Source organism: Helicoverpa zea, chromosome 4, assembly GCF_022581195.2.
Source record: "Helicoverpa zea isolate HzStark_Cry1AcR chromosome 4, ilHelZeax1.1, whole genome shotgun sequence".
Classification (NCBI taxonomy): Eukaryota; Metazoa; Arthropoda; class Insecta; order Lepidoptera; family Noctuidae; genus Helicoverpa; species Helicoverpa zea.
The window spans coordinates 451,864-523,952 of record NC_061455.1 but is presented as its reverse complement, the minus strand read 5'-3'; the positions used below and the strand labels follow the sequence as shown (position 1 = coordinate 523,952).

The 72,089-nt window shown below is 35.4% G+C and overlaps 1 long non-coding RNA gene and 1 other non-coding gene across 4 annotated transcripts; one reads left to right on the top strand and one right to left on the bottom strand.

The window, feature by feature from the left end:
• Nucleotides 1-21,577: 21,577 nt before the first annotated feature.
• On the bottom strand, nucleotides 21,578-21,650 carry Trnar-ucg. The gene has a single exon. It is a non-coding gene; the product is annotated as a tRNA-Arg (tRNA).
• Nucleotides 21,651-57,925: 36,275 nt separating this feature from the next.
• Nucleotides 57,926-68,687, top strand: LOC124630087. Of its 3 annotated transcripts, none has more exons than XR_006984375.1 (3): nucleotides 57,926-58,026; nucleotides 68,041-68,125; nucleotides 68,549-68,687. It is a non-coding gene; the product is annotated as an uncharacterized LOC124630087 (long non-coding RNA). The 3 variants fall into 3 exon arrangements; XR_006984377.1 differs by lacking the exon at nucleotides 57,926-58,026 and adding an exon at nucleotides 59,771-59,913; XR_006984376.1 differs by lacking the exon at nucleotides 57,926-58,026 and adding an exon at nucleotides 63,666-63,722.
• Nucleotides 68,688-72,089: the final 3,402 nt, after the last annotated feature.

Sequence of the window (72,089 nt, the reverse complement as noted above, 5' to 3'; positions counted from 1 at the left end):
TATAGATATTATGTCGTCTAATTTGAGGTTGTACAGAATAACTCCTTCATATGATTTACTTAATTAATTTTATAAATAACTGCTTGGAGTTTAAGTTCATGCTTAATGCGTTTAATCGCAAACTTGCATTAGCATTAAACTGACGCTAATGACAAAACGAATTACAAGTTGTTTATACCTACATAACAAATAGAAGGATACTATGTACATAATCAATTTATTAACTTTCAGTGTGAGTACCTTTACCTTTACCTACAATCATACGTTGTTTTGTCTCTTTCACTACTACATGAAATGTTTCATTTTGAAGAGATTCTGATTCGATTCTTAATAAGACAACAATAAGAAGATAACTAAATATCACTCACAGTAATCATCCTGAAAGAGTTACTGCAAATGTGTAGTAATCAAGTAACTTATTTGTTTTTTTTTATCGCCAGCAGTTTCTTCCGTGGGAACTACTATGCGCACCTGGATAAAAAGTAGCATATATATCCTTCCTCGATAAATGGACTATCTAACAAAGAAATACTTTTTCTAATCGAGGCACCTGTGATTAGCGCGTTCTTCAGTTTCAGCATATCACAGTACAGATGAAAACATTGTTTCTTATTGGGGAATCCTATCTATCAGTTGTAGATAGTTTATTATTCTCGACAGATGGCGATACCAGACACACTTAAAATTAACGACAATGGTGCAGGCTGGTTTTTTAGTTATTATGCCCTTCTATTATGTACTGTCGTACCAGGAATAATTATCTTGCTCAAAATGAAAAACTGATTCGATATCACGACGTTTATTGCTTGGGCTCGAGAGGTGAAGTGACACACTTCAATATAAAAAACTTATTCTATGGAACAAATCGAATACATTTGAAATGATTGCCCGGTCAGTATCAAAAATATCTAACGAATAAAACCTTACAAATGAAAAAGTTTCTAACTACGTTACAGTACCTACTGATCATCTCATTGGCTTAGTCTTTTTAAACCTATGTTTAGGTCGGCTTCCAGTCTTACTTGATGCAGCTGAGTAGGTACCAACACTCTCGCATAATTTTTCGAAATAGTTATCGTTGTTCTGGCACACAAAGAATTCTAGAAAGAACACGGTGGGTTTTAGTCAGTAGGAGTCCGAATCTCCCTCACGCAGCATCCACAGCGGTAGGGATCATATGATCATTTCTTACCAAAAACACCAGTGTGCCAAACGTTTTGTCGTCTCTAAACATCTGAATATTGCAGAAAATTACTCTCGCTGCGCAGAAACCATTTTTAAAGTATCGACGGATGATGAAGGTGTTTGAATAGTAGGTATGGGTTATCAGAATAAATAGGGGAATCTCTTACTCGAAAAATCTTGCAAATTAAAATTTTTGCAAAATCCTCGACACCTCGTGAAAACACCCATAATATGTATAAAAATTAACTTTTCAGTAGGAAGAAGTATGATGAGCTTTGATGTTTCCTTCAAAAAAGCAATGCGTTTCTAATGTAAAATTAGAAAAAAAATCTGCAGAAATTCAATTTCTAGGGTTTTCTAAGACAACGCAAATATAGAAAGCCCACGGCTATTACTAACACATGCTCTAAGCTATCGAGTCACAACTCACACACAAGTCCTGTTTAAGTTATATTTATCTAGAATCTAGTGTCATTTGAAAACTAGATCATTATCAGCAGCGTATAATGTTTAATTTATGAACATAGCCTCAGGATAGTTTTTGATGTCTCACATCTGTTTGCATATCTATAACACGTTTTTAGAGTTCCGTACTCAAAGCATAAAAAGTCTGAAGTAATAAAAAGTCTCTAGGTCTGAGTCTTCTCTGTCCGTATGTATGCATGTCACTAGGCTGTTTCTCATGAACCGTGATAGTATAAAGATCTTCTTCACCGACAAATAAATGTAAATTTTTTTCAATACAACTGTTTACTATGAATTTTCACATTAAATCAAAGTTAAATCGGTTGTGTTTTGGGCTTAATCAAATCAAATAAAATCAAATCTCTTTATTTTCAGGCTGCATAGGCCCATAAATATATACCTTAAAGACTAACATACATAATATATTATACACACATTGTTAGTACATAAAAAAACTTAAATCTATGTTAGTAACATTTCACTACGCACTATGTCACTCCGTGCGGTTCTGTGGCACTTGTCCGCGGAAGCGACGGAACACCACGTCCTGTGGCCAGAAGTTCTCGTCCAACACGAGGTGCAGGAAACACGTCGGCACTCGCACCACGAACGCCTTGAAGTTGGCGTTATGGCGCGACTCCAGCAGCTGCACTCTCGGGGCGTACTTCAGCTTCTGGCGCACGTACTCCGCGATGTCCTCCGCCTTAGTGGCGTAGTGTAGGCGGGAGATGTACACCGGGGTGTTCGGCTTGGCGGCACGGATTTTGATGTTAGGCTCAATAGGGGCTTAATACTACAGCAGATTTTTTCACAGATGATGAAGTTCTCTTGGTGTTATAATAACAAATGCGTAAAACTGGAATGAAATAAATACTATTTTTGGTAGCCACGCACGCCATTCTTGCCATTTTTTGGTCGATCTTTGGTAACTTTGAACCCTTCATACCTTAGTCCGACTCGCACTTGGCAGGTTTTTTTAGTCTTTTTAATTATCAGATTGGTAAGACAAGTTCAATGCGTATGTTATTGTAATAGAGTGGTCTTTCAAAACTGACTTAAACTGAACACATATTAACTTTGCGCAAGAGATTTGTTTATAGAGATTAAGATATATTAAGCACTTATTTAGTGACTTCATTATCGCAATCTGCCAATTAAATCTAATATACGTTACCTAGGTAGGTATGTATATTCACTTTCTCAAGCCATCATATTATTCTACGGAAATGGTCTACACATGCATGAATGAAATTAGGCTGTCTGCTTGAAATATTAAAATAAACTTTTTACTAAGTGCATTACATTTTTATATCTATACCATAAGAGTTAGTGCCTACATCTTATGTGCATCGAGGCTGAAATAGAACTAAAACTATACATAAATGCCAATAACCTAAAAGCTAAAACCGTTACTCTTATAATCAATCGGTATGACCTTCATAATATTATTGATAACTAACAGATATATGACTCGATGCAAACTGCATATAGCTTTCGGTTTTAAACCCATTGATAAAAAATGATACTAAAAGTAAATAAAAAGTTGTATGAAAAACAAGTTATTACAATGCTATAACTATCTTACTGTAAAATATGTAAAGGTTTTGACGTATCGCTTCACTGGTTTTGTGACTTGTGCAGCTGTCTACAATGACCATTGGTTACGTAGATTTCATTAATTAGCTTTTAATTAATTTCTGTGCTATAAATAGTTTGCAAGGAGTATAGTACACGTTGACATAGGTAGAAAAATTAGTGTACTAAGAAATAATTAGGATTTAGCAGAAGATATCATGAAAATTTTCTGGAGAATTGACAAGCATTTGCACTTCTTGATCGTTGAGTAGTTCAGTTCGGTAGTTGGAAGACGTTCTTTTAACTTCATACGTTATTATGTAGTAGCTGTAGCTAAGTAAATGATAATTATTTAGTAATTACAATTGATTAATTGTGATGAGAATGACTCAGAGTAAAATAAAATCTTGCCAAGTATCGCGAGTGACGGAGTTCCGTCTTAGATATTATTGGCGTATAAATTAAGTTGATACCATACATAAATAAACTTAGTACTAAGTAAATCATTTATTAGGAGCAAGTGCTAAGCTATTGCTGATGAAACATTAACTGATAGGTAATACAGCTATTACTTACCTACTCTTCTAACTTTACGTACTGTTAAATGTTATGTTATAAATTTTTATTTAACCCACTATCGCGAAATCTCGTAGCGATTAGTGGAGTCCACTCGTAACCAAAAGACTGTCCTATACTTCGGCCAAAGAATATGCATTGCCATCCAGCGTGGCAATGCATCCAGCCTTTTGGGCACGATCACCGTTGACAGCGATGCAGATGAATATTTTGATACTTAGTTTTAATTTTTCCCCTTTTTTATTATTGTAAATATGTAAATGTAAATATAATTGTAAAATATTAGTTTGTAAGCTGCATAATTAATTTAATTTAACCCATCATTTCACAATTTCACAGCGGAACTCCAAAAAAGAAAATTGAATTTTCTTATTAAAATAATGAAAACTGGTTGGACAGTCAACGAGCGAAAATATTTAACAATTAAATACCTCTGCGGTTTGTTTTTCGTGTGTTTTATTTATAAGCACGAGAATTGGCGACTACGGCTTATATTAATCGTTGATAATGATAGTTTGTGTCGTACTGTAAACTTTTTAAAACACATGATTTTAAATAATTAGGTTCTCTTTATACGTTTCTTTTTCTTTTATAATTTTATTGTATGTATAACATAGAAAAACCTGTTGTCAAGATGTTCGTAGATAGAAAGATGTACCTATGTATAATAACAGTCAATACACCACACAGACAGATGTACCTGTGTATAATAAGATAAAGATAAAGATAAAGAAAGATAAAGATACTTTATTTTGTAAAACATGGTACAAAGCATAGGTGTTATAAGTAGTATCAACTCATGTTTTGCCTTATGATGGCGTACAAAATTTCAAGTGGTTCTTATAACAGTTAAGTATGTTTGTATAATAACAGTCATAATATCAATCATTTCATAGACAGGTTCTTATGAAAAGGACGATTCCAAGGAGTTATGCAGTCCCATAGAGAAGATCCGCAGCAGTTTAATAGTAGTTTAGAAATACCAACGCTTAAGTATATTTAAGTAGGCTGGTTTAACATTTACAAGTAAAGGAAAGATCGTAAGAGGTCTAAGAATAATTTGACGAGCAAACCCACAAGTAACAACAAGTCAATCGAACATTAAAATTCCGCCAAATCTCGTCAGCCACAATCACTTCAAGATCCGTCCCGTCACAGTAAAGATAGTTTAATGACGTCATTTCCAGTTCCGTTTGTCACAGCTCAATGGCTACCGATTCCGCCATGTTGAAATAACTGTCATTTGCTTTGAAGACGTCAGAATTATAACGGCAAAATAACTTTATTGTGTCTCCAATTAGGTATGTGATATGTTGATTAAATAATATCCTGTTGTTTAAATCGGTTAGTATAAAAGTTTTGGTAGTGATTAATTTTGAGTTAAAGGGTGATTTGAGACAGATCCGGGATGATTCAGAAGGAAAGCTTCTCAGAACTATCCAAACGGGTTTTAATAGATAACCATTCGACAATATCTATGTAAGAAGCATTACCTATATTGCATTAAATAGAATGTGACTCAAGATTTGCCTAAACAGACACGAAAAAATATATTTGCACATTAACATGAGTTTTGCTATTAGGTATAACATAACAAAGCTTCAGTCAACTGATGCATACCCATAGCACCAACCTATTCATAGAAAGTTACTCATTGATGATTGGTTTACATCAAACTGCTGCCAATGCTGGAAGTGACCACAATGACTAACAGCTTAATTAAAGCTCCCTAATTGATCCCTTCTCGAGTAAACAGAGATAGCAGCATTATAATTCACTTTTTACTTCACAAGGTAAGACCATGTTGACATTTTTATTTTGCACAAATTCTCTTAGACGCTGATAAATCTTAAAATAACGTACAGCCAGACGACAAGACAATGACTAATATATTGTGTGGACAAGCGACGTGTGCACATCGCGCCGTCTACGCGCTGCAAATCAAATGATGAGCAGTTTGAGCTCGTAGAAAACAAGTAACTCGAAACCAATATAATCCGACCGCACGGACCATCTCTCATTCGACACAAAACATCTTGCTCTAGAAATATTGTGAAAACCACCAACCCCAAATAAATCACGGTCGCCATTTTGTCCCATCGTTCCCGCGCTTTTTCCCGACCACAGACAATTAGGCGGGTGACAGCTCACCATAAACAAGACGCGAGTTAATCCGCGGATTATCGTGAGCGCACACAACCGGCGTGCAGCGAGTATTTCTTGTAAATAATTGTAAATCTACGTCAAAACGCAACGACAGATACATATGTTACAGGATTACTGGGCGGAGATTAACCCGTTTTATGCTGTTTTATGCGGCGCGTTCGGTTCGGCTGTGTTCGGTAACTGACGACTTCCCGCCAAAATGGTAGTGTTAATCTCTAGTTAAATATGGTAACGTCTTCGGTACGGTTTTGGGAAATGAGCTCTAAATACGGATTGTTTTTGTAAACTCCAAAAAAGATGACGGTTTCGGTATGAAAAAGTGACAATGTCCATATTGACTTGCCGAATTTGCGGTTTTTTAATAAACTTGCCATAATAAAGAGGTAAATTATGCTGTAATCAACCTAAAATATTGGTAAAAGGATGTTTTACGCCAAAAACACATTGAGCTAATGAAGTTTTTAACAGGAATCGAAAATAATCGTAATGTTGATGATAAGGCTGTTATTTCGTATGACATTTTTGTGACAGTTTCTTTATATTCCCACCTGTACATACATTACATTCATAATGCATGAAAGTACTTCTTAATCTCAAATATACGTCGCACGGTGTTTAAGCCCGAGATGTCATCGTTTGACAGAAATTGTCATGACAGTAATAGTCACGAATTTGAAAATTGTAACATTGAATCCTTTCACCGCATTGTCGTCGGCTAATCTTGTAAAAAAAGGGTTTATTCCGACAATCCGGATATTTTCATATTTGCGATTCTTTTATAGAAATTGTTTATACACATTATATTTATTCAAAGTACGTGTTTGGCACACATTGCTGTATTTATAAATCCTGTGTACCCTTTCAGACGGATGTTATTCTTTCCGAAATTGTGTCCCAAAATGGGATTGTGTATGATTTTATATTTTTTTGTAAAGAAAGCTGTAATTATTATGATTGTTGGTCGTCATTCATGATGTGTCCGAATATTTTGGGGTGTATGAATCGATTCTTGGATAATCGCTTTGCTCTTTTGAAATGGTCGCAATAATCTCTTCTCTATGGTCAGTAGGTACTCTCATGAATAGGTGAATGCGAAATATTTATTCAGCTTAATATCGTCTCAATTTTGAAGATTGTGATGGCCAATTTATTTTTGGGGTGAATTCGGTTGAATTGATATTATTCTTTGAAGGATTCACAACGCTCCTTCAGTATTTTTTTTTAAAGAAATATTGATAACCAATTGTGTTTTCTGCAGAATTGACCACTTCTATTTCATTTCTACGATGACGAAAAGAAAATGATGTTGTAAAGAAATTGTGACGCTGATTTCTAACGTAAACATTTTAAACTTTGACGCTAATAACTCCTCAAGCAATTAGCGTGCATAATACACTAAAGTTTACACCAGTGCTTTGTTTAGTCAACAACTCGCACTAGACTACACAAGTTTTTTCTTAACTCCAATAGCTTTGGTACGTCAGATCAAGGCGCAAGCGCATCTCTAATGTGTATAGGTAAGAACTGTTTAACAAACAAACCAGTTATGAACTCTTCCCAGTGTTTCATAACAAATTAGGTTTTTTTTCAGCTGCTTCTTGGAATTTTCGAGAGAGTGTTTTTGGGTATTTTGAAGGATAAATTATGGCATAATTTACTAACTTAAGGTTATTGGAATCTGACACATGTCTTAAAAAGAGCAAGCAAAAGGATGACAATAGACAAAGCTCGTTATAACACAACTTGCATTAAAAGTTTCACACAGTACTGCGTTGATTTTCGACTGTAAAACACTGTCATTAAACATTCCTCAAGTTCTATTTAGAACTCACTGAATTACTTGGGCGGTTCAGCTTAAGCTCTATTAAGCGTTTCATGACTAAACTATTAGAAACGAATGTAGAATTAGATATGTTTGAAATAATGCTAAGTATACATATTTATAGAGTGGAAACAGGGTTCAAGGATCTACGTCAGAATTTAACATAAGCAGTAATTTGTTTTTCTCAACCAACACTATATTATCAGAATTTTCCAACTTGTTTCTCACTAATGTACCAACAACCGACGCGTACAGTAATATTTGGAACAGTTAACACGAACCAGTAACGGCGGCTACATCAAACGTAACAATTGCCGACATCAAAGAGATCGCCGCGGTAAAGGTGGGTAGCGAAAGAAGATCGCTATTTGTGTAGTCACAGATTAACTGATCACTTTGTAGATACGACAACTCTTTGGTTAAGTTGAGGTCGATTAGTCTTATATTGTTAGATGTTAAAAAGAGGAAGTGTCTTCACTGTTATTGGTTAAAGATTGCGAGTGACTCATTGTGATAGTGATTATATCGGAGAGACCGTCATCTATAGGAATTTAGAGTCGCATGATGCTGATTTAATCATGTCTTTAAGTAAGGAAAATAAGCCGATAGTGAACCTCTTGAAGAATAGATGGAGATTATATTTTTTTGAGTATCTTTTCCTACATAATATTCAGACTATTTATTAAAAACACAAGTCACAACTTTACTCAAAACATTCAAAAATGAAAATGGTTTTTGTCTTTTCAGCAGTGAATGAATAATATGTATAGAAGCTTTTTCATACACAGTTTTATTTTTTAACAGTTTTATTAAACTTGGGAAGTAAATACTATTAAAAAGTCACTTTCATATGCACCCAGCCTAAACCCGAAGGCATCTGCGCTCGCGCCGGTATTGAGACGTCACTGAAACAACGCGGAGTTTTAATAGTTAGTTCTCAGAAGAATATGCTGAACACTGAAAATAAACTGCACAGTTTGCTAACAAGCCAGGTGAGGTTCAGATGAACTTGGTATTTTTCAGCTGTTTTAACGAGGATTTATGAAGAGTTCCTGTAAAAGTATAGTACAAAATAACGATAATTTTGAAGTATGCCATCGTTATATTTACAGCCATTTCAAGCTAAAGTCAGGTTTTCATGGCCGTGTAATATTAAAACAGCCTTTGCTGTATGTATGTAAATAAAAAAACAAAAGATATATGAATCTGGCTGAAACTGCTGAAAGACATTTTCTTTTGTGATCCTGAAGCAGTCCTGTTTATATTTTTTATGTTTCGCTTTTTACGAAGTACGCGATTGAAGAATTTTCGATATTTGATATTGGTTATCAATAGTAATCATACAAAGCTCTTTGTTAAAAACCGGCAATTAAAACTAAAGCGATTTTATCACTCACAAAAAAAACCCGGAATGTCTATCCCGCGCCAATCGCTCTTACCTCCAAAACTGCTAGACCGTTAACGACAAAACTTTGCCGCTTGAACAGACCATCTGATAGTGACATTGTTTGCAGTAATTATCGTATCGATATCGTATTACTGGTATTAGTAAAATATTTGTGTGTTGTACAAAGGAAACATGATATTTTGTGCATCTATTTGTGTAATTACTACGGGGCGGGTAACTACAGGTTATTTATATAGTTTTGGTTTACAAAAGTACGTAAAAAATGTGCTTTGGTAAAAAAAAAAATAGATTTTTATTTCATGGAAGGTGAAAGTAGTTTGGCTTTCGCTTGTTAAAGAATGTGATTAGGGTACTTATTCAAACTTATTATGGTTTCGGGATTTAATTCGTAGTATGATTTGGTATTCCTAAACATTTTTTCTTACAATACTTACAACTACTTATTATAATATTTTTTAATGTTTATTTTTATTTTATTTTATTTAGTTTATTTTCATCTCCACAAATTAAAATATGAATGTTCCTTCTTAATTGGCAGCTACATTATTATTCAGTAGGCAACTACGTGAAACTCTTCTAAATCATCAGGATAAGGGATATATGAGACTAGCTACTATTAGACATAATGCATCTCGTAATAAAAATGAGCATAAATATGAGCATTTGTATCACAATAACCGTCTCCCGTTTCTGTACAATTGTTGTAAACAATTCTACTGCCCACACAACACACACAGACACAAACACGCACACACTCACACATATCGTTATACACCACGGAGTAAGGAAAGATTAGAGTGTAAGTCGTGGTGGCCTAGTGGGTAAAGAACCAACCTCTCGAAAATGAGGGTGTGGGTTCGATTCCAGGTCAGGCAAGTACCAATGCAACTTTTCTAAGTTTGTATGTACTTTCTAAGTATATCTTGGACACCAATGGCTGATAAAAAGGTGAAGGAAAACATCTTGAGGAAACCTGGACTGTGTAGTCTGAAATCACCAACCCGTATTGAGCAAGCGTGGTGATTAATACTCAATCCTTCTCCGTGTGAGAGGAAGCCTATGCCCAGCAGTGGGATGATAAAAAGGCTGTAACAGTAACAGTATGAGATGCTATAGTGCAGGTAGGTCAGGCGCTTTCTTCTAGGTCAAATCGGGACCAAAGAAAGCGTATAAGGGCGAAGACAGTAACGTTCCTCCATTTTGGCGCGCTACTTTCTTAGCAGATTTTCCGTTATGGCACCTCCGCTAGTAATTTTGTTCTCCATGTTACAAACACTAGCAACAATGAGAGGTTATTAAATTATATTGTGACCTGCACAGAGGTTAACTCCAGTCAAGTTCTTCAATAATTATGAAAGCATCGCATGAATTTAATTGGCTGAAGTATGAATGAGACATACATAGGTACAGTTCTCGACCACTCTTAGCGACTAAGTTAAGTATTTGATGAGTGTTTTCTCGTATCTTTCAGCTGCTTTGCATTCTTTAAATACTTATGAAAATATTGCAATACTCTCATCCCCTCGATTGATATATTAAACTCCTGAGTGTCATAGCATCCTTCATATTAGGTACTTATCATCATCATCTGCCTAACCTTTTCCCAATTATGTTGGGGTTGGCTTAAAGTCTAACCAAATGCTGCGGGGTAAATATTTTACAAGTTCTTTATATTACTTAGTGAGCCTACAATTTTGGACACATTCAAGTACCTGCAAAGACCTGTGATTTTTTTCTACAACCGGGACCTTCCTTTTCTAAAATGCGTATCTTCTTTCTTATTTATTTTATAAAACTTTTTATTATCTGCAATACCTACTTTTAAATAACTTCAACTTCAAAATGAGTGTATAAACATCTATTCTCACACACAATCCCACATACTCGTAGACACGCACACTACAACACGAGGTTATTAAATTATATTGTGACCCCTGCGCCGAGGTTAAGTCCTGTAATTGGACCTCTAGCCAGTCTGATTGTTATTCGCCCGACCAATTTACTATGCGCTCCTATGCTATCAGATTCATTGCTTATGACTGTTCCATTGACTACTTATCTAATGTCGCTTTATATGTTGTTATGTGAAGGTGTCTTCGAGATATTTTTAGATATAATGTTTTTATATAATGATTAGTAGAACTACCTGAAGAATATTCTTATGATTACTGGCAGTTCATTTTAAAAGGTAGCTCTACCAATTCTTTAATTCGAAAAGCTCCTGATTATTAGACTGACGGACGATTATTATCGTGGTCAGTTAATGTTTCTACTTCATGATGCAACGTTCTCATCTCCCCAATGTCTAAACGAGTGTAAACGAGAATTTCTTTGTTGGTCAATATTCATAATTGAATGATTTCAAAGAGCACTCATAGCGATTAGTTGTGGAAAGTTGGCGACACCAGGGGTGGTAAACCTTGGGAGTATTTTATGTAAGTGACGTTTCAAAAATGCAAAACTGAGAGCCGATACTTAGTATTTACTTATTATTATTACTTACGAGTCTTGGTCATCATTACCTGCATTCTGCCTAGCCTTTTTTCATCTATGTTGGAGTCGGCTTCCAGTCCATCTGGATGCAGCTGAGTACCAGTCTTTTACAATGAACGACTGCCTATCTGACCTCCTCAACCCAACCTCCTCCTCGCGAGACTTGATCTTGTATTTTGAAAATGTACCTACGTACACATGCGGATCTGGATATTTCAATGACAAATGTTAAGACATTGACGGAATTCAATTTTGTTAAATATACTTTGAAATACTTTTGCCCAAGAAAATGACTGTTATTAAATAGATTTGAAGTGAAGGTGCTATGTTTAGTAGGTATGATGTGACTTAACATATAATATTTATTTTTAACAACTTTTTACAAGATACTTTTTGTAAGCTCACAAAATGTTGCCACCCCCTGCCCTGGCCGACACTCGCCCGCATACAGTCCAGTCTCCCAGCAATTATAATATCTCGGCACGCCATCCGTTTGCCAGCCATTACTGGCAACACTGTCCACACTTGCCCTGTCATCCCCACTGACTAAATGACCACCCCTCGAAGCAGGATGTTAGTGGTTATGAAGGATTTTGTTTACATGCTAAGAAATTAAAAGTGTAAGCAAGAATATCGCACTAGATTTAGTGCTTACGTAAATGTATCCTGGAATAATAATTAGAGATGGAGTACGGTAATAATTAGTTACTATGAGGTCACTCTCATGTCTAGTCTAAATCATATTTAGAGCTGTAGCATGTTTTGAGACCCCTTAAGCCTCTTAAGAGTTAATTTTCGTCTTACCTGTGTATATTCTTACCCTTTTGTAGAGAGGAAAATTTCCTTTGAACTTTCAAATTTCAATAAAGTGAACAAGCGCTTCAAAGTTACCTAGGTATTTAAAGAATTTGAAAAACCTATACAGCATTGGACCCTTAGTGGCTATAAAAAATACTTAGCTAATTCAAAGACATGCTATAAAGCACATAAATAAAGAAACACGTAATAAAGCTTTAAAATTAGATCAGTGTTCATTACTTCACATAGTTACTGGTTATTTACGAGTGCTATGTAACCCTGCATCGGTAGCGGTCATCAGCGGAACGGATTGCTTTAAAGAGCGGGTTGCTGTCATACAGACCACTGTGGTAGGATGTGGTACAAGTGTGAAGGAAGGAGCGATTATTGCCAAATGTATGAGACAGGACGTGTCACGAGAATGTGTAAAAGCATCACTATGTAAAAAATCTATTCTCTCTTTCAGTAAAACGAATCCTTTACTAATATTATAAAGCTGAAGAGTTTGTTTTGCCGATTGGGGTCGATTTGAAAAAAATCGCCGTGTTAGATACCGCAATCATCGATCCTCTTAGGTTTTTACTCGGGTACTTTCTTAAAACAAAATACATTTATTTTAATAAGAAACCAACAAGTTATTCAGCAGGACATACGTGACATCAACAAAGACCTGATGCTAAATAGCCGGGACCTATCTAATAATTACCGTTTTTAGTTTTTGTTTTACGTTTACGTTAATTTTGATCTATTGGTGTTCGGATTCTGCCTTGTACCACTCACCAATGTTACCCCTTCATTGGTTGGGGTCAATAGTCACGGTATTTCAGCTAAATGGTTTACACGGGGTCACGGCGCGTCTGTGCGTCAATTAATAACAATCCCGCTAATGTTTATCACATAAATCAACATTACATTACAGCCTTTTAAAGTTTTTCGTGATATATTGCTCTATATTTTTATTAAATTAAAGAACTTTAACTATAACTTTAGTCGGTTATCGGCTAAACCAGGATTAATTCTTGTCCTTATTATTCAAGGAAATCTTAGAAAATGCTGACCCAGCGTGTCAAATCTAAGTTTCACAATTACGTATAAAGTTGGAGAAAAGACTGCAATTCAGGGTAACAATTCTTGAAATGATTTAAATTGACTTGACCACGTTTAACAAAAGCAGAACTGACCAAGTTCCTTGCACACAACATCTTTTATGATCCAATGAATCTGTAGGACCTCGAGACGCGGGAATATTCCAGCCACCACAAACGGGAAGTTTTACCAAAGTCCAACATATACAATATACAACAAGTCAGTTGTGAGACACAATGGCTTAATCGCCTTAATGCAATTACTGCACAAAGCCGGTATTGTGTGCCGAAGTCGGACTATTGTGGGATCCAATTGGACAGCAATGCGCCCGTATGGATGCTGAGATTTTGTTGACAATGTTTGTGTCTTGTTGCAAGTACGGTAAGATGGTTGCGTGAATGTCAATGATGGATAGATTTGTGGGTAAGTTTTAAGGAATTGTAGCTATTTGTTTCCATGCATACGAACATACGGGGGCAACTGTTTTGGCTGGCTATGGACAGAAAGCTGACGGCCAATCTTCAGGAGACTGGCCAAAACAAAAAGAAGAAGTTTCCAATATTGCGTATATTCTAGCTGATATTGAAGATAAGATGATATCCTGCCTACAAGTTAATTTGTTTGAACGAAACTATCATTGAATAATCTTTGTCCGAAGAAAAATTATCAGTATTATCACAACCTTCTTCAACACCCCAAAAATTATAACAGAAACGTACCAATATTGTATCTATTAGTATCTATTGGAGTGGACGTTGATTCACACAATAAAAGAATTAGTATTTATGTCCCTCCGACCTCTGCCCTCCCGCATCCAGCACTTTACAAGAATGTGGAAGAACGGTTTATTGTCCTTCTCGATATTAAGGGCTGTACCTACGTATACCATCTTTGGTAAGAAGCATCCATTATAGCATCATTAATCTTGTTTAAAATTCATGCAATTTCCATGAAATGAAAATCAATACTGATTTAAAAAATGTGACAGTTTTAGATACTTAGATATTCCATTTATTAAGAAACATTACTTTTTATAATTCTGGTGCAAAGAAGTTAACATGGTGAAACCGCAATGAATGTAGGTACTCTGATTTCTCTCACTTTATAATTTCTAAATATCAAAATATTTGAAAGCGCGATACAAATCGGTGCACCAACCCTAAAATAAAATCAATTCACACTCTTCTATATTGAGTGAAATCGTCAGAATATCGAGATGGTGGCGACTGGATTCCCGATTCGGTAACATTTGTATACAATTACCAGCGTGGGCCATTAGTCGTACCATGCGGGGTGTTTGTGTACAATTTACTTGATTTTCACTTATTTTGTAAAGCTGTTATGATTTTGTGATGTTGGTGTATTCATTGAAGTCGTAATGTTTCCCAGGGTCTGTGATTATCTGTTGATGTGTCATATTTTATTGTTAGTTATGTACTTTTTTGGACTTTCCTCGTTTATAAAATGTGAGGTTTTAGGACTCTATGTCCCGTGTTTAGCAAGAAAGTATGTAGACGTTAATGTCGTTAGAAATTGCGATTGCTCCATTCGTAACATTGCTATTATTTTTTCTAATCATAGTAAACAAAATAATATTAAATATGTAGCTACTAAAAGATGGATGTACTGAGCTAAATGATTCTGCTGACTATTGCGATATCAACAAAAGGTTACCAGAACTTCTATAAAATTACCTACAGCTATCTGATTAAACCCTACCTTTCCAAAATGGGCCACGTAGTCTTCCTCGCCCTAATCTCTCGAGCACAGTTTATAAACATTTCCTCTAAGACTTAACGAGGAAATTAGTATAATTGCACTAATTACGTCAAGTGGGTCGCTGGTAACAAGTAAGACTACACCGGACCGCACGCGTTTGATTCCCGGGTAGGACATCGTTAATTATAAGGAATTGGGGTTTTTGAACTTTGTGGGTGGTTCAGTTTATTATTGTTTCTATCCAGGAGACATAGTTAAGGAGGCTAGAAATTAGTACCTAATTTGACAGTCGATCTTCTTGGGAAAAGCTACGTTAGAATGAGACAATGAATAGTTTCTTTCTTAGTATTTTCCACTTAGATTCTAAGGATTTCTTCCGTCTAGTGTGGGATGATAATTAAACCCACAATGAGCAAGATACTTATATTTTTGACCACAGCATTGTATTATCATAGTGGTGGTGTCTTAAAATCATTCTTCCTTCCTCACTTTCCTTACCTTCTAAATTACACTTATTAATTACTCAGGCATCATTACCAACTATTTATCAACTCTTACTATAATCCTGATATCTATGTCAAATAATAGTTTTCCAGGTCAATCCGAGTGGTTCTAGGTAATGCAGAGGAGACCACCGCACACATGTGTTTACTCCGAGAGCCTGCTACTCATCACCGTTTTGACACATCACACGGACCAACAACATACTCCAGAGGACGTAAGTGATAACTTTAGAACGGACGAAATTGAACTTAAAGTTTAGAGAGTGGAGGTTGAGAATGTAATGGCAAGAAAGGGGAGAAAAGGATGTTCTGGTGTTCTGTGTGATTTAAATTAGGTTATTCTAAAATGTATTAGGTTTTATGTAAATAGAATTGAAAATGAATCTTGTATAGATAAAGTTAAGGTTGATAGTAAAACGGTAGGAGAGGTAATCATTACGTTTGGTTGTTAGTAAAAATGTAAGTAATATAAGTAAAGGGCGCGTGATCTGTGAGATCAAAGCGGTTTTGATCAATTCGCCGATGTGCGCGGGAGTGCGCGTGGATGATCTTGATCGTTTCGCCTTTGATCGAAACGATTACGTCATTACGTATTATAGTTATGATCCAACGGATGTTAAAGATGTCGTGTGGCTGATAAATGTTTTAAGAATTATGACAAATCATATGAATAATAACTAAATAGTTTTTTTTGATAAACAGAAAATTATATTGATAAGAAATTTTAAATTAATGCAAATATAGAGCTGCTTGCTGCTAACATAATGAAAACTAAACGCGATGAAAATATGAACTACCTATAGACTTCGTACGTAGACATAGGGGAGATACAATGGCTACTCTCTACTTATGCAGGTTTTCAACATGATTTATGAAAACTTTGTCAAACAAAAACACGAATCCCAGTAGCTAACAACACAATCAACATAGTACAAAAAACTACAACAGCAAAATCTACAACGGTTTTCAGGCTGAAACATGTGTAAAATGATCAAGTAGTTGCGCGCGCGCCTGCCCCCGATCGCTTTGATGTGGCCGATGTTTACGCGCCCGGCGGGCCTGTGTTTGCTATTAAACAAACCCACTCGTGTCGGCCAATCACCAATGTTGGCTGAAACATTGGTCCAAAGCTCTCCTGGGGAGAAATCGGGAGGATGATCTTGAGATTTGAAGAATGAGTCATATTTGGAAGATCTAGGTTTCCAGATTAAAGGGAGAAGGCTAATGAAGATACTAAGAAATGATATGTTCCTTATATTGTTTGAACCCTCAATTTGGTTTTGGAAAGCAACAAAGAGACATCAGAATCTCAAATATACATAGCAGTAAGCAAAAACTTAACTTTTCCTATAATCGCCCATGCAAACTTGATATAAACATTGTTATGTCCATATCTGTTGATACTACTAATTTGGTCAGCACCATCCAAATGTTGGAGACCAATGATTGTAAGTTGGAGGTTGGTGATGCGAGTATGGTGTTTATTACAGCATTCGTTCGGTTTGGCCCAATGAGCGATATTGTGTGTAAACAACACCGTTCTGCTTCCATGTTTATGATGGTCCGAGTTAAAAGGGGCAGCGACAATCATACTTATTCCGTTAAAAGAACAAGGACCTATAGTTGCTGACCATTTTTAACCATCCGCAGGCGTTTTTTAAAGTGATGTTTGGAAACAAGGTAACAGCCGATTTCATGGGCTGCTTCCGCGACGTTCTAGGCCACTTCATTTAAAGCGTTAAAACCAGTGCTATCGGCAGTTGCCAAATACCACCTTTATAATAGAAAAATATATTTCCATTGCGTAGAGTTCGTGAGAGTGCATAGAGTTTCCGCTATCGTCTCCAAATTGCACATGGTCGGCACGGCGCACTTTACTTTGAAGTGCCCTCGCGTTATTTACGAACTGTTTGTATATTTTCATATTTGCGGGCAGCACATCAGCCGAGCCCATCGCTGCGATGAACTGTGAACTGTTGCCTCACATTCATCATTGCCTATCGACTGCACAATACTTTTTAGCTTTGATTTAAGACCTCGTTTGTTGCTGTTTGAGTTCTTAGAACTTTGTTGAGGTGTACAGCTGATTTGGGTGTTTTTGATCTGATTTTGTGCGTGCGTTTTCTTGTTCTCTCTGTACCTACCTATCTTGGATCCATCCATGCTTTTGCAACTTTTAATAAGATTGACTTATCATCATAAGCTCAATCTCTAGCCAGTCTTATCCAATCCCTGCACGATTGTGTATGAAAATCGTGTTTTGCAAATATAAATCCTATTTATGGCTAAATTGTAAAGAACAAAGATGACGAAGCAGTTAAAACGGAGATGAAATAGTTACAAACAATATCTAGCAAGAACTAGACTGCCAACACCAGCTTGTTCTCCATCCAGGAAACGGCAGACAGGACGAACAAACAGACGACTGAATCCATACATTTGGCAATGACTCACGTGTGACCAGTTATTATAGCGCACGCACTAATCGTATTACACTTTGTAAGGTTTGATAGAATTAATTCAATATGAGCACGCAGCTCCGGTGGAGGAAACCTTGTAGGACTCATTATCATAAGCTTCGGCGTTTGGATTCGTTGCTGTTTTATTCGCAATGGTTAGCAAGTTTCATATTTTCACAATAAGTCGGCCACTGATGAAGTATTTTTTACACAATTGCTACGAATATGTGAAGCAGTTATTCTATTTGTGTCTGTACCTGTCTAAGGAAAATAATTATCAGTACCTATCTTATTTATCTTGAAAAGCATCGTCACTGCAATACTTATAGTACCTTTATGTCTTATTGCAGCTTTTGGAGTTAAAAATATCTTACTCATCCTAGAAGTATATTTAATCAACAGTCTCAGCAAACGAGTACGAATCACCAATATTATATCATCACTAAATCCACTATTTACATGAAACACGAAGTAGAGACCACGTAGACCGATACCGAACCATCAAAGAGACTTTGATATCGCATCAATCATAAACAAAAATTGTTTATGGAAACCAAAAAAATCATAATAATGAATATTTTTTTAAATGCACACGCTTTTGCGTCGTAAATCTGTCAATACAGAGGTGGATTTCAGCGTGTAATGATGAATGTTTCCAGCGATCAAAGGGACGTTTGAGGCCGGATGCGCGGGCGCAGATATCCAATCAAATGATGGTCGAATGTAACAGACTTAGGTTATGTTAGGTGAAGGATAGACTCGACTTCGAAGATTTTATATTATTTATGATTTTATGACAAAAGATCAGTGTAGTGTCTCCAAACGCACGCCATCTTCTGAACTCTTTACTCAAATATTGAGTCTACAAGGGCGACAGTAAAGATAATTAAGATTATTTTAACATCCTTGTGACGTCACTTCTTACGGTCACGTAACATACAGCTTCAGTATTCTCGCCATATGATTTGCGGTTTGTGGTCTATGCGCAGAACATGACGCGATCACGCTACATCCTATTGGACGCCGTAAACTTCAAGCGGTTTTGTAATTAGTCTGTATTTGAATTTGGAATATTTTTTTTTGTTTGTTTATTTGAAGGTGGTAAGGTTTGTGCCAGTTGCAATCCATGAGAAAAAAATGAGTTATTTCTGTGCAATGGCTAAAGAGATGACCGGTTGATCAAGCTAGGTTGAAAACCTTTCTAACTGACTGTTTAGTAGGTTATAAGAGCTTAAATCTTAAATTAATGTTTTTTGACAAGCTGCATATTATTTTGTAATAAATCTTTAATTTCACGATCTTATCACTAATAGCAGAAAAAAACTCATATAACTCCATCCGTTCTGAAATCCGCTCTAGTATTTTCTCCACTGCAATCGTTCAAAAACAACTCCTGTTTTCAAGTTTTGATATAAAAATCATAAAACTGTGTATTATCTGGGCGGAAACCGTTGTTTACGTTTAACAGGTGTAATTAAATCGTTGCAGGAAGTGGTCGGCGTATACCAGTGTTTACCAGTTTACATTAACCGCCCTTTGACGGCGCCTTTGATCGCGTATTACTTAAGAATTTAACTATAGTTTTATAGACTTGGAGGACTTAAAAATAGGGCTGTTTTGTACGAAGATGCAATGATCATTGGTGGTGGTGATGCCTTTTTTCTTTCTATTATTTCATGTGGAAGTTTGTGTACTATTGACTGAAAAGTAAGAGAAACACGGCAAAATTATGTCAGCTCTACTGACTGGCAAAGTTTTATTTAATTTTATTTATTAGGGAAAATATTCACACTCAATGAGTAAATGTGCAACCGATCACATTTTTACATACGACGATTGCAAAAAATGAGAGTATTCGCGTCCCTAACAAAAAACAGGTAGGTATTTGAGTAATGGTAGCACACAAACCATCGGCTATCTTCAATCAAAATAACTACAAGAAAAAAATATTTATAAATAAGTAGATAGGCATTTACAAAAAAACCTGTCAAATCGTACCGTCAGTCCATCAGATTTCCGCACGGCTGCGTCTGCGCAGGTCGCGTGTGATGATATTAAAAACCTGACGAGGGTAAGCAGGGCTGATCGATCTTATGATCTTTAACCATATGGGAAGCTTGATCTTCTAATTAAGTTGCAACTGTTGCCGTGTTGCTGCAATGTTGCCAATTTCTGGAATTGGGTTAAAGTTGTGAGAAGCGCTTTTGATAGATTTTTTGCAAGGCAATGTTGTTGGACACCTGTCAAGCATCTTGTCTATGTCAAGCATCTTGTGACGAAAATATAGTACGTACTTCTCGGTTGAAGTTAGTTAAACAAAACTAGGTAGTATTTTGGGACACATAGTAAGGAAAATTATTGGAAAACTTATTGTGAGTTGCTCTGAAAATTCTTACACACTCATCCGTAGTACTGCTACCAAAAAAGCTTTAAGCAACATTGTTGATTTAATTAAACTTATAATTTTGATTTTCCCTATTTAAAAAAAGTTAAATAAGCATTTCACCTGGAAAAGTGGTTAAAGAAAATTCCCATGTATACTTTTGAAGAGGTTACTAACGTGTTTGTACCACCTATATTTTCCCTGCTTAATAACTTAGCTAGCAGGAGGAGCCTGGTCACCTTGTATTACAGTAGGTAGAGGTTATTACTTCAAAATAAACTACCACTTACATCAATCTCTTACACATTTCTGAGTCCAGGAATTTGACCCAAATTCTTATTTTTTACAATAGCTCGCCATTAGCATAGTATTTAGTAGATGTGTCGTGATAAACGGACGGAAGCCGCGTCCGTTATTTCAGAATATAAATATTTTCGTGGCGGCTTGATGGATCGGTCGTCGATTCGCTTCCCGAGTCGGGCTAATCTTGCTGTTTATCAATATTATTGTTTTACATTTTTTTAAACTATGTAGTAAGTATTTTGTGGTGTATGATTGTGTGTAGGATAAATGTATTTAGTTATATAAAGTGAAATATTTTATTATTCTAATTGAAAATCTGTTTTCCAAACAATACTTCAGTTTAACTCAACGTTCTTAAAATGCTGAATTTAGCTTCTACTTTGGTTTTTAATTAAATACGAGAAGTTCGTGGTAAATATAAGAATAGAGAACTAATCTACCATAACTTCATTTCACATGCAAACTCACCTATACCTACACTTTACCTTTTTTTTTGAGTTGTTCTAACCGCCAAAAAATGTCACTTCACCTAGATATTAACAAAATTGGAAGACATGATTACATTTTCACTACCGTTTCACAGTACCCAACCGCCCACATATTTTTTCTAAAAAAAAAAGCAAAAAGAGTATTTTCCGACCGTGACAGGACTCGAACCTGCAATCTTCGGATCCGAAGTCCGACGCCTTATCCATTAGGCCACACGGTCACGTGAGGGGAGGCTGTATATTGCGCTCCGTTTCAGGGGTGACCTACTTACTGAAACTGAAACGTTGCGGCCGCTCGGGGGTTGGGGGCGCACTCTGAACGGGTACATTCTGGTTGACTGGCTCTTTCTGTTTTCTTTTTTTTTTCAACTATTTTGATTTAAGTATTATTTAATGTAATTGGAAAAGAATTAAAGAGCATTGATGGTCATGTTGTTGTTTTTTTCGGTAACTATGGTAAAAGATGCTGAAAGACTAGATCAATTGAAAGTTCAAGTTTTTATTTATTTGTAGCTTTATTTATTATCCTGTAGATAGTTGGGGTACCTAATTAATGGTAATAATTTGCAATAGGTATGGTAAAAGTTTATAGGAGTATCAAACAAACGTCTAGTTACCAAATTTTTCTCGGGTAATATCGCTATTGGCTCACTTAATAATAAGTAAACAAAACAAATTATATTTTACGAATTGTTACAATAACATTTATTTCTTCAAAAAGAAACCACCACACAAAACACTCCTCCTACTCCACTCACTACTCTATCCCAAAGCAATAAGGTTCAAATTCCACCAACAAGAACTTTTCACCAGCAAATCTTAACTTGGTTCCAAAAAAAACGGTTATTCTATGATGAATCGATGGCTGATGGTTATCGGCATGACGGATAGATGTCGCTAGTGATGGACCATGGTTGCCGCGGGTTGTCCATGGGTTGCGCATGGTTGTCGATGGGAGATATGCATGGTAGCTGCGCATATGACGGCTTGGGGCTGTTGCTTGTCTGTCATAAGCTTTTATGTCATGGTTTGTTTTCAAACTTCAAGAAGTAGGTATGGTTGGTTAGATTTTGGCTGTGCCCCGAGGGAACCATTTTCTGCAGCAGTATAAAAAGTATGTGAAGTTTTGTCATTCTGATGTATGCTTCATCACTGCCAAGTTTAATTAAAATGTCATCAGTAGATTTTGCGTGAAAGAGTTACAAACAAGCACCAAATTCAGATATATCAAAACAAACATAGACAAAACTTAAATAGGCATTCAAAACATTTGTGTTCATAACATTTACGACGAAATTCATAAGATTATTTCAGGGCCAAGAGGTCTTGATAGCAAAAACAGGTCTGTCTGTCTGTCGGTCTGTCTCGTTTCGAGGATTCTAGGCTACGTTACCGACTTGTTGATGGTATCATGGTAATTTTTTTGAACTAACTATTAATATCTTTCTTTGTTTCCTAACTAAGATTAGTGTTGTGTAGAAAACTGGACTGTGAGAAAATTTTCCGACAAATAGACTTATAGTCTTACGTTATGTGACAACTATTCAGGTTTTACAAAGAGTTACATTGTGAAAAATTAAACAATTTCTTAAAGTTGATGTATTTAGTAAAATATTTCATGTTATTTGTTGCTGTGTCCGCCATTGTTTTAGTACAATTACATGTTCGACCTATGTAGGTTGATTTCCACGCTAGTCTTGTTGTTCAAGAAAATATATTGTCTCTGCTCTGTATTATGTCTTGTTATTTATAAGGCAAGTGAAGATAACAAATGAAATTGTGTCTTTTTTCACGTTTAACATGTATTAATGAATTGATAAGACTGTTATTGTTGTTTGCACTTGTAGTACACGCTATTGTATCACCTGGTATGTACTTTGCAATTTAATTTTCTCATTAATAAGTTTCCTAAAGGGCACTGTGAACAACTTTCACAATGTAGGTCAAACTCCTCCGCATTACTTTATAAATACTGTGTTTTGTGTTAACTATGAGTTTTAAACTCTTTACTCAATAGAGGCTTACTCATACGCATTATTTAAATATTGCATAATAACTAGCTCAACGCTACTAGTGCACGAACAAAACTTTCTCAAGAAAAAAAAAGAAAAACCAATTCCATATTCAGTGTCTCGAGTCGCGTCACTCATTGTCTCTGCCTAATAAATATGGCGGGTAATTTTGACAGATGGCGCGCGCTTCCACGGCGCCACTGTTGAGCACAGTTACTGTTGCTCCAACCCATATTGTTGGACTTTTGTCCCTAACACGTCAGGAATTCAAAATAAATGAGCTGAGCTACTGATTTGAATGTCAATACTAAGTTAATACGGTTAGGTGTTGTCTAAAACCAAATATGTGGTCGACTGGTTCGGGCCAGTTGGACGCACGTATTGTTCTTGACACAAACTTATTACGAAGTTACGTGATTCATTGCGATGTTACACCAAGTTTTTGTGTTTTTATGTCCTTTTTATTTGTATGTTATTTAAATTGTAATGTGGTTTAATTTATTTTGAATATTTGCATAAATTAGATGTTAACAAAACTGATTTTAACTTCTTTCTAGCTTGGCTGATCATAAAAATATTTGAAATTGTCTACGCTCTGTATAAAATATTTACTTTTACAGTTTATAAACATACAGTAGCAACATTTTTACATACACCGCATAATTTTCCAATTAAACTCAATATTAATTGGAAACAAGGAAAATATACACATCACATGCATTTTAATAAAACATTCAACGTAATCAATTCACACCCAATAGAATATCTGGAGGCTATTACTCATTTGGGACCTTCACCTCTCCATTGCAAAACCTCCCTTATTACTCCACGCACAAGGTCTAATTTTGCTTTTTGTTATACGCTAACAGTAAAACGGAATAAAGGTAATTCCACACTCTCGGGATGTCGTGCCTGGCAGCAACAAATCGCGCGACAAAATAAGTTAGCGATCACACGCGGCGACGTTCATTACTCGGGAGATTTACGGGGAGGCAAGATTGCGAATATCTCGCCTCCTTGCTAATCGTGTAATGGAACCTGATGTTTTAGGTAGTGTGTTTATGCCTTTTTTTGTTCAAAGACAAGGATAGAGTTGGTGTAATTATGAAGTTTGCGTTGGGTTGAGATCGGATTAATTTATGTGCGGTTTTAATTGTGTTTTACAATGTTTTAGAGGTTTTTATTCGGTGTTGGATAAATTAATTAGAAGAGGTGTTGTTTAAATTGGGTTTACAGATTCCTGCATTGTGATTTATAAAATCGATCTTGTTAGGACATGAAACAAGTTTTGAATCGTAATAAATATCATTAATACATATAATTAAAGTCAAGTATTTCAGACAGTCCAGTGATTTTAGGACCAGCGGGCGCAAAAAAAACATCTTTATTTGATAAATTTTAAAAATGTTCAACAGTAGGTAATTGTTCTTAAGACAAATACACTACGCATATAGAAATAAATACATAGGTATCTATAACTGACAATATGCCTAAGATACTTATCTAAGGGTTCATGCAGCAGGACCGCCTGGGATCCTTCCAGCTCTACTGAAAGCCATTGATTCGCCATGCAACATAATTATACAGGAGCGACTAACGTCACTCTATGGCCGGCGCGAATCTCATTGATTTACTACTCAAGAGTTTTTGTCCAGTTAGACAAATTCTTTTGTAACACTGGGCTTTTGTTTTCCCGAAATGATCTCAGCGTGCTAAGTTAAATTTAAAGTAGTATTATTTATTGAAAGGTTATGGGTACAGAGTTAGGTTAGGTTAGGTTAGTGCAAAAGTTTTATTTGCGTGAGTTAATCAGGGCATATTATAGTATCAGGATCAAGATAAATAAAATCTTAAGATTGTGCTATGAAAATAGTAACAAGTGAGTTTCAAACTCATTCAGTAATTAGATAGAAGTTTATAATTTGCTTCTTTCATCGACAGTTGATCATTTATTTTGCAAACATAAAATAGCTTCTTACGTTAGTAGCACTATGATCTTAACTTGTGTGGCTGTGCGTGCCACACGTTTTTGCATCCACCTAGTTTAAGCTCCAAGTTGTTTATGCATATTAGCTTAATACGCTTCACACTGAGTACAAAAAAATGACACATCGCAACATTTTCTTTAAAGTTTTTACTACTTTACAAACTAAACACGATCCCTGTAAAGTTGACATAATTCATTGTAGAATCAGCAGCACATTCTCAATTAGTCATGCCACCGCTACTTGGGTGTCTTACTTCATTAATTTCATGCGACTAATCAGCATTTCAGTTTTTGTAGATTTTTGTCCAGAGCGCGCGCGTTCCGCCCCATTGTGCGACGTTTATGACTTCTCTTTGACACATTGAAGGCGTAATTGGCGTGGAGCGCGTTAGTGCACTGTGTGCCATGATCAGTAGCTTTTGTCAAATGTATGGTAGCTGATGAAACCAGTGGGTGGGTATTGTAATAGGAGAAATCGGAGCTTTAAGACTCCTTTGTCTAAGAAACTTTTTGTGAATTAAAAAAATCAAGCTCCTGTGGACAATAGTTCACGGTGCAACGAATTCCATTTAACGCATTTTCAACGTTTACTTGTATGTATTCAAAGTGCACAGTAAGTTATCAATTAGTAAGGAATCATAGGAATAATTGCTTCATTGTTACAACTAGTGAATAGCAAAACTCAATATGTCGTTTTAAGAGAAACGTTTATGACAACTTACTTTATTTCCCAAAATATAACTCACTTCATAGAATTGAAAAAAATGATAAAACATAGTTTAAATGAGAAAAACTTAGTTAACAAAACAGAAATCCTATTCCCTCATTACTAATTACCATTCGTATTCATCGCCACATACATCAAGCACGCCACGCAACTAGCTAGCCCAGCATAACTCATCGCGTTCCTAACCACGCCTGCAGCAACTACCTATTTATACACACATTATAATTTCCAATTTCAGTATGCAGATGCGAAAACAAAATCAGAAAAAGGCTGGAACGTGTCTAAATGTCGCTGTGATTTACGTCGCCCCCCGCTTGGAGTCGTAACGAGACGAAGTTACCCAATTGTGCAAAAGTGCAGCTCCGGGTGCTCTGCTGTTTCCGGAGCCTTTGAAACGTTCGTGGAAGATGCTTTGTTTGTGACAGGCTTTGATAGCTGATTGATGGATGCAAGGTGCTGCTGAAGAGGTAACTGTTTGTCAATAGATGGTTACTGGTGCTGTGGAGTTAAATAGGTTTTGTATTGTGTTTTTCTTTTATTGTGTTAAGATTTTAAGGTGATCAAAGTTTCTAAGTGGTTTATCTTGAACTGGTTATTTGCACTGTCAATGTTTTTCTAGAAGCTTTGGTAACTGTTTAATACAATGTTTTGCGATAGTGACTGGTTAATAGGTGCTGAAACCTGAGAGCAAGATCGAGTGATGAGCTGCAGTAATTAAGATGTTCTCACTAACATAAATCTCATCTAAACGTTACCCTTAAAAGCTTCTGTTGTTTTAGAAGCCTTATCTTAACGACTATTAATGCACATGGCGACTTTACACAAATGCATTGTCTACACATTCAAATGCCCCGTTTTATCATTGATTAATGGGAAACCCCATGAACGGAAGCCAAAATACTCCAAAAAGTCAACATTGCAACCATTATATAATTACTTGTGACTTTGTCGGCAGTTCTAGGAACTGCTCTCACATGCACCGGCCGCTGCGACGGTCATACATTAGGCATGCGCAAACGCCGCCTTTAAGAAAAAATCCGCCGATAGTTAGCCATGCACGCTGAACGGCATCACGAACAAAAATAATAAAAACATCACAGTCAAAATATATGTTGGCGTTATTGAAAAAAATTGTAAGAGAGATGTTGACTTTGTCTACTTTGTGACGCACCGCGGACCACTGTCCACTTCTTGTTGCTAAGTAATATGATATTTGTCATAATGTGTTAGGGTCTATTTTAGAGTGACAAAACTGAGGCGTCAAATATTTTTTTCCTGTTGGATTCGAGCAAGGGCGTGGCCCGTCCCGAATGGAAACATTTGCCAATATTATCGTGAAAGGTCTGAACAGATGAAATAATTTATTTCCCTATGTCGCTTTGTGTCCAAAACTGTGCCTTTGTGATATTTTTTGCGTCGGCCGCTTTGCTCAGTGTGGTACCGACATCTCATTTATCCCTTTAGGAAAAAGGAGGCCGACTTTTTAGGATTTTAAGATCCGAAATCGATCTTATTAGCGTTGGAGGAAGATTATTTTTGATTAGAAGTATTTGTTGGAGTTGTACCTTTTGGCGGCTGGACCTGTCGGGATCCTGTGGATGCGTGTTTATGACAAAGGCATTAAAGTGTCGGTAAGTGATCCGTCGGGTTTGTGCAAGCCGACAGTCTCCTGTTGACTCTAATGATTTAACTCAAATAAATCTGGACTTTCTATAGATTGTTATTGTTGCTAACATAATGTGAGTTTTGATGTCCGTTACGGTTCGTAAATACTAATTTCAGGATTAATAGAAAGAAGCTTAGATGAAGACATAATATTAGAACTGGTTGGGTTCTTATGATATTATCGTATATTGATATATATTCAACAATGCATTGTACCTTTTTGAATCTACTTTTGTCGGTACATTTCAATTAGTTAGGTACCTATATTTTGCTTACTTAACTCAATGTAAAAAAACATTTTTCCATCAAAAATAAAACTATTTCCTAGAAACTTTCAGGGCTCAAATATTATTCTTAAAAACAACAAAACGCGGCATTACTTTTGAGTACAAACGTTGGCACTTTTATCTACAAAATGTTTTAGCAAAAGCAAAGTTAAACCAGAAGTCATATAATAAAATGCAAACTAATGAAGTAAACATTAGCTCTAATTCCTGAGGGATTACCACGAGATTCAGCCTCCAGAGAATTCATCATTTGTCAACATCTTGTAACGAGTTGAAATTTTGCAAATCATTTTGTTTTAAAAGCGGTACCGATGACAGTAAACAAAAAGGTTTTTTGTCCAAACTTTTTGCGAATTGTGCCACTGGGTGATATGTATGCGGGTTTGGAATAAAGTGTTTTGGAACTAAGGGAGTATCGAACGATTTAAGCAAAAAATTATGTAGAAATCTGAAACAAGGATTTAATCATCCTTTCAGTTAGAGTATGTAGGTATAATTAACTTTACATATCACACTTTAATATATGACCATAAGTTAGAGATTAACAGTATAGCCTTATGTAATGTTCTACCAAGTACATAATTATGTTAATACAAAATAAGGTACACAAGTAGTTTGATATTTGATTGATAAAAGTCAGCCACTTTTTGTGTTTAATCTTTCTAAACAAAAACGCTGTTTTTGAAGCATACATTTTACTTACTGATTAGTTACAGTGGCTTACCTACCCGTGATATATTGACCACAACTTCTTTCAAAACCCACAACATTATGGTAGTATTGTTTGGTGATAATGTGACATTAGTGGCCAAGATCTTTTGTCTATTACCAGGATAAAAAAATAAAACGCGATTACAGCCGCAAAGTTACGCCAATAATGAGCTTTTTCCAAATTTCTTTAGCCACTGATCACGCCACAAACGCCCCACTGTGCACCGCGCTGCACTCGGGGCACAACGGACGCCTTTCATTTGTTTCAATAGAAACTCTCATTACCACAGATGAGCATGCTCTCCTCTTCGAATCTAAACCAAAATTTCAATGACATTTAACACACCATCATTGGTTTACAACCGCATCGTGGCACACTGTGACTAATGCTTCACATGGGGTCCCAACAAAACACCAAAACCACGAAACCTGTAAACAATCGACTTATTTATTGTTTTACAGCGGCCATATAACTTCGTCACCCAAGAATAAGAGGCCAATAAGTTGTGAAATGCACCCGCAATAAAACCATCATGGACAGTGGGACGGTCGAGTCGTTGGTGGACAAAAAAGCGCAATGTGCGGTTTGAATAGATTCGGCACGCTCGGAGCGAAGCGAGCGATTCAATCGGCTTTACACGCGTGATGAATGTGCGGAAGTCACATTTAAATCCCTTACAAGATAATAATAACGATAAACACCGGTCCCCTGTTTAAACGAATGTTTCGCAACATTAGCCGCCATTTCGCGAAAGCTGCGCATACGCAGTTTGATTGTACAAACATTAGATTAAATTCGTTTGTCAAAGTTATTTGTTGACTTTGATAGATGACTGCATTGATTTTGTTCTGCTTTGTATTGAGACTTGTTGACTTACGGATTTTGGGATAGGCAATACTGATGAAGACATCTTTTTTATATAAAAGGTTTAGCAGATTGAAATCGACAAATGTACACAACATTTTATTTTAGATTTTTGCGAATAAACCCGTTTTTAAGGTTAATAATTTTATATTGAGTCTTGCAATAAATATGATTAATAATTTTTTATTGCAAGACATGTTGTGTGTTGATATGTTAACGTTATATCAAATCCAAGTTAACGTAGTCAGTATTGAAGAAAACAACATTTAATATTTTATGCCAGGTGAGGAGTACCATTATCACACACATAACGAGTGGTTATTCTGTTGCTAAATTTTTGACTATCATTTTCTCTTCACGTGCAGTCTTGTGGGTAAAGTTCATAAAGTAAGAACCACGTACTTTCTCAAACAATTACATACATTGGCTCAGTCGTACATATTCCATTTTTTCTTCCGAAGATTTATGAACATGCAAACAATAACTGCTGCAGATGTCATCCGTTGATAATTAATAATGGTAACGCCGACGTTTACCGCAGTAACCGCTTTGCAATAATAAACACATCCATGTGATAAATGATAATATTTTATGGCTTTCGCCCTCGATACGCGACGGTTGTGTCTCTATTTCGACCATGGACAATCACACTCAATTTTAAACCCTAGAAGTTGACAAGTAGAGTATGTTTTTCTTTGAGGGATCGTGAGTGCTCTGCATTGAACATGGGGTGTATAAATCGCATTGATGTTGTTCAATCGCACGTAGCAAATTGTCGATATTCGCTCGAGTCATTAGCGGCGGCGTTTTTGTCCCGGCGCGGCACCGCTTCGCACACTGTGCGGCCTGCGTACACGCACGTTTGAGGCCTTTCTCAAAGTTCACTCGAGTGTGCATTTGGTTTATGTGAGTCGTAAAGAATAGATTAAAAGTTGTTGGTATTAAATATGGGAAGTATTGTATAGAAATATTGTTAAAAGATGCCATTTTTTAGATAACCAGTAAAGAAGCCCGCATGTCTACCTGAGTGAACTTGTTATTATAAATGTAACTGTACAAAAAGCTTAAGGAAGAACCTCTTTGAAAAAGTTCAAGTTGCTGTGTTATATAATATCCTACTTAACATAAGTACTTATTGATAGGTAATCCAGATAACGAAGTATTATAAGGCTTCCGTTTTATTCACTATCAAACAGTATTTATAGTTAACGGTACCAAACTTCAGAAATAGAGCATATTTATAAAATCGGAACGTAAAATTGCCGATTGAACATCAACATAAATCTCGATTGAATTGTAAAACCTTGTTCCCACATGTCCTGTGAATTGTAAACACGATCACGCTGTTTTTAAACGTCACCACGTTAAGTACAAACTTATCTTAAAACTATCATCTACCTTTCCACCATATGTCTAGCAGTACAAGGTCTAAAATTGCACGGCAAACGGTAGGCGGTAAGTTGGTAGTAGAACCACACAGTGGGTTGAATAAAAGACCCTTATTGAACACAATCGTGCCTAATATTTGTAGATAATATTGTTACAACACTGGGGAGAGTTGTGCTCATTTTATATGGGGCGGTGTCAATAAACATCTGCACACATGGACCATGGGGTGCAGAGAATGTACTAACGCGATTATTGCATTTGTACCCACAAAATGATCGAGGCTTATTTCCTAGAAGTCCTTGGGGAGAACAAATATGTGTGTCAAATTCTGTCTTTAATAGAAAGAACCAATCAAACACTAAAAATGTATTGATTGAAAATTGTGATTTCACCGTTTTTAACCACGCATAAAACTGCAAACGGGAATTCGGCATTCAATTTGTTTCAAGTACCGCAACGCTACATAGTGTAACTGTGTTATTTTACTAAATCGTCTACACCGAGGCCACCCCGGAGATTTCTCTCCTAATCTCGAGGTAAAACAGCAGATTCTGTTCAGCTCCAGTCAAGTGAAACACTTTTCAAGCTCACTTTTCAAGGAGCTTTCAAAATATCGGCATCGGCAAAGAAATAGTCTGAGACGCCGACGGCAAAAAAAACGATTAGCTTTTATTTTGTTTATGAATTGAAGTAGTTTAAACGTATCTTGTTTGCGCTAGCCGTGCAATGGACTGTGCTAACTTTTCCATTAGCATTTTTGAAAAATGCTTTGCCAATTTTGTTATTAAGTTACATTGAGCTGAAAAAAAAAGTTTGTAAGCCATACAAAGTAATTTAGTAATTACGTTTTTTTGTAGTTTTTTTTCGTTTGGAACAATGTGTTTATTTTTAGGTAATTTTTAGCAAGATCGTAATACATAAGTAGGTATACTAATAAATAACCGAATAACCGTATTACTCGCAAAAAATCTTGAGGTACCTTTTTCACTTCGGATAGACCCCTATCCTATACACTTGAGTCATTTTACCCTTGGCTACCATCTTACGCAAATCTTGCAGACCCTACAAAAAATAGGCTAATCAATTTGGGGTAAAAACACCAATTAACCGCCATCGATAAGGGATAAACACGGCCGATGATTGGCGCCGTGTTTTGGTAAAACGTTTGAAGGCTAAAAAATACAGCCGCCACCCACGCGAGCACCTATAGATGAAAAAATTGAAAATAACATATTTTAAGGTTCCGTAGACAAAACTTACTAAGCAAAATAGTTGGCACTACTTTAACGATATTCTCACGGAGAAAGGAAACATTTTGTTCTTCATGGACATTTTAGTAAATTGTTTCCATGTCTGTCAAATAGAGGTCCACCTATATTTGTATGTTAACACTACCCATGGAATATCTAAAATTGTCTATAACATAACGTAAAGGGCAAACATACAAGTCGTTTGCTTAATAGCAGAAGCCTAAAATTACCATTTCTTTTCATAAAAGTCCTCTTCCAACTGTCTGCTTTATCTAATTAATTTTCAACCCATTTATAGCCGTTATTATTCTATGAAGCGGATCCCTAAAGGTCAGACGTTGCGTCTAACCCGGCACTTAGCAAAACGGCCGGTTATCAGCCGCCACTCGCGACCTGGGTGGTGTCTCAAGTGGTACCACACTAGTGTCTCGTAAACCATGAGATTGTTAGATAGTCCTGTAATTGGGTTGCGGTTAACTAGTTTCTAATGGTGAATTTTCAAGAGTTTGCAATGTTAAAGTTCCTGGAATGTTATTCCCTGTGATAACAGCTTGTTCCTACATTACACGCAGTGGTATTATAGCTACATCTGATTGGGTGCTCCTTAACACTATTTTGACAATTTGTTTCTTTTTTTATCGAACGACCACTTACTCTCCTTACCCTTGCCAAAAGTACGGTTGAAGTTTTCCACGGTCGCTTATCCCAAAAGCTAATGAAAAAATCTATGCTTTTCAGTTTATTTCCGATTATTGCCGATCAAAAGGTATGACTTAAAACATTAAACTATATTCCTACATATGTTTATGTTCTCATTACAATTGCCTATTCCTAATTTTTATCTTCATAACTCCACAAACACAATAATTAAACAAAATACAATCTAAAAATATCGAAACAATCACACCGGAACAAATGACAGTTCCTCTCTCCTCTCGAGAACTTCAAACCCAGAGTACAAATGACACGTGTAATATTTTCATGTCATTTGTCAACGAAGGTAGGACCTCCCGGAGGAAATATTTGGCTTCATCAATCCTCCATCAGTTTGTGTTAATGAGGGAGCATCGTTTCGGGAAGTATATCATGTTAATTATTAGCCTGATGGTGGCTTGAATTAGTGCTGGCTAATTTGTTGATGTTAAGTGGTTTTGGAACTTTTATGTTATTTCAAGGGTTTACACTTCATGTATTCAAATTCATTATTATTCAATTGTCATTCGAACTGAAATAAAGGAATTTCAGCTGTCAAGGTAGTTTGGTCAGGGATGTTTTCTTGATTTATTCAAGTTTGCTTCCGGTTTCATGACATAAATCATACCATACCTAACAATTTTCACAATACTAACTTTAAACAATCTTCATCCCTTCGGTAGTACAGTCATGGCGCACGCACTAATTAGTCGCGAGGTGCGCAAACGCAGACAAACGCTCCCCACCCCCGCCGTGCGTAGTAAGGAATGTTGATTGTCTCTGTCTATGCCTAACTGATAATTTTGTTATATTTAACCTTTTTCCGTATCTAGATGATATGATAGGGATTATATTGTAATTATTATGATATGGTTCTGTGTGGTGGTATTTCCGGAGATAATGAGTCTGTGTCTATTTTTAGAAAACGAATATTTTCCTGCTTTGATAAAATGCTTCGTGATATATGTATTGACTGTCTCGGTCTCCTCAGCAACAGATATGAAGAAATAGCTCGCGATTATGCCCATGCAATTTTTATTCTGAGGATTCTTTCTTATTCTTTATCACTTAACACTTAGGTACTTATATTAAACTTTGTCACCACAAGATTTCACGTGACAATATATCCCTGATACTAACACAGCTGCATTCAACCACCAAAAAAGTTCCTACCAAGTTAATGATTAACAGAAACTTCAGCCAACCTCTTAACTAAAATAATATCAGTTTCGGGTGGTCCTCGAGTGTAGGAACAAATTGTCGGCAATTCCCCGCAGTTGGCGAAGCGGGACCCGACTCATTAGAGTGGGTAACTATGTGGTATGTTTGAAGAATGTGGAACTAACGCCCAGCGGTGGGATGTGAGGAACTGCTTAATAGATAGCTAAGAATTTTGTTAATAGAGCTGTTAGTTTTTTGCTGATCTAAGGCCGGCTTTACAGTTGTAAGTTTTACTCACAACTTACGATATAATAACCTTCCCCTTCGTAAGTCGCTTATAATTGGACTTCAGATTTATGTACTGTATGCTAACTATTGTTTTTTCTTGATTGTCTTAACCTGTAGTCTGTCACTGTACTTATTAAATAAATAAATAAATAAATAACAAAGTCTTAGAACATACGGAACTTACGTAAAGTCGCGGTGATATAATGTTTATAATAGGAAGTATTTATAAAGACGGAGTAGGAAGAAATAATACATAGATAGGTACACATAGTCGCAGTCCAAAATAAATAAGAGCTTTGTCTTAAGTGGCCAGTTAGGTAACAAAGAGAGTGTGGATTATGTTACGTTTAAAGCTGATTAAACTGAAACACTAGTTCATTGTAATAATGTTATGAAACAACAGAATGATCTAGCAGAGCATGAAGAAGAGATAGTCTCAAAAAATATAAAAATGATTAACTTTTACAAATGATTAATAGCTATGTTACATGACTTATAAAAAGAATTTTATACTTCATTTCTGAAATTACTTTTCATGTAATTGCACTGCCACCAAGCTGACAGTTAGCAGAAAAAAATAACTCTCTATTTCCGTATTCTAATTACTCCTAACATCCCAACCCTGGGTGGGTTGTCCACATTCCTGGCGAAGCTGCGATTAATAAATATTAAAGATGTGAGAAGCCGCCGTCGAGGAAGCATGTCACAGTTCACACCCGGAGCTGCCGGGTTTTGTTTAGATCATTATGGTTACTAATTATGTTGACTGGGTTACAGGAATGGTGAAAAGTTAAGAGAAGAACATGTAGATAGTAGAATATAAGTAAGGTACAATTTGCTTGTGTTGGTGGCAATTTTTTTACGTAACTGAAGGTAATATAGATTGATAAGGTATGGAATGAAATAACAAAAAATACTTTTTTAATAAATGCTGTGAGATAGTCAAGTATATTATAGTTTTTCTCATGAAAAAAACTGGAAAATTATATATAAAGGTGCCCTATTTGGCAACTTTATCGTACCGACTTCATTCATTAATTAATAAGAAAAAATTATTAACACCTGACTAACCACACATATACTTAAGAAACAACTTTAAAATACCCTCTAACAGACAAATACAACACAAAAAAAAAACCATATCACTCATCTACAAACGAGATGAAATGAAAAGTGTCCCAAACCCGACATAGACAAGAGCGGCCACATTTGTACGTTTATCAGCAAAATGTTATAGTCCCGATGACAGTCGCAGGCGCATGTTGACGACGTAATTAAGTCTTCGTGGGTGGCGAGCTAGCCAATTAGGAGATGTCGTCAAGGGATGGCGGGGTGAGGGGGTAAGGGGTAGGGGGTGGATTTCATTTAGATATTTGTGTAAAGAGGTTTTGTTAGAAGAGTAGTTACGAATGATCTTGTGAAGTTTTAGAAAATGTTAGATAGATTTGTGTGCAAAAAACAAACGCTTATATTATTTTTAAGTTTAGTATTATTGAGTTCATTCCACGATGAACGCAATGTTCTATTCAATAAGTTGTATAAATAATTAAATGCAGAACATACTTGTGCCTGCAGATCAAGTAACATAAAATAATATCAATACTCGTCCTATTCCTAAATACCACACAATTTATCCCTGAGATATATCATCTCTCCAAGTTTACCTACAATTACATTTCAAAGTGTCTGACTACAATATGACATTACCGCGATAATCTGCACTGAACAGCCGACCGAGTGTCCAACTGACTCTTTTGAGCACCAGTGAGGGGTGAAAACGGTCACCATCCCTCTAAGGACACACAAAAGGTAACACTGTCCGACACGGTACATTACATATTGTTTATTTTGCTATCTTTTTAAATCTTTAAGTTCTTTCTTTCTTTGAGAGAAATGTAATCGAGAAAGTTGTGTTTTGTTTACAAAGGTCCTTTGAAGGTGGATCTATTTGTTTGGTGAAAGTGAATTTTAAAAATAAATAAATGTAGCTTATAATTATATCGTTTTCTCAAGAGTTTTGAAAATAGAGAGGGTTTTAAATAACATTTTTGCTGATAAAAAAGTAAAAACACAACCCTTCTTGGCAGGCGGGTAAAAATTAAGAATGGTTTCCAAACGATTCAGTAATTAAGTAGAAACAGTAATAAATTAGCTTTCAGCCAATCATATTTCCCACATTTCCATCTAGCATTTATTTCTTTAAATATTATTGAAGCTTCAATACATTCATTCAAGTTTCAACTATTTACGTTATGAAATAAGCCCTCCGCAATCCGAGGGATCTCCTAATTGATACTCTTTAGCGCTCAGGAGGGCGAGAGGGCTCAGCTGCTGACATTATGCCAATCTGAGCTTCTCTTCAATATTGTACCAATTTCACTCAGCGATAGCTTTTCAGAAGAGTTTATTTGTATTCTTTGAACGAGGAAATATGTCGTACCTACTTAGATATTTATTGGGTTTTTTGCCACAGGTGTGTCTGTAAATGCGTTAATCACGCGTTATTTATGATACCTATACGTATCATTTGTAATATGAACTCGGAAAAAATGTAAAGTCAATAGTCATTTAAAATGCCGTGGTTGTAAGGTCTTATTTTATGACACCAGAAAACATTAAACAACGTTAACATTTTAATTGCCTTTGTTGCTCCAAATGTAGAGTTGCGTAATTTGTGAAGGGTACATTTCTCTTTGTCTTCAATTGAAACAAATCTGTTTTTAAAAGGAAAAGCGTCTTGATCAGTTAATATTAGGGGAATTTTAGTGTATAGGAACAATTAATTGAATAATACATATACACAATAATACACGTTGTTAAATATCTTTTTTGTAAAAATTGCTATTATTTCTCAAAAGTATTTTAAACTTTTTTATGCAACTTTAACAAGATCACTTATTCAATATTATTACCATAACATCGGCAAGCTTAAAGCTTAAGCCATATTTATTAACAACATCATAATTAGTAGAAAAACGATTTAAGTTCACTAAAAGGATACCTATCATCATAAAATAAAGCTGTGTTCAAACGTCATTTTAAGAGCGATTTCTTTAAAAGTTTCCCTTGGCCCGTTCCGCCGTGAGCGCCAAGTGTTGGCAGATGCGCTTGCGTCGGTCACAGTGCAGTGTGTCACGGATGTCGACACGTGGTAGGAATTAGTTGTGACATTTGTCATAGTTTGACACGTTTTGCTACAAGTATTTGGATTGGTTGGATGTAGGAGGAGGAACTTGGTGTGTGTTCGCTCTGTTGATTAAATACAGATATCTATGTGCTTATTCGTGACAAAGGTTTAGATAATATCATTATTATTATATTCATTTGTTTAATCAAATAGAACTTTATTTTAACTTTTAAACATAGGAAAATGACACGACAATCTGATTAATTTTATTTTTTTTATAATTGAGAACGGACATAATCAAATATAAATTAAGCCATAACCTTTCAATCATCTACCAATCAAAGCAAGCGATTAAGTAACTCAATCATAACTTTGCTTACAAAGTGGGATATTTATGAAAAGTACAGATAACTTAATAAAGCCGGTTCGTAATGAAAACATCTTGGTCGCCATTCTGCACGGCTGTCGAGATAATCCGCCGGTGTGAACGCGTCTTAATTAACGTGCAGTTGTGTTTTGTCTTATTTATTCATTACGTGAACAGGTATTTAATTATTTAATACACCAATACTGAAAGTAAGAAAATATGTTTAAATTTTGTGAGATACGAAGCATACGAAAGCGATTCAAACGAAAAAATCAATATGAAGTGGAAAATATGCGTCATAGTTAATGCAAACACCGCAAAACACATATGTAAATGGCTAATAAATAAAATGATTCAAACTCAAATGACAGGTTTCTTTGCCTCGCAATAGTATCTTTTCTACCTTCTAAAGTCAGTTTTCTATCACACCACAATTTTCCTTCAAACAATTACGTTCTAGAATTCACCTCCACCAAAAACCACATTCCCTACCTTTATAAACATTACTATTAACACAACAAAAGCCGTCAAACGCGCCGAAACTATACAACACCCGAAATTATAGGCTTCGAACAAAGCCGACATATTATAATATAATATTATTCTATTCCGCAGAGCCTCCGATACGGTTACCTACCATTATCTTGTCCACGGCCGTGTATTTGTTTAATTAATTCCAACAAAGAAACCGCTGTGTTTCCAAATTATTTACTCTGTTCTGTAGGGAAGTGTGAAGGTTTATGTAGAGAGAAATACATAGAATATGTTAAAATTCTGTCTGTCTGTGTTAACAGAAGTTCTTCTAATTTGTACCAGCCTTTTAAGAACCTTAGTCAAAACTTTACTTATCATGTTTAGATATGAATAACATGGCTTTATGGTTTTAAACAAGCCATAAAAGTATAGCCAAACAGAGATTAGGTTCTCGTATAGTTTTTGATAAAATATCATTTGTTTATATTTCAGTGACACTCGCCCTAAAGCCCCCTTTAAACTACCAAATTGTCCCTCTAATTGCCTATTTACGATCAAAGACTAACTTAATAACCCGCCAAGGATCGCCACGTTACCCCCGCGAGCACAGGTGCGCGGGCGCAGACAGCGCGAATAGTTGGGCGCGCGGCAATTATCTGCAGATTACACCTTCTACCGCTACCGGCTTATTAGTGCCGATGACGTGGTCAGAATACATAGAGTAGGTTACTGGTAGATGCGATTATCTTTATAAAACTATAGTTCATCGTCTTTACCTTCCTCTACTTAAACTCGCAGGAAGATCTACCTTGATTCCCGGTGTGAGACTTAGTAGGTGTCACTTTTTAATCTAAAGTTTTAACTTTTCATTTTGTTTTCTGACGGTAATCCTTCGTTTCTCTTTATACTTTTATTCTATGACCCTGGTCTGTCCTCAGCAACGTACTCACAAGGCGAACCCACTCTTCGACTTTATGTTTATAAACCACATCATTAACAAAATCATTGCTGTCTGCATGTCTATCTAAGCAAAGATCCTAGCACCACTACGAAACATTTTTTATTAGTCAGGCTCACGCCTATTCCTCTGAGAGTCCTCCCAACTTGAGGCATAATCTAACACCGCCTTCCCCATCGTCGGTCTTGCACCCTGTCATTACGAACCGCGGCGTATAATACACATATCAACTTCACACGGGCCGCACAATGGCGAAACAATGGCGTTTTGTTAAGTAATAACGCGGTAGTCACTCTTAGTGACGTGGCGGTATGGTGGGGTAGCTAGGTGTATGTTTAAGTTGGGTTCAAGTTAAGTTGTAGTAAAAAGAGGTACATTTTGTTGGCGTATAGATCGGGGATGTGCTGAATTCAGTGTCGGTTCATAAGTTTCAGTTTATTTTTAGTATTCTCTTCTGAAAAGTTGAGAAAGCTTGCAGAGCATCACTTCATTCTTATTCTCTTGTGCTAAACTTTCCATGATTTAGCAAGCTATTCAGCAACCAACTATTTGTTCATACTTCATACCATTCACCCGAGCTTATTAAGTTCTCCAACCCTTTGTCAAATCTCGGATCTCATTATGAGCAAACCAATACTTTTGCCTAATCCCGCCGCCTTGACTGTCATCACTTAGAACCTTTCCAAACATATCCATATCTGTTTACGTGTTAAAGGATTAAAGAAAGTGAAAACAGCGATGACAATGTGCACAATGGCTGGTTATTACTGACAATAATAGATAATAGAGTTGCGCCGGACCACAGACACGGCCCACCCGCGCTGTCTCGCTAACACATCTGTCTGAAAGTGAACGTGCTGAAAAAACTCTTCAAGACATCAAAACTAATCGCCGACGGATTAGACGACACGGATTTTCGATTCGCCACACCCATACAAACAATATCAAACCTTACGTCAAGAAGAATAGAGTCTATAATCCAAAAACGAAGACCGAAGTCTAGGCAACATAATTTTGCGACTCTTGAAGGTTGTATCCTTTCTATCTCAAAGGCTGAAGGTTGTGTTTCGCCTGGCTGATATAAAGGGCTGGTCCTCCAACTAATGCTTGTCAATATACGTCACATTGACAAAGCGACTGCTTATTTATTCATAGCAGATTATTGAGCGAGGATTATTTGGGCATGGAAAGGACAAAGTCGGCAAACACGGACTTTAAGACATTATTTGGGGTCCATTTTGTGTCCGGATGATCTCGTTTCGCTTAACTTGGATAATTGTTGTAATGTAAATTGTTCATGCTGATTGAGTTCCGTGCTGAATAGGTTTTGTCGCAAGCACTTGAGATTTGAGACCACCATGAAATGTGCAGTTGTATGTTGAAGTTTCAGCTGTCAGGGACAAACGTATGAATGTGTTAATGGGACACGCGGCTGTATCTAATGGCTGTTTAGCGGAGATATCTTCTGCTTGGATGTGTTTCTATATGGCGGAAGATTATTTGTATCTATTGATAATTTTGCAACTTTTTTAGCATACATCCATACATCACGGTAAAGTACCGATTGTGTATCTATAAAGATGTGCCCAAGCTTACAGCAAAAGTTCAGCCTTAGAAAGAAAGAAGAAAGAAAAACAGTTTAATTGCGCAAAATATAGGACGCATAAATGCCCCTAACAAGATGAGCATAATATGGATAAAAAGATAAAAAGAACATAACACAAATTTAAGGGAAAATATGCGTCCTAAAGCGCGCAATACGGCCCTCGCTCAGCATAATGCTGCGACCCGAAACGAGATAGAGTCCCAGCGCTGGTTTTCAGCGATAGCCGGTGCTACCGCGATGACGTCAACCGGTGGAACTAATGTATAAAATAAATAAATAAAAAATACCTACTTAACTTTGCATGAATATTGTGATTTGTGTTGTGATGTGAACAAATGTGAACTTGTGTAGTGGGTGGATGCATAGTGTGTTTTCGGAAGAGGAGATTGACAGTGTAATATTTGACCACAGATAATACATATAATACGGGTTTGACCATAGTAATATAGGTTTTGACAATGACAGATGACAGCAAGTGAAAAAGTCAACAAGAAGAAAAAAAAACAATTAAATAGTATACTTGAAAATGCACTTGAAAATGCCTTGCCTTAATCATCATTACACTATTTTCGATGACAATGAATTCTATATTTACATCAACTTACATATTTTTTAACAATCCACTTTCTTTATTCGAATCGGATAATTCTATTGGGTCCCACTAATGACTGTCAGCACATAACTTAAGTTCATTTGCTATAAGAATGAAAAAGCAACGCGTTCGGTGCAGCGCATTATTTATAAATAAGTTTTAACGTTCCACGGTATAATTGGAAGCGACACTGGGTATGCGTTTAAATTTTAATAATAAGCACAATAACATATTAATTTTTCTTGTCAAATGTAACGCGAGATGATAATCTTGGGCCGTGGGTGTGGTGGGGGTTCCATGGGTTTGGGGGTTTTAGGATAAAGGTGAGAACCTATCGTTCAAGTGACTTTTGGTGAAATTCTTAAGACCAATATACCTAAATAACAAGATCAACAGTTTTGAAACGAGCTGTCACTATTTTTTGCATTGTTTTTGAAGATTATAAAAATGCTTTAAGTTGTTGTGTGCTGTTGTTTTCAATGAAACTAGACTTTAGTTTTAACTATAATTTACTTGCTAAATGTATTAAAAGATTTAAATCGTCCTCAAGTGTATGCATTCCAACAGTAAGCTAGCTTTAGATATATAGTTGACGGATTAATAAAAAAGCTGTTTAACGTAAAAAACCGACTCTTGAATGTCAAACAGATTATAAAGGATTATGAGATAAATGTAATCAATAGTTGCAGTCGCTGGAATTGCTGAACTATTTTAGTTAAGCTGAGGACCGTTAGTTTGTTTAAATTCTTGAGGCTTTTTGTTTATTTATTAGATTTTTGGATCTGTGGATTATTTGGAGAGTTTTTAGAATTCCTAGAAGAGTTTTTGGTAAATATTTCAATCTATGAACACCAAAAGACCGTTAAAAAGTCAGTTTTCTTCATAAACAAATTTTTAAAAGCTTTCGATTTAGTTGAACGCTACGCAGAATTTCTGTATCTAAATATATTTGAGAAATATTTTAATTTGATTTTGACAATAATTGAATTTTTTGCTATACCTTTACCTACTATAGTTCGGCCATTCAGAGAATGCGTTCCTGACACGTCGCGATTGAACTGACGACGTAACTACATTCATTGATTATTGATATAATAATGTTGTTTTAATGCTCCTCAATTGTTAAAACGGTAAACAACCAGCAAAAATATTTTTATCGTAACTGCAACGCCATTGCAAAGTTACGTCGTCAGTTCAATCGCGACGTGTCAGGAACGCATTCTCTGAATGGCCGAACTATAGTACAATTATTACAAAACACAAATATAGCTTTCTGTACTGTTACATAGCATGGTCACCTGAGTCGGCACATCAAAGCCGCGCGGTCGCGGGCGACACAACATGATTACGATAATCGCGGCGCGCTGTCCTCGCCTCGCCTCGCTTTATATAAATTGACTGCAAGCTGGACATTCATGGTGAGACTTATTTTAGTATGTACTGAAGTGTTCGCTAGAATCAAGAAAATATAAGTGATTAAGCGGAAAAAACAACGCTTAAACTTAGTCAAAGTCAAATCATTTTATTTCATTTAGGCCTTTACAAGCACTTATGAACGTCATAAATATAAATATTTTCGATTCCAGTTGCCCATCAAAGAGAGAGTATTTAAAAAAAAATAAGTTGCTTCATCGAGATATGGGTTAGGTTTCTACTAGGTAACTTTAAATCATATCAAAGTACCGTCACACAAAATTCTAGTTATGTTGATCCTAACACAATATACTACCATTACTAGCGATTGAGTTTCAGTTTCAGTATCTAAAAACGTCACGCGATAAATATGTGGAAAATAATACATAAGACTAAATGCATATTTCACACATAGTTATACCATTCTGTTCACTAAAGCTCATATTTACAAGTTTACTACTGTAGCACATTGATATATGTAGCATCGTGAACAGCGCGCTTTACCAATCCGTGACGCTTTTATAAAACTGTTCTTTATGCGTTTTATGGCGATTGAAATTAAGATGTTCTAATGTGAAGCTGGGTCATGGACCATCGGATTATGTTCATTGCACACACCTACTTAAAATGTTACCAGCTTTTCATATGTATAATTATTATACCGTGTGACCAGTATATTTTGAGCTACAGTAGTGAGAACCTTTAGTGAGTTTGACGTCTTATTGACGTTTGTCAATCTGACAGATGTCAATTAGCTATACTAACTTCTTTACTCCACTTTTAACTAATCGATCGTTTTCATAGTATTATATTTTTATATCTAATGTAGTAGTCGTTAAGCGGAACTTATTATAATATATATTTTTAATAATGGTTTTGTAACGTGGGATAGTTTTGCCGTTATTTAACTTTTGCTGGGAACTCTGATGCGGATGGAATTTTGAATATTGAAACTATCGCATTGATGAAACCAATTCTATTGAATTTTAATTCACAGCTCTGATACCTAGTTGTTACAAAAGTTCTCGACATTGAATAGCACCACTTTTGGTTTTACCGTTTCCAGTGATCATCTTATTCAATTAGATACATATTGTGGGAAAATTGTGTGAAAGAGATCATCAATTTTTCACTTCCCTTTCACTGAAGATTTTAAAAACGAAAGTTGATAAAGAATATCTCTTGAAAACTTTTTTTTATTTTTTTTACTTTTTCTACTTTTATAATCTAAAGCTGAAGCTTATTGAAGCTTTATTAACTAATATTGTACGGTCGACCAGTTTCCCGGTCTCTCACACTTTTTACCAACAATGCGACACGACACAAAAATATCCGGACGCGCGCACAATGGCGACGTGACATGCGCAGTGACACCCCACTCACCCATCACGTGACACTCGCACATCAATGACAACTAATTTCTTACGGTGCATCGCGTTCACTGAATACCACTACTTATTATAAAAATCTATATCAGTTTGTATAATGTCATAACTTTAACAAGCTATTTTGAACCGTAAAGCTTCAATTATAAGGTGGAGTTTTGAGTGGTGACAAGAATATAGGGTGACAATAATTTTGACTTCCGCACGGACAGATTTACCCACACATTAGCGGTGTAGCGAATATTTTGAATGAGATTTAAGTACATTATGTTAGGAAGGAGTTATTGCTCGCTTGATAAGGGTCGACTGGATATAAATGGTAATTTTTGTTTAAATAAATTCTATGAAGTGGAGCAATTTGAAGTTACATTTTCGGGTTTTTGATGATACGACTAGAAATGTTTACGTTAACTTCTTCCTTATTCATAAGGTTTTGATTGTTAACGTCATACATTGCCTCTTGCATTGCATTTATTTTCTTTTTGAATTTATATTTATTTAACGACATATGTACCTGGTTATTAAAAAGAATAATATTAATATTACTGCAATAAATGTGACACCGTAATTTTGATGGATTATGTTTTGAATAACAAAAGCTCCGTTGATTAATAACAATTAGTAGTAATTTTATTGTAATATATTCATTAAATATTGGCTCAACATTATACCGTATTTCTTATATAGTAAGCGTTGCAATATAAATCGATAGTTCAAGGCAACAATGGCCGACAGCAAATGCATTCAATTATATCCGTATAACTAGTTATTTTCATGTAGATTCGTTTCAAAGACAAATACGATTAAATTATACATGCTAAGGTAAATGTTAGGTTAGGTATAGTTCGGCCGTTCAGAGAATGCGTTCCTGACACCTATCAGTTAGTCAGGACTAGTGATGGGCACAACATAACACTGAGTTCGTTACCGTTCCCCCAAAATAAACCGCCGCATTATTTTAAGATTATTTTCGTTTTAAATTGGCGGAATCATTTAAAATTTATATTTTAGTTATTTAAGTGGAAACCAAAAAAAGGTAATATTCATATAATAAAATCGTTTTATTTATTCTTTGTTACAAAGTTACAATCTGTATTTCTATGCAATAAAGTAAGTACATTGAATTGAATGTGCGTACAGAATGTTAATCAGACTCCGATTCGCTTGAGGAGGTGGTGTCTTCATCATCATCTTCGCCTACGTGTATATTAGGTATTATCAATAACAGAATCAATCCTGATATCTCGGTCAAAATCTTCCAAAATCAGGTTTTTAGAGCTCTACCTCACTGGGACGCCATGGCGACGTCGCCAGCGGCACAGGTCTGGCTACTTCTGGCATCCAAATGTCGCCAAGTCGAGTGGCCATGGCGTCTCGACAGTCAATTGTTTACGTTGTCGCTCAAGAAATTGCAAGCTGACTGGCGACCACATTGGCGACTGTGTGAGGGAGGTGCGCTTTACCGTGTACATTATAGTGGCTACTGTGGCCACGTCGCCAAGTTGCCACGGTAGCCAGAAGCCACATAGGGAACTGTAGCTCGTTGCCACGCCTCCAATTTGGCGACGTTACCAAACCGTCGCCAAGTGAGTTAGGTTCCATACATTTCAATACTAACTGCTTGGATACGTAGCCGGCGACGTCGCCATTGGCGTCCTAATGAGGCAGGGCACTTAGTCTTAGCGCACGAAACGACAACAAATGACTATTTAGCGTCACAAAATGACGGCCCATGATGCCATTTGGGGTTACCATTTTCAACCTAAATATACAAATGCTACTTTCTTTCGCGCGTTCAGTTTGATCATAGTTTTATTTTTATATTTCATAAAAGTTATCCTATAGTCCATTATTTTCAAATTCTTAAAAAGAAAAACAAAACGTATTATTTTATATTATAAGTACCTATAACTGTATAAGAACCATCAACCAGAACAGATTACGATACTTGCCTGTTATTTTTAGCACAGCACTACAAATATAAAGCGCTGACATAACCTTGTAATAGCGCAGTATAGATTTAGAAAAATATTGTTTACCAAGTTATTTGACACTCAATTTGGCACAAAATTACAACATTCATTGATTATTATTGATATAATAATGTTGTTTTAATGCTCAACAATTGTTAAAACGATAAACAACCAGCAAAAATATTTTTATCGTACTGCAACGCCATTACAAAGTTACGTCGTCAGTTCAATCGCGATGTGTCAGAAACGCATTCTCTGAGCGGCCGAACTATAAAAGTATAATTGTTTTTCTTTCTTGCTTATTTAAAAGTTCTCAACATATTTGATATAAGCATAAAACTTAGTGATCGGGGAATTCCGAAAGATTAACTTTTTGATTATCATTCCAGTCATGAAAAAAAATCGTTTCAGTCAGTTATTATAATTTGTTAGTTTCCAAAAATGTCTTATTTAGGTAGAGTAAATAGTAAATTAAGCATCGTGGTATCTTAATCCACCATATTGCTTCTATTCCAAAGCAACAAAAATGTCAAAAATTATTTCAATACCATTTACTACATTGAAATTCAAAACCCAAAAACCTTATTTCCATAATTTGAAACAATATAAAACCAAAAACGTTTTTCAAAATGTCTTCCATAACATTAAATCTGTTTTAAGCTTCCCGGTAAGCATGTGTGCAAACATAATTCGATCTACATTCGAGACTAGTGCCGCCGCCCGGCGTCGCTCGACATAGGGAGAGTACAATAGGGCTAATTGTTGATGGATGTGGTACATGTTTAAGCAGAGGAGACAGCGGATTCTTTTAATTTTATCAAAAAAATCTGAAAGTAAGAAAAAGGGGTTTGGCTGAATTCACAGTCATGCATGTGCAAAAATATTATCTCCTTTGAGGTTCAGTTTGTTTGAATGTTTCGTTTTTCGACATTCGCTTGGGAATCTTCACTGGGTTTCTTTAAATGATGCCAGCTGTAGCTTTTCAGTCACTTTCTTCTAATGAAAAGTTAGTAATTGAATAATGCACACTTTTGATTTTGTATCCAGGTGCATGTTGAGATGTATGCTGGTTTATTTTCACAAAAAAAAATACATTTAAATATAAACATTTCTAGTATGTAAACGCTACCTACCTCTGGCTTGCACCCCACGAAAATTTGGCTACATGATCCCTCACGGCTCAAATAAAACATTTATAAATATTTGCTGCTTTATTATTGGCTGTGACGTCACTCGTGTCAGTTGACGCGGGGTGCGTATACGCAGCTCAAAGTACCAGGCCCCGCGCTAATGTTGTAATTTATGTCCGCTTTAGATTGATATAATTTTTACTATTATGTTTCTTTTGTGTTGTTTGGAACGACTTTGTTATGTGGTGGATTAAAAAAAACTGCTGTATAAAAAATATTATGGACGGCTAGTTTGCTTGTTAAGTATATATTTCTTTTACGAGTTATATAGTTACCTAGACAGTATGAAGTTTAATATTCAAGAACACGATAAGATGATACTGCCTCATTTCAGTAGAAAAAGTTTTCACAGCATTGCGTCTTCAGTCTGTCATTAACCAAAGTTTTAAAACTCTGTAAATAAATGATAGGTTAGTGAATTATTGTCAGAGACAAAAATATCCCACTCATTATATCGAAGAATAAAAGATATAAACTTGTAATATAAATCTTTATAATAACACTAACTTAGCCGTCAGGAGTAATTTCATCCCACACTACGACTTACTAGAATGACTCAATCAAAATGATTCGATAATATAACTAATGAAAGGCAATCAACGAACAATTTATGAAATTACTCGGTTTTAATGTTTTACCAATCGATTTTGACAGTTTTATCGATTATTTTAATTGAATTAATTAAATTAACGAGTTGCGTTTATGATTAGTTGATGAGATCGGCTTGGTTGTCTATAGTTAGTGAGTTTTGACTATGAACGATGTAACGGACATGTTTCAGATTTTAGATTTTTTGTGGTCACCCTATTTTTTACAATTTTCTTTTTTGTGTTTTTGATAAACAGAAAATTTGAACCAGTATACATCGAAGCAGTCATATACTTCTTTTTGCTTATGTAAAATATCGTAAGTACACCTTATTAATACGTAAAGGCAAAGTATATAATAATTAAACATTCGTAACAAAATCTCTACCTAAAACTAATTCCAACTAAATTCAGACATATTAAAACATGTCAAAACATATTTATAAAAAACGCCGTCGTTCCTACATTTATTCATTAGACACGCCATAGCTTTGCTTCTATAAAATTTCAAATAACCACCGTACACCATATTTTTAACGTTAGTTACGGTTATTGTTAAAAATAATAAAATAACATTATGTCAATGTGTGCGTGAGTCGATTGTGTAGAAAATTCTGCGCGCGCATGTAGGGACGCAAGATGGCGACCAAATCATATTTCAAAACGGGTGAAATCTTTTGTTATTAATGAAATAAAAATAATTCAAAAGTGTAACTATGTGGGGTTGCCGCCCTTTGAGCCGGGAGCCATGTTGACTAACATTGCCAGCGTGACTAACTTCGTGTTTGAAGGTAACGTAATTATTGTTGATTTGTAGGTCAATATTTAAGTATGAATTACAAATTTTAAGGTCGTTTTTTGCAAGAAAATAAAGAGAAAAGATCGCAAATATTTGGGGTTAAATATTTTGCTCAATTAATATGTTTTATTTTGCCTGTACCTGAACTGCTGATTTCGCTGTGAAGCTCTGAGATGTCGGCTCAAAGAATCAAACACCAAAATACGGAGATAATTTGACTCTACGTCTCTTTAATTTAAGATAGGACATAAAATAAGTATTTCTATAGTATTTGGAAAATATTTTGAAGTTCTCAATTCCGTAATCACCTCCATATTTAGAATCTATTTTGTTTCCTTTTGAGACAAATCCTTGTCGCGTTCGTTTGTTGGTTTAGTCTATTTAAAACAAACTCGTGTGACCGAAGTTAGAAGATTAGATCTGGATTACTATAGCTTAGTGCTGTTTAATGAGCTCAGATAGATTAGAGGAATTTCACAGATATAGGAGAGTTTTTCGTTAAAGGAGAGCTCATTGGAGGAGTGTTACGTTCAGCAATGGAAGGCGTCAGGCAAGTAAGAGGATGATGAGCGCTTTTAAGTAGCGTACTTGTAATGTTGATTTTACAAAAACCTCTAAAATCTTAGATCAATGCCAAGGATTAGATCAGAACAATGTTCCCGAATATTTGTCAGTAGCAGTCGTTGAGATAATTCTACGTAAGAGACCAACGGGCGGATTTGAGAAAACTGTTACACTTGGGTTTGTTAGAAAACTGCACCTTATTCGATAATAAGAAAAATGCCAAGACATAAAATATCATGATTCTAGTAAATTGAGTCGTTAACAGTCCACACTGTGTGGTTTCGTCCTATACGTCCATACGGCATAAAAGTAAAATTCCATCTTTCGCGACACAGCCGTGAAATCGAAACACCCTTCGTGCATCCCCAGTCAAAGGCGGCATTTTTGTAATCACCAAACAAATAAAACCTCTAATATACATTTTGATGTTTTTATAAACATAAAACATAATTTATTACGCGAACGCGACCAGGTATTGTCGGCAACCCTTAACGAAATGCGGCATGATTTACGATTTATGAAACAAGTTTAGTTTTTGCGGAGCTTGGGAACTATCTTTGTCCCTGATGGTTGGGTATAGGGTTGAATTTAGTTTATCAGGGTTGGATTTTTAAGTTTGTGTGCGGTATTTGACTTTATTTATCTATTATTATGGGCTTTGTCGTCGCTCCCACAGTTCGTCGGCAGATTTGAGCGCACCAGCGTGGCGAATGTGAGGTCTCAATTTGTAGTCATTGTCTGTGTACAATGGCGTACGTATGTGTGTTATGTGCCGATTATTTCCTGTATATTCAGTTGTCTGGTAATGGCTTTATCTATGGCTTCACGGTTGTTTTCTTTAGGGGATGAAATTTGGTCGAATTGATAGGGTATCATTGGGAATTCGTTTTGGTGTGAAAATCTGAGCGTAAATAGCTAAACAGACATTAAATATTTTTTTGTCCTACACTTTGAACGGGAAGAAAACCCTAATTCAAAAAAATCACTCTGTCCATCTTCTTCAAACCAACATTTAGGTACCTCAAGAGCATCTCGCCAAAATCCAAAATTGTTTCAAAAATGTCCAATATTGATTTGCCACCAAAACGTGTGCTTTCAGAGACATCCACACCATCATTTAAACCACTTACAACCATTGGAACGGTCTCCAACAGCGCCGAATCATTCCCGCCCTCCATGACATGAATATGTAAGGAAGCTTCATCATCGAAGACCACAGTTTTATTGAAGTCGGAAGCTTGGTAATGGCTGCCTGTTCCCTCACGATGTTATAACTTTGTATTACAATAGATATAAATGAGTGACGATTTATTGGGTCGTGTGTTGTTCTACAAATATTATATATTTGGGGTGATGTTCTGGATGTTATGTGATTTGTAGATTCAAGTTTAGTGTTGGTTTTAGGTACGGGGCATTTGTTTGGGAAGTTCCATAACTGTTATTGGTTTGGCGCATTAGGTGTTGAAAATGGATCCTTGTGTTTTTCACCACAAGATGTCTAATTACTTGTATATTCAGCAAGACCATTGTTTTATCATCTAAGAGTCTCGTGAAATGCTGGTTCCATGATATGTGAATATTTTTTAGGTTCTCAATACTATTCATACTGGTCTTATTACCGAAAACAAAATTGTCTTTAACAAAACACTACATCTCACGCTGTTTCCACAAAGATATCTCCTAACTACATAAACAGTTATACCTGTCTTTAACTACTGGATACACTTCTGTTTACCCCATAAAGCTGGTCGGCCGAATTCCACTCTGATTCAATTTAAATGACGGCCGGCTGATGGCTGATGGCCGATGGCTGACTGAAGAGTATCTTAATTGTTGCGGCTATCGACATAACGAGCTACTGCCACTCACTGCTTTGCTTTTGTGGCTGGTCTAAGTTTTGGGAGGTAGCTGATCTTGTAAATTGGATTTTCTCTTCTCTAAAGTGAGTCATTTGACGCCTTAACAATGCTCTGTAATGGTTCGTTGGTACACTATTGTGAATTTATTAGTAGCTAATTTCGAAGCGGCAAAATCACTTGGTGGAAACGGCATTTACTACTTCTATGTATGTCTTCGGATGTATAAAAGTTGCCTACAACCTTCCTCAGTGTGCCATCTATCTTCAAAATATTCAAAAAGTAGATATTTCCTTCAGTACTTCCTTAACTTTATTAATGGGAAAAGGCTCCGGAGATGACGAATCACATAGACAATAATCTACTCACTAGTGGGTACTCTATTTACCAGAATAATCTCGTTCCTCTCGTCGCTTGAACAGTTTGAGTGTGACGTGTTCCCTTATCTAACAGTTTCTATTAGAAAACAAACGCGTATGATTTGCATGAAGCACGTATTAACAGTTTGTTATATAACAAACTGTATCGTAAATATTTTGCCGTTGGGCAACGCGCCTTATCTGTGTCGTTATGTTGTTCTCCATTTGGTACTTTTCGTCCGAAAAGTAGAAATTATGATAAAAAATATAAAGACCGTATTTTATATGAAACTTGAAAAAAATAATTAGAAAAGTCGTTTTCGACAATTAAACGATTTCATTCAGGAATGTGTTCAACTGTAATTTTTTTTAAGTGTACCTTGCAGTTTTGAGAACGTCGTTAAAATTCGTCTGTAAATGATATTAAAGCCAATTATAAAAATACTACTTTATATACCAAAAACAACTGTGTTGTGTCGAACTGTTGTGTCAAATTCTATCGACACGAACGGACACAAGTGGAAAACGCTTGTATTTAGTGTATCATCTCAAACACATATTAATTTGAATATTAATTGGAGCGAAGTCGGGAGCACTATTAGCTGTCCACTGTCGGGGAACTGTGTCCATTATTTTTAAAAAACGTGGATCACTTGGTTCTGCTTTCTTTTTCATGTGGATTTCTCAATAGTGAAAAATTAAAATAAACAAGGTAGGTACCTAATCATCACCGAAAACAATCTTTGTCTAATACAATAACTGCAAAATGTTTTCTATTATCTTTCATTAAATTTTTATTTCTATTATCATCTGCAGCATTAAAAGTTACAAAAAGAAATAACAACAAAACTGATATATGATGAGAAATATTTTGACGATCGTCATTTATTTATGTTAAACAAATTACTCATTATGCGTCTAAAACTTAGGTAGTCCAAAAGGTTATCAGAAAATTAAATGAGATAAATAGCAATATTTTTGTAATTAATGTAATACAGAGATAAGTTTTACAGTTGTTTACGGAAAACATTATGAATCATCCTCCTTTACTCATAGTTTTATCATAATTTTCCACTAAGATTTTTTAATGTTGCTGCGCTGTTTTTTTGAGACATTGCTTTCCAGCAAAAACACATAAGTGATCAATGTCTAAAGTAATTCTTGACGTACAAAAAAATATGAGTCATACAGTTCCTTTTTTCAAGAAATCCCGTACCGTACAACAATGTCAACTTATAATCGGAGCAATAACGTGCGATATACATTTGGTAGCTGACGGCTTCATCACGCCGTTATTGCCGCAGCGGTACGCAGTAGAGACGCAAGTATTTTTATTGCCGACCTCTCTCAGGTGTTGGATACAAATCGCCTGCTTGCTGCCGATAACTTTGTCGGTAACAAACTAAATGTTCCTAATGTGTACCACAAGATTGCTGTTCCATGTTGTATTTTGAAAGGGTTTTTCTGACTTAATTTGACAGATTAGATAAAGTTTTTGAGTTTTGTAAGTAAAGTTTTAAAGTGATTGTTGTATGTAAAGTTAATGAAATGTGTAGTAACAGTGGCATGTTATTTAGGGTCAGAACAAAAATTTTAAATAAATGATGAGCCTCCAAATTAAATCAGATAATTAAGACAAATAAAGCGACTCATCTCATTCAAGCAGGTGCTAAACTAACAACTAATGACAGTTTATTCAAGATATTATCTGTAGCAAAGAAACACAAAGCCGCTACCGCCGTTTGAAGCGCCGACCACATTCCCACCCATCCTACCACGAGGCGTGAAAACTACCAACACATTAATAATAGACAGTATTATTTGTAGCCAAATAATTTCTAGTCCAAACTGCTAATTATAACAATTGGTAGGAACGGCGGTGTCATCGAAGATAACTGCGGCGGTGGCTGGATCGGTGCGCGGGCGCAAGTCACGCTCATTATGCCGTCATTACCACGCCTCCGTGCAGGTGCGTGACGTGTAGCCATGGGAAGTAAATAGGGTATGTTAGCTGAAGGTATAGGAGCTACTTGAATGTAAGTACTGGATCTTGGAGCTCAAACAGTGGAAGACAATATTGTGTACTAGGTTTTAGAGACCCAACGGAAAAATCTTAGTGTTTAATGAATGAAGATCTTTGCACGTGCGATATTGGTAAATTCTTACCTATTGCCTCTCAATTAGACACCGAAGATTTCTTACTGAATCGGCTACCGAGAGACGATGTAAATACAGGAAGGTTCAAAGTTAGATGACCCAACAAAGCTGTCCAGTAATGTGCTTAATTACTTTACCTTACCTAAACAAATACCATCAGAATAATTGCTATTGCTCACGCTACTTCTTTCACCCGGTTTCACTCGTCACAATACAACCGTATTTACATACATACAATAGTTAGAATGTAAAAGTCATGCGGTTATTTACTTAATCACCGATATTGAGGCCTTTGTGTTTGCTTTGTGCCTTGTGCCTCGCTATCGAGGCATACTTGATTATGTTGCAATTATACAAGGTGTTGATTTGCATTTGTGCCATAGTTCAGGAGGAGGACATACAATACGTAAATAATCGATTGGAATTACAGTAGATGGGAAATAACTAATATGCACTGCTTTTTTTGTCATTGTAATGTCGTGGTATTTCCGAAGTAATCCAATTTTATGAATGAAATTTATGAGTGATCGTTGCGTATGCTTTATGTTTGCGTTTGTGTGAGGGTGCAGCACGGTTTTAACGCCAGTAACATACGCGCCAAGTTTCAATAAGGCTAGATGACATTTACGGAATTCCGAAAAAAAAATTAAAGAAAAAAAATTACGTACCAATTTTTTTATTGATTTGGATCGAGAATCATTAGCATAATTACCTCCTTGAATATGGCACGGGTGCAAATCAACAGCTTGTAGTGTTGAGCTTTTGTTGACTTAATTAGTGAAGTGGTTTTCAAAGGCTTTGGAATATATAGACTAGAGCGTATCTATGTATACCTACTTTCAGTATTTTACAAAAAAAAAAGTATGTTAAAGGATTAAGAAGATATTAAAATAATTAAGTGTTAGAGGTATCCTTTTAGGTTTTTTCTTTACATGTGTGGCGGACTAAAACCTTTATAGTCGGAACTTTTTGTGTGTGTGTTTTATTTTATATTTTATTAATTTTTCTCCGTCAAAATAGTCTGGCAGATGACAATACTTTTTACAATCTTGCTGAAGCATTTTTATTAAATACAGTCCTATTCAGGCCTGCGTAGTACGCTTATGAGCATCTCGCTTAGATGCTACACATGGTTTTTACACAGTGCAAAATAAGCCATTCAAACTTTTGGACTTTACCACTGATAAAATAATTAGGTAGATGCTTACTCATATTTAAAACAACACCTGGTTTATTGGACTCCGTACCTACTTACACGGTGGAAATGCCAGTAGATAATAATGCAACAATCGATTATTAATAATTATTATAGCATAATAATGCAACACTCGGGGTCAACTATCGGTTATTGTACGAAATTAATTAATCTGTTGTATATTATTATAAAAACACGCATTAATGGAATCCTGCGTTATCGGTGAAGGTCAGGAGACCAGCTGATTGCACGTGGGCCGTTATCTGACAGAACTTACATTTGATGATAACTTATCGATCGCAGCACCGAATTGTTGATAAGTAAGTAATTTTGTTTGTCATCTTACTGCTATATATTAGGAGACTACAACAGCTGAGTCTGGCAGTACCGAAGTGGCAATGGAAGTTAAGACAGTTTAAATAAGTGTTCTAACTTTGTTTGACATAAAATGTTGGTTGTATTACCTTAATTAAGAAGTGGGATCTCGCTAAATACCCTCCTAATGTGTAATCAAGCCTTATTAAAGCCCACATTTATTCTTGCTCTCTTAAATATCCTCAAACGATGTGAAAAGAATTAATTTTAAACTTTAATAATACTAGCTAATATGTCCACTATACTGGGAATTATTAGCAGTCGATAACAAAACCAGATTCAACACAATAACAATAAAATTTGAATAAAATGACAGTTACATATCTTTGATCGAAAACAAACTAACGAAACTTAATATTGGGTGTACGGAACCGACAATAGTTCTCTTATCTCAAACATCTACTGTTTGGACCAACAAAGGGAGAAAAACTAGCAAATATAGTTATAATAAGCTGATCATATTTCGATGAATACAGATACACATCTATTTAGGGTGACCAAATAATTGATAATCCTATTCAGTGTTAGGGAAAACGACAATAGATTTTTTGGGAATATCTGTTTTGTCGTGTTGTCTTCCTAGTTTGCGGTTATGTCCGGTTTGAGGCAGATTGTACCAGAAATACGAGATTTTGGTTTTCTTACGCCAAAAATGTCTCGATTAGGACCACAGATGTTAGTGATAAAGAAATCTTTTTTAATCTTTCTCATCTTGTTATTCTAATAATGTTTGCTTTGGATGTAAAAAACCTATTGGTTGTGTCATGTTGAATAAGAAGTAACACCTAAATGAGATGTAAACATTAAGATTAGCGAATAAAGTAGCCGTTTTTAATAATTATATAATAACGCTACTATTTCTCTGAATGTCATATAAATATTCCGTTTATAAGTGTTTAATCAGGTTTTGTCTTTGTTCTGTAGGTATTAAAATTAAAAAATAATAAACATCTTGACATAATTGGAGTTGTCTACACAAGGTTTATCAATCTATGTAGTAATTTTATTTTCAAAAAGAATCAGAGCGGGTTTTTATGCATAGTCTTTATTTCTGTTCATACTTTCTCATTCTGTATGCCTACTTGAATTATATATTAAAGCGTTTATAGAATATTTTAAATTTTAGTATGTGTACCGGGCAATTCTCTAGGGTCAATATCACAAGTAAGTATAAAGTATTACATTTAAGAGTACTAAAGGGCATTATAAAATAGTTGTCCTCCAACAAAAGGCCGCTATCTCACGCTAATATTGCACAAAAAGATACAATCTAAGTACAATACAAGCGGTGCTTAGTTTAGTGAAAAATAATATGTTTTTAGATGTTTATCTTTTGTCGCTACTGTACGGTGTCAAGTTTCCAACTTAATGGGCTGTTTTAAAAGATGTTAAGTTTGTATTATGTGTATTAAGTTGGTTGGAGCTGATTTTGTATTGAACTTATAGTAGATTGAATGCAGCAAATGGAGTAGATTCTAAATGTTATGTGGGTGAACAGAAATTAGAGAAATTGGTTGTCTGTAGAGTGCCTATAGAGATTAAGTTGGATATTTAATTACTTCCCTAACCCATGAGGTTTATGTGATAGACACCGAAAATTTTGAAGTGGTTAAACGTTTTTTTAATTACTGCATCACTGTACATTACGTGGAGTTAAAAAAACAAAGAGGTTTGTTCTATGTTTTAAATTTGTTACCTATAGTATACCACAGCTACACTCATACTCCCATTTCTTGAAATAAACTGGTTATATTGTTCGTTACAGTAAAAATAACTATAGGGCACTATGTAGAATCTATAGGAAGTTCCCTCCTAAGCAGGGACTGAGACATATAGCCACCCTACTTTTTTATAAAAATCCCTACATATCTTAAATTAATTACAACTTGACTATTTTCCATATAATAAGTGTCTTTTATTATCTATAAATATTAAATTATTACTGTTTGTTTATTCACACCTGTGTGTCTCACAGTAAATTATTGCGTAAATAGTCAATATTGTTTTGTCTTTATTATTGTTTAAAGCGAAAACAATATTGTTATTGTTATAACGCGCGCTGTAAGCTATTGATTATAATAGTGTATTGTGTGGTAAATCGATAGTTTTATTTGAGATGCATGTTTTTGTTAGGTTATTTTATTTGTTTTTCTTAGGTTATTTTATTTGTTTTTCTTGAAGGAGACCTTCTTTGTTTAAAGTTGGCAAACACGTCATGAATAAAGGTTGTTATGAATATGCTTTTCACGCTAAAGGCTAGGTAGGCTAGATATATAAAATTAACGCATTGAAATAAAATTATGGAGAATATTTTTATATAAACACAAAAAGATGCTCAACAGCCGTATTAACCGTAAGAGATAGATATTTTTGTTAATGATCAATACTTATTTTAAAAAAGTATAATGTGAGAAGTAGCCGATTCAAAATAAAAATATTTCTACATATTTTTACTTTTTTTTTTAACATTTCAGAGTAGCTATGACAAGGTGGTACGGCGGCTTAGACACAGATGCGCTCACGCCGATGTGCGGAGATACCTCGCCTTGTATTATGATGTCAGACAGCTTGACACTTGACCTAAGGTGACCATGCTTTATAACTTTATAGTCTTATAAGGACTGGTAATAAAAATATATGTTGCAGTAAAATTATGAATTTAAGTTGTTAGAATTAGCAATAACACCATTGAGTAATTTAGCTTCAATCGTTACTGTTGGCGATACAATAAAATATCGGCCTCTCGACAAATATTTTATTGTGTTTGATAATAGTTTTAAATTACAGCAGTCAGTTTGTATATGTAGGGTACATTTCTGTATAAAATGGTTAACTTTTAGGTTTCATAATATCTCATTTTCTCCCTAGCCTATGGTTCCCCTACTGACCTGCCGCTTCGGCAATTCAAAGTGAACTTACGCTCGACTGCAAACAAACAAACACCTTTACCCACGCTCTTATACCCTAGACAATAAGGTTCATAATTCCGTGACACTTGTAACATAGACCCGTCAAGTTTTCTAGATCATTTTGACAGTTCTCTCGCGCTACCGACGCGCTGCGCAAGCGGTGCCAATCATAGTTTCTGTACCACTTAATAGGTAAGATGTAGAAGGTCTTTCCTTGGTGGTAGGAACCTCTTGTCTATGCATTTTGGTCAAATACTGAGGCATATTTCCTCTTATTTGGAGAAAATCGATAAAAAATCTCTTCTACCAATTTTAAATTAATTTGGCAAAAGGCAGAAGAGGGATGTGATGACAATGATTTAATAAGGACTGATTTATATTGTTTCTTGTGTGGATTTTGATAAGATTGTCTTCTCAAATAAATCTATAAAAATTCTTGTAATACTTACTGTGGGTTGAAAAATTTTACTGTAATTTATATTCTTCATTGCTCTACAAGTTTTGATCGTACTAACATTTCTGGCTATATATTTACCACTGCAAGGCTGCGCAGGAGCTGCCAATCACGTTGTCTGTCGGTACGCGGCTGTTGTGTGAGGTATTCGGTTACTCTGACACCTCCGTGACGCTGGAGATAGTAACGCTTCGTACTCATATGTTTTGAGCTCATGGTGACTGTAGGTACAGTTTAAGAGTAAGGTACCTACCACACAGCAAACTTTTAGTCGGCCGGCAGTTCTTTGGAGACCAGAAATCAGCAGGGAAATGAATGGTAGTTGGCCAGTGTCAGATCGATTAAAAACTTGAATTAAATCGATGATTTTCTTAAAAAATATCGAGCCAACGGCCGACTATTTAGTCTGTAGTGTGTAACTATAACTGGTTCATAAACATCTAGTAATGCGTGTGTTTGTCCGTCACGATTTGTGTACTGAACTGTTTTGCATGTAGCTATGTATGGAAATATAATTCTGAGTGTATACCGAGCGTGGGTGTTTCGGAAATCACGTTTGATCCCGATTGTCATTTATACATCTTTGGTAGTTGTTACTGGTGCATATAAGGCTGGGAATGAAATTCAAAATATGACAATCAGTCTTGCCAAAGAGGATCTTCTTTCCTGGGTAGCTGGATTGATGGTGTTAAATAACCAGGAACCTAATTGGAAGCCATCATATTAAGGAAAAGCAAATGATTTCCAACTAATTTTTGATGATTGAATGATTTCCTCATGACGCGGGTTAAACCAACGGAAATAGATATTATTGTTCTATCTGGTATTACTGATATATCATTTCATTCATCGGAATTTTGTTAGCACGTGTAGGTATGTAAATAGTATTACAAAATCTTAGGCAATACTTACTAAAATACGTGGATTATGTGGAAACACCCTTATTTGTATCGGCACTATCTGATGTGGCATCTTCATATCATATACATTATCTTACTTATAACCAGTTTTAACAGCTTTCAGTTGTTTTTAGTTTATCTGAGTGATAATTGGACTTACCTACTTCTTCACCGTCACCGAACTGCCCTAGTGTCTGAGTTTACTTGGAAGTAAGTAAGTGTACATGGAATATTGAGCACTATAGATGGATGTTCTAATAGCTGTTAGTGGTTCTTATTCATGTCAAAAGTATCTGATCTGATTCGATCACAACCCTGGCCACAGCTATGGGCCACTACTACTCTTTATTCGGATGTGCGAAGAAGTTCTTTCGAGTAAGCACTACAGTTAAAAAATATCGCAAGGAACCCTAATCATTATTGATTTGATGGATCAATAATCTTTTTTAAATCCAAGATTCCTGTTGATGTCTGTATTTAATCATAATCAATTTAGTTTTTTGTTTTTTTTTTTTTTTTTTTTTGTCTCTTGTATGAGGGCGCGGGTTCGATCCCAGGTCAGGCAAGTACCAATGCAACTTTTCTAAGTCTGTATGTACTTTCTAAGTATATCTTAGACACCATTGGCTGTGTTTCGGATGGCACGTTAAACTGTAGGTCCCGGCTGTCATTGAACATCCTTGGCAGTCGTTACGGGTAGTCAGAAGCCAGTAAGTCTGACACCAGTCTAACCAAGGGGTATCGGGTTGCCCGGGTAACTGGGTTGAGGAGGTCAGATAGGCAGTCGCTTCTTGTAAAGCACTGGTACTCAGCTGAATCCGGTTAGACTGGAAGCCGACCCCAACATGATTGGGAAAAAGGCTCGGAGGATGATGAATTTAGTTTTTTGTCACATGCATGGAACTGACAAATTAGAATGACTGGCCAAATACTATGTCCGCACCTACTTTATCAGATTAATTCTATCAATGGGCGAGCGCACTTTTCATTGTCATGTTTTGATATAAACTTAGCAAATATCATCACGTTCTTAAGATAGCTAAATATTGCATATTATAACGGTATGTTACGCAATATTAATGTGGCTCAATATATTATTAATTAATGGAAAAACTACCTGTATTAACAAAGTGTTATCCTTGCCTGGGCAACTGATTGTTACAATTACTAATTACAATAATTTTAACAGGACATTGTATAAGTATAAACTTAAACCGTCTTACCACAAAAACTTTTTAACGTCAGTTTAAGACTTGTTTAAAAAAATGTCAAATTATGACGTTGACATATGGTTCATTTTGGAGCCACATTTTTTTTAGACAAGTGTAAAACAGTGGTTAAAGTTTTTGTAGTAAGGCCAAAATAGTCTCTATTTAAATAAACTACGGTAAAATCTGGTTTATCCATGAGTTTTTAGTTTCGCTCTTTTCTTATCAGTATGAATGAAGAATACTGAAGAGTGTTTGTTTATTTGAACGCGATAATCTTTGGGAATACCATCTGGAAAATTAGGTATTTCTTCCGTTTCATATTTTTACTGTTGAGGAAGATTGTTGGAATAACATCAAGAATTACTAAAATACTCAGCTATATGCCATGAATACTGAAAAGTGTTCGATATATTACCACCTATGTACGATTTGATCCATTTGATAGCAAAATATCTCTACCATATGAAACACTGACAATGAAATAAAAAAATCTTCAACTTCCTTCTACAACTAGCTGTGACAAAAGTCTGTTAGGTACTAGGTCTACTAGGTACTTTATAAAATAGAAAATATTCTGAACGTTGCTTTTTTACAATCATGGGCGAGTAGAGTAGTATTACACAGCTAGTTTAATTAACCAGCTGCATCTAACAAAGTTATTATCTTGTCGATAAGTCTTCCAGACTATACTCCGTATTGTTATTATAACGGAACTGAAGATATGTTAATCTAATCGCTCAGATCGTTGATACTACATAACTATTGCACTGCTATTGTATAATGTTGTGAAATATTTGTATGCCACTCCAAATATTTGATCTAGACTCGAGTGGATCATCAAAATATTAGGTCAGAGATAAGATTTCAAACTCTCTCCCAAAAATCTTAAGGAGCTAGCTAAAATGTTGCTAGGTACGTAAATCTTACAAGAAATAAAAAGTGGGAAATATTAAATTTCCCAAATCGACGTTATCTTAATCTACTTTTTGAGATCAATTAATTAAACTTATTTGTTTAAATGTTTTACTGGAAAAATGCTGATATAGTGTGAATGTAAGGCGTGTAGATAAGGCTCTCTATGAAATATAGGTATAATTACAAGATAAACATGTTTAAATTATACTAGCTGTCCGATCAGGCTTCGCTCAGGTTTTCATTTCTTTCAATAAATTGTTAAAAAGTTTAATTATTTATTTATATAATAGTTACTTCAATAATCTTTGGATTATCCTACCTGAGATACAATTATAACATGCCCCCATATGTATAAAATGAAATTCCTATCTCTGCTAAGCAAATTAACAGATGGATTGAGAAATAAAATATAGCCTACGTTATTCGTCAAGAGTGTAGCTTTCCAACAGTGAAAGGATTTTTCAAATGGGTACAAACAAACAAAGAAATATTCTTCTTTATTATATACATTAGTTTAAATGAAATGAGGCGTTACTTACTTTGAGGAAATCTATGACATCATGACATTAAATGTTCACAAGATAAGTAGTGTTAATTCCAAGAGACGTTGTTAGTAGTTGTAGTAGTAGTTGTAGTTGTAGTTGTAGTTGTGTAGAGACGTTTTCATTCGTTATGTCGCGAAATTAATACTAGATACATTCCCGGACATTTATATGATAAAACAACTTTAAAATAGAAAACCAATTAGGTGAAGTCATTCAGAATCATGACAGATGACAATCCATTTTTTGAAAATATCGTGACCAAAAATACAGGTATCTTATCTTTCAAAAATGTTGATAGACACGTACCACCTTCAGTAGCAAATAGCAAATCGTAGGCTATAATAGTGAACTCAGACCCAAAATATATATTCGCTCGTTAAAGTATTTTACAGATGGTAATTATAATGTTAAACTACAGCTTAACAATTTTTTTCAGGCTTTGCAAATGTGAGGGCTATCCCAAGCTATCCTTAAATAAATTCAACTAACTATTCCAAGAAAAACCTTATTTAAAATACATGTACAATAAAACATAAATAAAACGACATGAAACGTAACAAAATTCCTTGTAATTAAAGTTGGTATTACGCCACAAAACGTGAAATAGTCGGTTGGTACAAAATGTCGGAACATCCGTCATTACCGGCTGAATATTACATGAGCGTACCCTGAAACGCTTACATCCTCCATTACGTACTATATATCATAATATTGCCCTCCATTTTCTATTAAATATGATTTCAAACATGGCCGTGTACGGACTTGGGTTAAGGGGATGGTAGACGTCGGTAGATTTTAAGAAAGTTGCAGTTTAAACTATGAAATTAATCTCTCTCTCCATGAAACAAATCATACGTTTGTAAATAAATGTAAAATACTGGTGTGAATTATGATGAACATGGATTACCTACTGTACTTGTTTGTTAAAAGTTAACGTTTACGTTTAATAAAACTTTATAAGATAACGTGTCCACAAAATCAATTTTCGTTGCTAAATTCTAAATGTTTCAAATATCGTTTTCAATCAATCATAAAATAAGGACTCGGATTCCATTGACCCTATTAACCTAATTTTCTAAACAGAGCTTTTGGGAAAATTATTAGCAAAATAGTACGGTTATGGGCAAAAAATGCGCAAAATCTTCAGATACATTCCTATATTCACTTGCAAATCCTGATAGTACCCTTCAGGATATAGTTCATACTTCTTCAACATAAACTTCAATCTTCACCTTAACCATCCATTCATATTTAACTCCCCAACACAGGGTGCAGTCCTACACTACCGCATCGCGCGTGCTGCCCTGCGCTTGCGTCGCCCGCACCTGTTCACATCCACGCTCTAATTGTACGCAAATTATATTCTATTGTTTTGTAATGTATGCATTGTATAAAATATATACAATATAATACATACAAATATATACACAGATCATGTTACTTTGACAAAGGCTGTAGTATTTTGTTCGGAAAAAGCCTATACCAAGGGATGTATGCAGGTAATCTGATTGCTCTCAATCATGACGTCGGAAGGAAGTGGAGCATCAGAAGAGGTGTTTATCCCAGCTATGACTTATGATCACAAACATAAGAATATAATATTCTAATTATATTATATTCTTATGATTTGTTTTAGTAGTCTTTATTTGCAATTGTTTGTGTGTTCGTGGGTCATTTAGGTATTTTTTATGGCTGCAGTAGTTGTGTTAAGTGGACCTAGTTGGTGTTAAGCGGAAATAAATAGCACTTTTCTGGTTACTTATTAGAACAGTAACTTCAAGAGGTCTGAATATAAGACAGTATAAAACTGTATATTTTTTTATCTGGTAGGTAGCTTTTGACCGTATATTGTTGGTAGATAATATAATGCTTCTTAACTCCCACATATCTAATTATCAGTTAGTCTAGTCTGAACTGATAAAAGAGTTGTAAAGTTCATTCCAGCATAAGAGATTTTCGCCTACAAAGCTAGACACGTGTCGAAAGCTAATTTTCGTCCGCATTAAAATGAAAACTAATACAAATAACAAATTAAAACAATACTTGAAGCTAAATACAGTGAACGACAAAAATGACCGTCACTTAAACTGTAATAACAGTTAATTGGTGGGCCACAAACGCACATAAGTAAGTAAGGTAATGTAGTAAACTATGATCGCGGCAAAACACCGCTTTTTTCCACCCGCCGCCGGACACCTGACGAGCTTCTCACGGGGAACTGCGACCTGGTGGAAGCGAGGGTATCAAGCTGGATATTGTACATTGACGACTGTTTGTGAAGTCAGTTAGGACATCATCTGCGTAAACTTCTTCTTAAGACACATTTCAACATGTATACGTCTATTTTATGAGCAAAAGTCAAGTCTGGTAGTGGCATCTTCCCAAGAAGGATCTCAAGCAGTATGTACCATCTAAGTTAGGCTTAGGCAACCAACGTCATAAGATCTTACAATTCAGATACGGGAGAGAGAATGTCTTTGAAAATTTCCGATACCTTCTAAGAAAAAACGACAATCTACTTTTATAGACAAATTGTGAACTCTTTTTTAATGTAACGGTAAATAGAATTCAAATTCTGAAATTGCCTCAAAGCAAGCAATGTACAGTCAACCCCTGAAACCATCAGCTCGTCCCCCTCACAGCGGGCTTGTTTCCATAATAAAATGATCCGATACAATATGCAAGCGATTAAACGTCGTCTCGTTTACGTTCGGTAATTTTGTGGCTGACTGTACAAAACTATTATTTAGTCTTGTTGGGGACAGGGCTCATTAATTATTAGCAATCCCTCTAATTTGTGGTTATGTTTTACGAAAATTGTTTCTCTTTTCGTCTTATTTATTAATTCAACAGATTTTTTACTTGAAATTCTTTATCTTTAGTACCTATATCAGATTTTGTTGCTATCAGATAAAGTTTTGCACTCTGCAATTTCCTGGGTTTTCAATAGATTATATAGTCCAATGTATTTTTCAAGTGCCATTTGTTTTGACTGGCGATGAAAAGTCGTGAGAATATAGAATGAGGAATTTCCCAAAGTTGTCTCAAACTCCTACCGTGTTCACACATGACATAATTTTTGATAGGAATGTTGTTAAGAAATCACCAATCACCTACTACGTCATTCAGAATACACTATCGGAATCCCCAGGCGCCACTTGCTAGTGTATCCAGCCATGTCGAGTGGTAATGGAAGATTTTCTCGCAAGTTCCCGAAGCGCCCCGCTATGCGTGGTCGCCCTATTGAGCGCTTAAGCAAGTGTAAGAGGTTTTTATAAAGATGATTTATGGGAATTTAATTTTTTGATATTTCCTTGAAAGATCTTGCAAGCTTTTTGTTAAAATAAATGTAATTGGTGTATTTAGTTATACATTTTGATTTGACAAAGCTATGTTATGACTGAGAAATGTGAATCAAGAATATGGCCTTAGATATATTAGAAAAGTAACCAACTTCTTGCCAACTTGACAGTAGTACAAGACTATACGTAAATACAATATTTTTAGATTTATAAGTGCTTGCTAGACCGCCTTCAGACTGGCGGATATTCCGAGCGATAAATCCTTGAACATATCGCGCGTAGGAAAATCGAACGTAAGTAAGTATACGGAAAATATGCAAAATTAAATAAATGATTCGAGTTTAACATTAACTTATAATAAACTAAAACAATAACCAAATGACGTGAACAACTACCACAATCCTAACATCAAAATATTCCTAAACAGAGTCAAAGCGTGAGTTCCCCTCAAGCCTATTTATAAGTAATAGTAAGTGGCCACTTATTATCGAATGTTTAATGAACGGCGGGGCTACGAGGGGCTATGGGGGGCTATGGGAAGGCACACCTGGTGGCTGCGGTGGTTAGTGTCTTGAGCTGGGCGGGGTGGCTGAAGGTGATGGCTTCGAGGGTTCGAATGGCGAAATTTTAAAATGAGAAATCTGAATTTGCCTTTGATTTGGATAGAAGACTTGGTTCAGATGAATTAGTCCTGTTAAGGTGCTACATTTTTGTAACAATTTAAGTTTTTGCAATAGATTGTCTTCTTTTAGTATTTCTTTCTTTGATAACAATAATTTTTGGTGCTAAGGTTTGTGTATCCAAAAACACTACACGTATAAGTAGGCTAAGATGGAAGGAGCTAAATCTTTCTTCCTGTGTTTAAAGGGGACAGGCCATAGCAGTGAAAAGCGAATGAGAATGCATGGTAGAATGAATTTTCTGCATGGTACAGAAAAATAGATAGTTTACATTCCTACGGTAAGTACCAGAAACACTTATATTATTTGTATTCTATGAAATATTAAGCTAATAATAACGAATGTAAGTACATTGTACAGTTTATCGGCAAACATCAAAACTCTCCGTCACACAAACTTGAGACGATGCAGGACAAATGAAAGGACATATCTTATTACAATATTTAATCTCAACTGACCATCACGTGACTTACGCGTCCATCTGTCCGTTTTGTGACGCCTATCTTCAAAACCAATTCATACAACCACTGAAAAACAACCAACAATCTACGTAACACTCTTATTTTTAACATCATAAGGTTCATTCTTGCTTGGCAAGTTTAGAAGAAAGATTTTTTAACTGTAATATTAAGATAGACTGGTGATTGTAATTCTGATGTGTCAAACGATATACATAGGTATGTTTTTTGTATATTTTCCCTAATAGTTTTACAATACATGGTAGATGTTTGATTAGAAGAAGTCGTGACTAAGAGATTAGAGTACCGACTGGACCACACATTGTGACATTGACCACATAAAATAATCTTACATAATATCTATATAAACTTACATTCCTTACTTGAACGTAGTTAAATAAATAGTTCACATAAAAAAAAAAAAAACGAAGTGTTCGTGCAAAACTTCGGGAGTTATTAGAAAACTATCATATCGAAACAGATAATTTATAACATAAACTCGAACAGTTCAGCAAATAGCTATAGTAACGGTAGTTTTCAGAAAATGTCTTATTTGAGAGAAAAAATCTCAACATTTAAAGAGAAACAAGTAGTTTCTTGTATTCACGCTCGATGATATACCAGAATGTTAAAATATTGTAACATTTTAACGCAACTTCAACGGAACACATTTATTATTGTTTTTATATTTAATATTATTCATTAATGCCCACTGTGCGGCGTCCGTGATATCAAAACGCATAACTTCATTCAAACACCTTTTCTACCACAAAATATAACTTAAACAAAAGTCAAAAATATACTCTAACAGTCAATAAATAAGGTTTATATTACCATAAAGCCTTCTAAGTGATTCGATGCCTATAAACCTGTAAGTTCACGGGTCGTAACGAGTCCTTTTGACAATTTTAATTTCTCCTCTCACTGTGTAAAAATTAAATGTCATCCGTTTGTAAAACATTAATAAGTTGCTTTAGAGTACTGCACACTACAAAGTTTTAGTCGGCCGATTATTTTTGCTCATACATCAGTATGGAGGTGAATGATAGTATATATTAGCACATTACAAAGATCAGGTATTAAGCCGGTATCAGACCGACTGAAAACTTTGATTGGACTTGTGTTAAACAAATTATTTCGTTCGTTACCGTTGCAAACTTGAAAACTGAGTGAATTGATATGTAGTCCTCATTTGATTTCAGCATGTTTTCAATATTATGTTTCAGTGTTACTATTCTGCAGTCAGTGGTGTGGTGTGTAACGGGCCTACTTCAGAACTTCGCGTTTCATATTTGCCTTCACAATATGAAGGTAATGTTTCTGTTCAAAACTTCACACCTCTTTATGATATCTTCTTGTACCAAGTTAATAAGAGAAGATATTGGACAATGAATTCACAGAAGTCCCACTACTTAACTGTTAGAAAAAGTTACTTTACGTTAGCGTTACGAACCTCTAATCGTTAAGATGTTATTTCAAAATTGTATTGTGACTTCAGAGGTTGTACGACAAACCCTTTTACCCATAAACAATCTATATTTCTGATTTTACTATTTTAGCTTGGTAATTGGGAATTCTACCAACCTATCAAGTCATCATTAGCCTTTTTACCGTCCCACTGCTGGGCACAGCCCTCCTTTCACACGGAGAAGTATCTACCTGTAATGAAAATGTATGGAACGATCATTCCTGTATAAAATAATCCTTCTCAAATACAATCTTCATTGTCCACAGGCTGTATGTCATTGTCGGCTGACAGGCCTGCGCGCGCGCCGCGACACCTCCATGCATAAAATTATTTTGGCCAGAAATCATTAGCACTGCACACTGACCGTTATACATATCTACATTAAAAATTACCTAGTTACACGTTTTTACATTACTTTTATCAAGAAGGGACTTTTCTCCATAAAGAAATACAATTTTTTTTTTCTAGACTGTGAAAATTTCTACATACGTGGTTTTTAATGTATAGAAGAAATGTCGCAACTTCTAACATAGCCGTTAATGTACATGTATCTAACACAAGACAAATGCTAGTTAATGGTATAGATAAATGCGTCTAGACATTCCTAGTTCTATGATTTACAAACTTATTATTGGAACTAACATACACAAATGTCACCTCTATTTTTGGTGAAATAAGGTTGAGTATGTGTTTCATGAGGTGTAATATTGAGTTGGTGGTAGAGTATGAAATCCCGCAGAGAGCTCAGCTTGTTAGGCATATGATTATGAGCACGCAGGAACACGGCATCGGTAGCAATTAACATGTTATGTCTGTATGTTTATTGTAAATTCTACAACTTATAATGAACTGTACAATTGCGGGTCGTGAGTTCAAAACACAGACTGAATTACAGCTGTTTATTCTATAGATACTGCTACAAAAGGTGCGAAGAAAAACGTAATGTAAATAGTTTCCTAATTACTTACTTATGTGAGAAATAAGAATTTCAAACCAATAAGCATATGAAACCGAACCTTCCAATAACTAAATACTCTACCAAACTTTCTTACTTTTCTTTACAAGTGCAACATACCTTAAGTGAATATTTACCCATATCCATCTACAATGTAGTATGTTCACATTCTAGCTCACACCAGTAGCTGTTACAAACCTAGGCCTCAGGCGCTGCATATGCTATGAGCCCATGCTGAGCAACTAAATAAATATTGTCACCGACAGGCAGGTCCGGAAAGCAAGTGTTATGTCCACATAGCACACTATCAGCATGTACAACGATTAGAAAATTTTAGTAAGATATATAATGTAAAGACTGATGTATGAAGAATCCTTAAGCAAACCCTCCACCTAAGTGATAGGCTTGAACCTGCAATATAAGTTGAGGAAAACAGTGAACTTATAAAATGATACGAGTAAGTAAAAGCGATTGATTGAAAGTCAGTAGGGACATTTATTTGTCCTCAGTTACCAATGGGTTCAAAACTGATCATGAGGTAAAAGTAGTGCTTCAATTTCAAAGAACTGTTTTTACGAAATATGTAGTCCTACTACTATTATTTAAAATATTGCCTAATTATATATCCCTCCGCAAAGCCCTTGTTTCAATTTTACACTCAAAAATATAACATCCGAATTGAAAACCTCCCTATTTTTGAGTAGTCGCTTAAAAATGTCCACCAAACACAAATGTCCTTAATCTTGTATTCATCTGAGTACAAAGTGTTGGTGAACAATTATGATCGGAATAAGGAAGTGGGCAATACGCGCGACTCCAGTTGATGTGTGATTGTTGTGAAGTGTGAGTACGTTGTATTTGCGACATTTAAAAGTGCAGTCAAGATTATAAACAGTTCAGGTTTCATCGAAATTAAATTTGGGTAAAAAACACGTGTGCTGACAAATTCTGAATGTTGTATTTAATTAAAATGTGACAAATCAACAAGAAAAATGAGTAACCAAGAGAATTAAGCCCACATTTTACGAAAAATTTTACGGTCTCCCAATTTAGTAGATATTTACTATTATTATTGGAAAAGAAATTGTACCCAAATATTAAAACCCGTGACTTACTTATTACTGCCCGTGATTTACAGTCGAGACCCAGTAGTAGGGGGTCTGTCATCGTGATGAGGACAACAGCGCCCACGCGCGACCCCTCACATCTCGCACTAATTTCATTCCGACCGCATACATACGCATACTTCATAACTCTAGGGATGTCATAAATAGAAGAATTTCACAAGCTTCTAAAGGAAATTCGACAAAATCTTGTCTGCGAAAATTAATGGCAAGTACTAGGAACAAAGAAAAAACCTACTGGGTAAAGAACTAACCTCTGAAGTATGAGTGTGGGTTCGTTTCCAGATCAGACAAATACCAATGCATCTTTTCTAAGTTTGACTATTCAGAATGAAAGCAACCAAAATAGCTGGTCGACAAACGAAAAACAGTAATATGCCATAATATTAAATCAACCAAAAACGAGCCAAACCCAAAAAAAAACTGCACATCAATTCTAAATTAAGTTGTCTCATTTTTTGTGGCTTTTATTTGATGAAACCTTGTGAGGCATCCCTATTGTCGCCCAGCAGTGTAGTGTCCGCATCAATTAGTTAACCTTACTTAAGGTGCGGGTCACAACAACGCTCTGTGGCAATTGAAGGTGCGCCTGCGCTGATGTCGTGATCTCACTGTATGTGACTCATCTAGCATCTTGTAGATCTGTGTCATTATATTATGGATTCAGTTTTCTTTTTGGGGAGATCACGTAGTTACAGCTATTTTCCATTTTCTTAAAAATAACTTGATATGAATTCTGGGAAAAGAAAAATGACGCTTTCTTTTTCATTGCTTATCCTTTACTTACATTTTTACTTGGTAAAAATATAATTAGGAAATGATGTTATACCTGCCTCAATAAATATTTGGTTAAGTATCTACGTAAGTAAAGTATGTTTTTGTAATAATATCCCAGACACACGTTATTTGATATTTGTTCAGCCTTTCCAAAATATCAACAATGTTACTTTTATTCAATATGTATTCAATTGGGCAATGACTAAGGATAAAATATTGTAGACTGTAAAAAAATGAAATTATAATTTGTCCTGAAAATAAAACTTATGATTAATTTGTAACTTTCAGAATATTTTTTTTACAGAAAAGTTTTCAGTTTATCAAAGTTACGATAAAATAAATACCAATCATAAAAGTTTTAATCCATACTTAAGTGTTTAATTTATATTAATTAGATTATTTATCATAAAAAGGGTTTTTAATTAAAACTTGAATTGAAATTGTCTCAAAATAAACAAATAAAAGGTCGAAACATCGGAATCTGCGGCGACGCGTCACTAATACAACTATTACACCCGGAGCCACTTCGTCTGCTGATATCTCCAGATAGCCAGATACGGACGACTAACAAATTTAATATTAACAGAAGGTTCATATACTCAGGAATTAATTTATAATTCTGCGTATAAGTAATTGAACTTCGTATCATATTTTTTTCGATTTTGAAAGGAAGTCCAAAAATCCTAATAGGTTAGTACTTTTATCATAAGTGTTTGTATCTACAATAAAAAAAAATATATTAAAATAAATATAGTTGAATTTTGTAAATATAAATTTGCATTTAAAAATTAACTAAAATTTTGGTAAAGTCGCGTTCATCTTTAAAGTTTTCTTATTGACTTGTATCTAAGTACAACTTACTTTTAAGCTTCATCAAAATACCAACAGTTAATTCCACACAATATTTAACATATGCAATACTCCGAAGTGGTCCTACTGCTGTATACCTGC